We start from the raw sequence: 72,089 nt of genomic DNA, 5'->3' as shown, positions 1-72,089 counted from the left end.
ATATTAGCGAGTACGGAACGGGGAAGGGTAGTTTGCGGGAAGGGCCGTGCATCGTTTAAGATTTCACGCGCCACTGATGTCATCTGTTGCTGGAAATGGAACGGTCACCTGGTTTGCAGCACATTGAATAAATGGTCTGTTGTAACTTACTGACCCGCCCCGACTTGACATCTTTGAAAAAGAGCTTCATTCCTCCAGTCTAAATGCATATTCTGACTCTGATGTGTGTGTTTACGAAAATACATGAATGGAAGAGATTTTAATAGAAGGCCATTCCTGTAAATGCCGATGAGAAATGCTCAGAAAATGTCATCTTTGTTGGTATTCCTCAAGTGATGTTGATTAGCAAAAAATGGACATAATTGCATCAATATTTCATGTAAATAGTTCACAGGGGAAATGTCGCTTTGAATGGCATGTGAGCACGGTGCTATGGTTATGAAGTGAATTTTTAGCATTAAAAACAACACTTTTTCAGTATTTTTTCTCTTCTCTCGCCATTACTTTGTTATTTACGCTTCAGAGTTTGTTACGTTGTGCAAGATTTAATTATCTCTACAATCATGTGAATCACTTTCTATATATATGAGAGCTTAGTGCTGGTTCATATATTGTTGCAATCGAGACATTCGCTCACTTCAAATTGTGTTTATGTCGAATGAGCTGCCACATTTAGGAGCCCGAGTTTTAATCTGCATTTTAGCCACTCCAAGATTAAAATTAAAATACATTCTTGCTATATTTGTCTCTTCATACACAACCCATCAACCGCATGCAAAGTCTGGATCATCTTCAACGTCCCCTCTCTGCGAACTCAATGTGGGCGTGTGTGCACAGGAAGTTGGCAGAGGAGGGGGCACAGCTGGTGCATCTGCCAGTAATCTCAGTCAGCCAACCTATGGCACCTGGGGTCTGTCCCGTGACCTCCTGTCAGGGAGCCTTCGACACTTCGCGTGGCCTCAAAGTGCACCTGGCCTGGCACAGGCGCCGTGGTGATGTCACCGTCACTTAGTGGGGTTTATTGTCATTGACATCTTGGAGAGATTGGTGGAATAGTGATTTTCACGCTGCAATATGAATTTGGCAACCGGAGTTTGATTCCTGGCCACGGCTAACATGAGCGACGACAGATTTCCAAACTGGTTCTGGAAACCCCCACCTTCACCAATCCCTGCTGACCACCGTGGGGAAGTATGGTCAAACACCCATCAATGGCACAGCATGCGGAGCCTCTCATTCAGCAGTGGACTGTCAACAGGGCCACAACAATATATTTGGTTGCAGGCATTATATTGGATGATTTTACATACATCTAACATTTTTCGTGACTAAAAGAGCACAATTTGGGTATAAGAAATACATGAAAGATACAGGGAAAACGTTCACAGTGGCATATACACCAGAGAATGCACATATCCTCATACCGTTGTCATTTCATACAAACGTTGTCTTAAAACCGAATTATATTCGTGAAATGATTGCCTCGCTCAAATGAGCATTGATGCGGTGCTGCTCATCTCATGTTCACAGTCCTGAGCCACTGGTGGAAATTCCACATCCCCATGGCAGGGAGTTGGGGGATCTCTCCAGAGGACACTGCAAGTTGACTTCCACACAAAGTGGTACCGATTTTATTGACCCACAACCCCCAGCCAGGATTTGACTTCACAGACTACCACCGAGCCAACCTGACCGTTTAAATACAGAGTGCTTCAAAAAATGTTAACTATTACATGGGACTATCGTTTTTGATGGAAAAATAATGGATAATACACTGCAACACGATAACAAATGTATGTTAATAGCTTCATAAAGTCAGTCTCCACTTGTTCGCCATCATTGTCAACACGTGCCTGGAATCTTCTCCACGTGGTCTCCAGAGCCTGGAGGCACATTTATTGTGGTATTGTTACAAATTCTCAGAAGTGTTAATTTTTTTAAGCATTCTGTTCATAAATTGCACGGTATTATATCCGTATCTATATAACATGCGTTATCATGTATGTGTTGCTCACTCGACATGAAAGTCGTGGGCAAGTGCTCCTTATCGAGGGCAACACACATTTATTGCGGTTAATCTGTAAAATGCAACAGCACGTTGTGTCACACACAGCAATCTTCAACAGTCGCCATTAACCACGTGACTGGTGTACAGGTCAGGTTACTCAATAACCCTGCGAGCCACCTACAGGCCCGACTCAGTATCGCACGCTGGTGTACACGTGGATTGATGTACTGCACAGCACATAAGGACCTTCACAAAACCACACTTTACTACATTGCTGCACAAGGGAATAATTAAAAGAGTGGTCCATTCCTAATGTGCCACATATGGAAATAGCCATTCTTCATAGCGGAGGAGGAACACTGAAGATTGTAGCTTACGGTTTGGGAAAATCGCAAATGTTTATACGCGATTAACCAGGCGGCTGGTTAATGTGACGCCACCGGCGATGTTGCGACCACCTGCAAATGAAGTCGAAAATAAATACAACGGAATCGCCACGGGGCGCATGCACCGATATTAATAAAAAAAAATGTTGTCCCCGGTTTTTAATGAGAATCCCCCACCCCTCTTTCCGGTTACGATGTTTTTTGTTGTTGCGGTTGTTGTTGCTTGCCCCATCCGTTGCAGAGGTCGCAACCGGGTACCCGATACCCGTATCCTTCCCGATACCCGGCTACCCGTACCCGGCCGGGTACGGGTACCCGTTTGCGACCCTGGTGCGGCCGGGTACGGGTAGACCATGAGTCACTGGTGAGTAACTGTTTGTCACTCATTTCCCAACGTCTTGTCTCTTCTCACAATTCAAGTTCCTAGAATCAACCCACCCGCGCCTGCAACATGTCTTCATCCCAGAGGTCGCAATCAGGTAACCGATACCCGTACCCTACCCGTACCCGGCCGGGTAGGGTAAGGTACGGGTACGGCCGGGTACGGGTACCCGTTTGCGACCCTGGTGCGGCCGGGTACTGGTACGGGTAAGGAATCAAAACCCGTTTGCGACCTCTGATCCGTTGTAAGAACGTGGGAACAACCGCTGCGCACGCTGGGATGCTCACCGGTCACGCGATTCGCTGTGCGCGTGTCAAAAAAAAAAAGGATGAAAACCCCAATCCCAATGTCATGGCGGCGGAGAGGTTCCGTGCAGACTTCATTAACGTTAACCTTTACAACTCGGGCGCGCGGCGTTTAAAGTTAATGAATTTCGGCACGCAAGTCAAGTTAGTCGATAACTCATGTTTAGGTATGAATTTGCTCATTGTTTGTCTGTTCCCCCCTCTCTCACTCTCGCCATTGACGCTCACACCGGTGATCCGTAGACGTCCAAATGGCTTGACGGTGAAGGTGCAAGCCCTGCAGTTGCTTGCGAGACTGCCGATGAAAGGGGCCTCCACTAGAGTACCCACACTCTACCCCACCACTCGCGCCTTGCTGGTCGAAGTTTACCACCCACCCCAGGAGATCAAATTAAACCGGCTGCATCTGGATTCAAGGTACAGAGCGTAATACATCCCCCACGATCGACCACAGCCATGGAGAGGGCCCAAATCCAGCAGTGGAACGATTAATTAATTAATCATTAAAGCCACCCAGGTGGCTCCGCAGTAGAGGAACAGGGCCATTGATCAGAAAGTTGCGAGCTCAAATCGTGATTGAGAGTTGACTCGACCCATAAACCCTCCGTGGCCTGTAAAATTAGTACCACTTTGTGGGAAAATCGATATTCTTAGGTTTTTTCGGTAAAGTCACGTAGGTAAAAAATTAAAATTAATAAAAATAAAATAAAATAAAAATCAGCTTGTGTTGCTTCCGAAACGTCGTGATTTTTATTTTAACTTTTATTTTACTTTTATTAATTTTAATTTTATTTTTTTACCTACGTAACTTTACCGAAAAAACCTAAGAATATGAATCATTGCAGTCACGAAAGCTTCAAATCTAGAAGGGAAATTAATAGTTGTTGTTCTGTGCATAGACTCACCCTCATCATCGGAACGTGTTCCACTTGCTCGGGGCTGTAAGCGCGAGATGAACATCAGGTCACATACTTATTTGAGCTGGAAATTACCACTTTTTCTTGTTCTACAAGCTCCTTGTTTATAAGTTATACAAGTTGCGAACGATTATTTTGCTGTCGTCCGGGCTTCATCGTAGCTCTGTACCGACAGCGCACCATAACTGCCTCATGTGCCTCGCGCACTTAACCTTACAGCAAAAGCCACAATGCCCGCTGGGATTTTCATTTTCGTCAACGCACGCAAAGGACGCGTCACGGAGACATGGGAGTGAGATGCGTCAGAGAGTGTCACACTTAAGTCGCCAACCTCTTTTTTTTAACGGCTGCTTTTAACAAAAAGATATAAACATTGCACCTATGCACACTTTCCGATGATGCTTTTCTAAACAGCTTCTAAAAACAACCAAAGTATATCCAGACGGCTTAAAAGCAAGAGAGTGTAAAGCCCATTAAAAAATGATGACTGGAGGAGGCCAGGTGGGGTTCAGAGATCACAGCACTGGAGCCATTACCACCGAGACACTGGGTTCAAAACCAGGTTGTATATTGAATTGTTTTCGCACCGTACGTGGACAACCGTGCTAATCGTAGGTACGGGGGGGGACATCATGCTGAAACAAAAGCAGCTCTGAAGATAATAGTTTTGGATCTAGATTGAAACGTGCATAGCTCCAGTGGCTTCTAATATCAGAAGAGCGTCCCAGATGGCCGCAGAAGCGCACCTGAAAGCGCGCGAAGCAGTGGACAATCTTTGTTTGATGGTTTATGCTCCTTGCGAGATCAGCAATGCATTGTGGTTCATTTGTGGCAAGCGCTTTGTATGAAATGAGTATGACCTTGTATATTTGTTAAGCGAAAATGGTCTTTGAATTAAAAATATTGGCTTGCCCGTCAAGCATCAGTCTCATAGCAGAACGCACAGGACAGCAGAACCCTCAATGCATTGAGATTGTGCCTAGAACATCTCCGAATGGGTGTCTTGCCTCGTGAAATGATGTTGATAGCACCACTGGATTTTTTTTCATGAAGTAGTGAGAATAATATTAATACCTCATTTGTCCATTTAAAAAAAAAACATTGAGTCTCAAACTTTTCTAGACCCAATCCAACATTGGGATATTTGGCATATTTTTGTCAACCTTTGTTTGATGTGGGCACGGTACCCACAGCTCCTCGCACAGCAAGAGAAGATAGAGCTCACCAAGCCACACCGACAGATCAGGAACCCACTTGCTGTACTGCCATCTCCTGGCTACCTTATAACTTAACAGGTAAAACACTTTAATAGTATTTGGGCACGCCACTCTTCAGGTCGTGTGCGGTGAAGTAAAGTGTGGGTACTCTGTCAAGACATCTTGCCAGTGTGGAAGAGGAGGCCAAATACCTTCTAAAGAGGGGCTCTCTCCCGAGCCACCTCTAGTGGAGATCCTTCTGCGATCAAACATTTTCAGGGCACTACATCAACCTTGTTTTACAGGCATACACCATCATGACGTGTTAATACATGTTTATTTTTACATCAGGGGCCAAATCGCTCTCTCTCGGTCTGAGACAGCATGGGGCTTTTAATGAGCCGGTGTTCGTGCACGGAGGGTAAAACGAAAATCTGTTTTCCTGCCGCGGCAGATGTGTTTGTAAAGGCGGTGGCCTCGGAAGTTGCCCGAACTGTGGCTCTTCCCTAAAAAAACGACCTACCAAATTGACGTTGGTGCGCGGAAGCGATGCTCGCTAATTAATCATGGCAAGCGACGATTCATAACCAAATACCTGTGGTGAGTTGGGGCCTCCAGCGCCACGAGTTGTACGAATTTTTCCTCCCTGTCCAAATCAGGATTCCCATCGCAGTCTGTGTGTGTGTGTGTGGAGTGGTGGCATATCAGTTAGAACGTTGTGTTACGAACCCAGCGACCCGGGTTAGATTCCCGCTAATGGGTGATACCAGTGACGAATATCTGAACCGATCCTGGGCCTCCCCTAGATCGACTCAGCCAAGTACCTGGTTCAAGTGTGTAAACATCGCCACTAGGGAGACAAATGTGGCCAGGCGTGGTGCTGGGCACCCACCTCCTCGTGTGCCGTGCCGGCCTTCGTTAGGTGCTCATCAACAGCACTTGCACAAACAGCCTGTTAGTGCTATACGGGGGATCTTTGCTTTTATTTTGTGCGGGAGCGTTGTTTCTTCTTCACGCTCACGAGTCGGGGGGGCACTGGGAGAGTTCGTTCATAATCACATGAGATGGCCTCAAAACCTGTTATGTGGCCGATTAAAAATAAACCAATATTTTTCTTTTTTTTTATCAGGCAAGGCCTGAGGCACTTATGGTCTTGGCTGCTTTCACAAGCTCGCCTATTTTCGGGTCAGCCAGGTCACCCCCGTGTATATTTGTGGGTCGAGTCTAGCTAAAAAGCAATCGACACCATGCTCCAGAGACGATCCCATAGGGTCGGTCTGTCTTCAATTTTTAGACAAGCCACCCCCGCCAGTTTTCACGCGGTAGTTTATCTCTAGAACACGGTGCACTCACAATGTTACAGGGGGACACCTTTATCGGGACAACGACACCCAAGCCTACGCGTTCCCGAACACTCACACAACCCTTAAATAAAAAAGACACTCTCAGCCTTAGAGATGGCGTTTATCACCCGCTTTTGGCCACATTCACAAACATCCCCGACTCCAGGTGAAGCTCAGCCCCACGCGTCGTGGGCCACCACCGGCCCGACACCGTCGCCAGAGTAGAGGCAGCGAGCCGTGCGCCTGCCCACTCGTTCACACCATTGGGTAGCGTCAGAGGCAGCCTCCTTGTGCTCTCCTCCACCCCGTCTGCTGAAGATACTTTGCCCCTCTCTGCTTCCCACCGGGCTTCCACTGAAGTTAACACGGGGACTTTTAAGACAGACGACCCTGGTGCATTATAAAAAAAAAACTTATATACATTTATTTTACTGGTAGGAACCTCCTGGTTACACCAGCCCACAGAGGATTATTGTGTCCGTCCGTCGTGCAGGGAGGGGCTGGGTGGGGAGGGAGGGGCTGGGTGGGAAGGGGCTGGTCACCCCGTGGTGCCCTTATAAAACTCAACGTTTAACCTACTCACGCTGGCCTGTGTCCGCCCTCACAGTCGGGCAATATTTGCGGAATACACCACGCCGCCGTTGACCCTGGCCATTGACCGAGCAACCCAACGTTCCTACCAGCTTCCTCCGCAGGAATGTGTTCAAGTGGAACTTTACCAGGTAAGGCCTGTGGAGGGAAACCCCGGAGGAGCCGGAGACAAATCCACGCGACCATGGCGAGAACATGCAAACTCCAAATATACAGCAGGCGCCAGGGTCGGAATCGAACCCACGATCTCCTGTATGCCAGGCGAGGTAGTTAACATCTCGCCGACGTAGCCCTGCCTGGTCCCCTGGGCAGATCCAGATGTCTTGCAAAGCCAGAGAAGTTTAGTTTATCGCTTGAAGTTCTTTCGGATGACACCTGCTCTTGTGGACGTTGTATACTTGATCTGGTCTGTAAAGAGGAGGGGGCTTGATCAAAACCTTGTCTTCAATTGCTCCTATTATCGTGACAAATGCTACAATGCATTCAGCAGCCACACATTTGGAATGTAATATTTATTTATTTGTCAAGAAATACCTTCAATCGAGGAGGGATTTTGAATTCTGCATCCCAGCCTGGCAGTTTGATGAGGGGGCAAAACAACGATTCGAGATATTTTGGAGAGAGAAAAAAAAAACTGGGAAGCGTTTTTGGATAATGGAGAGAACTTTTTCAATGATGAAAGTAATAATCATCAAAGCGTTTTCCGTGGGACTCGGAGAGTAGGAGGATCAAAGCCCCTCCGCGGTGTTGAAGGAAAGCAGTTTTCGCTTTGCATGTTCAAGTTTGGAGCTGGCATCTCTGTGATATTCAAATCAATGGACACCCCTTACGATGCCACGGGGTATACAGGGACATTGCATTTTTTTTATTTTGTAACATCTCTTTTGTAAGGTATGTCATGAAAATAAAGCAACCCGTTGCGGTTCTATAGTCTGTGTGTGCGTTGTTTTTTTAAGCCCAATATGCGAAGAAAGATTTTTTTCAAAATGATTTCGGATCCAGCAACATTTCGCCGCTATTTACTGGATTTAAAGTTATTATTTTATTTTCTCGCAAAAGCGCCATTTGATTCAATTTATTTGAGTGAAAATGGTTTTGAAAGTCGATAGGATGGATAAAAACAAATTATACCTCCACTCAAAACCACAACAGATATTTACACATGATTCAATATATAATGGACATTTAGTGATTGGATAACACTGAAAATCTGCCCAGATCGGTCATAAATATACTTGCTGAACTTCCTTCTACTCCTGCAGACAGGTTTCTCATGTACCTGAAAATATTTGCCTGATCACCAAACCCCATATCTAAAGTGCTAAATTGCACTTTAATACTCTACAAAACAATCGGAGATGCATATCAATGGGAACAAGAATGCATCTATATATGACAAATATATTTATATAGAAAATAATGGAAATGTCTCAAGTTTGAACTTTCCAGCTAGCGGGAATTTCGAACCCTGGGGACAGCAGATGATAATGAGGCAGCTCGACTATGGGGTATAAACAGGCCTGAATTGTTGGAGCAGAATGAGATGATTACCTGTAGGTGAGGTACAAAGGGACACAATATCAGAGGATCTTGAAGGTGGTCGTTGTGACCTTGAAGTTAATTCAGGATTTAATTGAGAGCCAGTGGAGGGATTGGGGTATTGGGATCACGTGGAGTTTGGAGGCAATGGGTTTGATTAGAGAATTGCAGTCGTTGAGTCGGGGTGTTCATGAAGGCACGGCTGAGAATCTCAGCAGCAGCAGCAGAAGTAAGAAAGTGACGGATTTCGCAAGAGATGGAAAGTTCACGATGAATGACAACACCAGGATGACACGCACAATCGCTGCCAGAGTTTATGGGATGCATCCTCAACACTGGAGTCTTTACCAAGTGGGCGGTTATTTTTTTCTTTGCCAATGGAGGACGACTGCTGTTTTGGCAATGTTTCGCTGGACTTGTGTCGTGGTTCACACACGATCCCTTTTTCGGCGGAGATTTTCTTAGCGTTTGTCACTTTTACGAGAAAGAACTGCACCGCAGGGCAAGGTGGACTGACAAGATGCCCGAGATCTGCAAGATAAGACATCATTTGTTACCTGCAAATTGACACACACACAGTCATATATTTCTTTTTTACCGCATCCGCCTAGGCTGCAAATTGTACATATGTAATTTAATAACAAGAAAACACAGCTAGACCTCAGAGTGAGCTTTGACAATGCACACTCGGGGATGGAAAATAGAATGCGCTTGCGCTGCTGTATGCGATAATAGCTTTTGCGGGACTGCATATTGAGTACCATTGTGCTTATATATATATGTGTGTGTGTATGTGGTTTTTGGCCATAGCTTTGCTTGCACGAATGCTTTGCGCATTATGGTCTAAATAACGTATCTGCCCGCTTACGTCCCGATCACAAACGTTCAATGTCATGGATGAAGGCCTCCCCTGTGACGTTGACCATCCCACGTGACCTCTTGACACTGCTCGATCCCGTCTCGGTGGCGACCCACAAGCTGATCTCGTTGGGCCATCTGTGGGCACGTTCCCTCCTTTGGCTTCCATGTATATCAAGACGTGTGGTGTATATGTAAATGCCTGCCATGTGCATGCCTGCCATGTCCATGCCTGCCATGTACACGCCTACCATGTATACCATAAAACATCCATACATTTTCATGAAATTATAAATTCACATCGTTATTAATCAGTGATAGAATATGCCGAACAGAGTGAGGTACCACGTTTAAAAAGTATACATATTTATAACTGTGCAGTCATTGGTGACCACGCTTGTAACGAGCAAACTTTATTAATATGAGAACCCGATTTCATCGCGGGCGACTGGAACGAGGATGTGAACCTGCGGTTCAGCGCCTCGTGACCACGGCATGATCAGCACCACCTCTACCCCCGATGCCACGCGGTGGTTCTCGCGTTTCAACTTTGCTCCCAGACGTTACCACCGCATGCTGCCTTTTCTATAGAACTCGTCCAGCATTGCCCGACTTAAAAAAGGGGCACTTGGGGAGGCACGTGCAATGCATTTGCTGTTGGGCGATCTCTCAAGAATATGGAGCCAGAAGAGAATTGCACCTACTCATCGAAGCGTGATCTTTCATTTAAAGTGGGGGAGGGAGGGGGGGAGATTTCCAGCTCCGTTCTTCACTTCTCGTCACGGCCCGTGTCCCCCCCGTCCCTCCTCCCATGTTGACCAGTATTCTACATTTAAATGCAAATCCGGAAAAGAAAAAAAATAGGCAGCAAGCCGGGCGATTGTTGATTGTTAAACGTAGCGTAGCGAGCCCCCTGCGAAACGAGCAAAGGGACTGGCATTTTAAAACTTCAGCCAGGCGTTCTCTCAAGTTTGAGTTAGACTAAAGGACATGTTGCTTGCACGTATATACATGCTTGAAGGATTTGCTCCTGACTTTTAAATGGAGAGATAAAACAAGTTTCACAAACAATGCCACTGCTAGTGGCCAAACCTTCCAATCCTGAAATATTACCCAGCAAATTACTCAAATGGGATCACGTAGAGCGACATCACCCCCCTAAATGCAAAAAAAAAAATTGGTAGAACCCCCTTGCAAAAATGGTCTTGAGACTCTCCATTGGAGGTGTTCCTGTGTAAGCAAGCACCATAATAATAATTATTTTCTAATAAATTATCAAATCAGGCTTAGATTTAACACTGTGGACGATCTGGTAAAAATATTCCCAAGAAAGTAATTGCCATTTACGCGGGTTTCTCCCAAAATTGTTGTCACGCGGCATCAAGCATTGTCACGTGTGAGTTCAGAGAAACGTAAATCATCCAACAGTTTCCTTCAAAATCTGAAAATATGGAAATTCAGATGTATTTTTTGAAATCCGACTCATCTCTATTACACGCTATTTTGTATTTTTTTTTTAAATATGTATTCCTGTCTGTTTATCATTGGTAATAATCGACAGCCCTGTATAAATGCAGTGCTGAATGAAAGCATAATTTTGCCGTGTCGGCTGGGGGGTGGTCATTTGACCATACTTTATCATGGTGCTCAGTGCATATTGGTGAGCGGAGACCCAGGATACATCATTGATGTTTAGCCGTGGCCGGGAATCAAACACAGTTTCATTGGTTTTATGGTGCATTCCGCGAACCACTGCATCACCGCTCTACCCGCTCTCTTGGAAACGGTGCTTAAACAATTCGCTGTCAAATGTGTGATGTCCTTTTGGAGTAAAATTGTATCTTTTATATGGATGGGCAAATTTTTGTTTTATTCACTGCATCGAATTTTTACTCGACTTTTGATATAATAAATCGCGGTTCGAACACATCTCCAAAAACGTCGTGACATTTTTTTCAGCATTTTGCAGAAAATAACTGCAAAGGTGACTTTGTTTTGTCGAAATTAAATAAATAAATGAGCATGTTAACATTTCATGAGTTAAAAAAAAAGTTTCCAGTGACCGTTTAATCACTGTACGCTGTTTTTATCGTGACCTTTAAACCTTACAGCATGTTACGTATTCATCAGCTGCGGAACATTTGGAAACTGGAGGGCCAAAATAATGAAGCTAAATGTTTTATTAAGCGTTATCTTCCACAGCCCCATGCTTCTCCTCAAATATTGATGCGCTCCTTTTTTTGGAGACGGTTAGAAGTCAGAACACCGTGGCGTGATTTCGCTGCTTCAAATCTGGCAACATGTCCTGCTACCATAAGGTACAAACATCTCAGCCTAAAATGGTTTTACGATACAAGCCGCTGCTCTATAATTCCTGGAACATGCATGCACGGACGTTTGTCCGGAAAACTCTTTCCGAGACCACTCCAACTATCGAAATTTAAACGAGGCACCATCTAACAGCTTCTAATATGTGATTCACAATTTTATTTTGGATTGGATCACCGTGAAGGTATAATGTCAGCTATTTTTACAATAACCCTCTGCCACCTAACAGAGCAAATCAAATCAAGGAGTCTCCTGGAAATCGATTTGTCTTTTTCAGCAAACCGGAATGCAAGCAATATTTCGAAAAGAGTTGCATTAACCTCAAGAAAATTAATGATTGATTATTACATTGGTCACGTACTTTATACAATATTTAGAATTGATGATAAGAAAAATAAAACTCGTGACATGATAATTCGACGATTGGCTTACCAAGTCCTGCCAGTGCTTGTCTGGTGCATAGAACAATTGAGATACTAGCTTGACTACTCCGGCTTCGCCCGGGACTTGAATTCGCCACGCCCGGCCGCCTTTGTCTTCCCAGTAGCAATGTTCACACACCACAGCAGTTACTCGTTTGAGGCTGAGTCGACCTAGGGGAGGCCCAGGAGCGCTTGAAATAATCGTCACTGGTGGTGGCCGTGAGCGGGAATCGAACTCGGGTCGCCGGGTTCGTAGCGCAACGAGCTAACCGCTACACTGCAATGCGTTACGCTTCCACATGCGCGGGTCACGTGACAGATTTGACGTCACCGCTCACTTTCTGTGCAAAAAATAAATGCATTATTGTGCTCCCCCCCCCCATAAAAAAGTGTATTTTTTTATTTTTGCATGGAGTACAGTCTGGAAAGTACCCACATGGCAAAATTCCAGTTTGTTGCATGTCGGGAAGTACGCCAAACATTTTGAACACACACACATATTCACAACTTTGCCTTTTATATATATGGAGATAACCTGTTGCTGTGTATGTCCACCTCCCTGTGCCATGTTTGGTCATTGGGGTGACCGTACTTTGTCACGCTGCTCAGTGTGAGTTGGGGAAAGAGGTGGGCAATGACCGGTTTCAGATATCACTCACCGCTGATGTTAGCCGTGCCAGGATATCCACTTAGATTGCCTAGCTCCCCATGAAGCGCACGAGCCACTGCACCATTACTCCGATTGATTGTATGACTGCGTTTCTGCTTAAATTCTTAAAATGAAAAAAAAAATGGTTTAAGTTCAAATTGTGTTTTTAACTGATGAAACGTTATGTTGAAAATAAAAATTCGATGGTTAACATTTAAAATTGTTAAAGTGATAAAAGGAAGTGCATAAACTACGACAGTTAATTTAAACCAGCGATGCGGTGACTATGAACCGGCGGTGCGGCGAATCAGAACCAGCGATGCGGTGACTCTAACCACCCAGCGGTGCGGTGAATCTGAACCAGCGGTGCGGTGAATCTGAACCAGCGGTGCAGTGTTGGTATTCGCGAGACATCGCCGGCCTCCGCACCGCCACGCCCCCGGGGGTGGGGGGGGGTCTCTCCGCAGCGCGCAGAGGAGAACTTTTGCCGTCGCACCTCCGAAGCCCTCGCTCGCATCAAACCCAGCGAAGCTCGCAATCGGACTCGAGAGCGGGTGGCCTCCGGCTTCACTGCCATTCGGCGTAAAGGTGCGAATGTGCGGCAACTTCATTCAATTAAATCAGCAGATTACAAAAATTTGCATTTTCTAGTTTTGGACGTGAAATAACCATGGACGCGTAAAATAACGTGTACGGCCCCACAGGGCATTGATCATTTACACAGCATGGACATTTTGTATTTGCTTTTGCTATCGTGCGACAGCTCACCTGAGATTTAATTCACTTTTTGCACGTTCATCACTTATTTTCTCTTAAATCCATGCGGATGGAATATTTATTTCTGTTCCCTTGCCTGTATTGCCCTAAAGCTATGAGAATTGTTATGACAAAAAAGTGCGTAAGATTGACTTTTTTATATATATAATAAATGAAATATATTACAAAGAAACCGTAAGGCTCCTTTTTTATCCGCCGTTGGATTCATGGCTTCTTCCAAACGCGTCGTCCACAGTGGTGTTGTTCTAACCATGCTTCACCATCCTCGTCAGTACAGGTGACATAAGGAGGGGTGCAGGATTAGTTTAAACATCACTGTGGTTGGGAATCGAACTCAGGTCACCAGATTAATGGGGCAGTGCACTCACCGCTGTGAATCGCATATAGTTTCTGCAGACTCTAAACAATCGTTTTTAAACATTATAATATAATCTGCATTAGGAAAGCAGATTATTTAAACAATACTATAACATACACAATATAAATTATCCAAATTGGGGGTCGGGTCCCGTTCACGTATTGGAGAATACTTTTTTATTTCTGGCTTTTGGTGAAAAGCAGGCCTCAGGCCTTATCACAAAGCCAACAGGCAACCTCCGTTCCGTGGGAGGTCGCCCCTTCTCGGTGTCTGCTCCCACTGTCTAAACGTCGTCGTCCTTTTGGACTTCGCGCAGTTGAGACTCTGCTGCTCTTGTTCAAGCCGAGCCTTAAAGTACCCATTTGTTTTCATGTGCGTACGGCTAATTATTTTGTTTCCTGTCAACACGCCTGGAGCTGTGGTCGCATTTAGACGCTATATAAATGTAAATGGTATTGACGTCTTCTCGACCAACTCGGGGGTAAATCACTTGGTGATTTATTTCTTCAGCAGTTCCATCAAGGTTTGAATTAGGCCCGATACGTATGAATGTATGTATGTATGTTGAACTTCTTTCGCAACGTGTGGAGCCAACCATGCTCATCGGATGTGCGAGGGAAGGACAACAAACTAAATACAAAAAGTAGTTAAGTCATGCATTGATCATCATCATTAACCACGGCCCAATATACTGCTGGATAAAGGCATCCCCTTGTAGCATCAGCCACTGCCATCTCCCATGATCCAGCAATTTAACAGGCTCATTGATTCTAGATTTGAAGCTTTCGTAACTGCAAGGATTCATACTCTTATAGTTTTTTTCGGTAAAGTCACGTAGGTGAAAAATAATAGAAATAAAATAATAATAAATGAAAATAAATCAATTAAATCACGACGTTTCGGAGGCAACACAAGTCTCCGTCTTCAGGTGGGACCTCACTTAATACAGTAAATTTAGCTGTGACGGTCCCACCTGAAGACGGAGACTTGTGTTGCCTCCGAAACGTCGTGATTTAGTTGATTTATTTTCATTTATTATTATTTTATTTCTATTATTTTTTACCAACGTGACTTTACCGAAAAAAACCTAAGAGTAGGCTCATTTATCGTCACTTGTACCGAACATTGCTTTGCACCAGTTTGCCAAAGGGGAAATTCGACTAGCTGCTTGTTAATCTTAACAGGCCCTCAAGCAACGTATTGAAAGCTCGTCGCACCAACGTAAATTTGGATACTCGAGACATTTTGGCTTTTGTGAAACGAACACACCTACACGAGCACACACCTGGACGAGGGTCTTCTCGTGCTGTGATGGTCGTGGAGGTTGCTTTGCAAAACTTCAGCACTCTGGTCAGTGCGAGTTGAAGCATAGAAGTGCAGTGCAACAATACATTTTTCTGCACAACCCTCTGCTCCCTGCCGTGTATAACCTCCAGCAGGCTATAACACCCGTTATGCATGCCGATTGCCAATCAAAGTGATATCTCGATTCAAACCCTGCTCAGCTTTGGAGTTCTGGCAAGATCGGGCGTTTTCTTGATGATTTAGTCATATGCTGAAATGGGCCCCCAAAGACCCATCACTGCACGTATCGTTACCTATTTGCCGCGTCAACCTTAAAGGCTGAAAGCACGATTTGAGCTTCGGATGTTGCCTGTAACATCTTGCCATGTGGGGGGGATTCACTCGAAACCGATAGCCCGGTTGGGATTTTGTTAGCATTGCAGCAAAGACCAGCAGCGGTAAATTCAGTAATGGGGCTGTCGTGCAGAAATATTTTTCCCCCTAATTGGATTTTTATGTTACTTGTTTAAAGTAATGGTGCAGAAAGGGACGATGGCAAGTTGTTTCGAGAGCACAGAGGAGATAAGAAAGATGATCCCAAAGTTCGTATTTTACCTTAAATACGCAAAATATCACGTTTAAACTTGCGCTCACTTAAACCCACTGTTTGTTTGCGGTAAAAAGAAAAAAACGGCTATTTGGTTACTGGCGAGGTGAACAAACGTCAAATAAATCTTGACTTTGAGCTTTTGTGACTGCAGGAAATTGTCTGTGTTTATTCTTTGGGTCTTTCGGTAAAAGAGCCAAAAAAAAACGTCAAATAGTCCATCCACATAATATCTGAGCCCCAGATTATTTTTTTGGGTGACTTCTCATCGTAGCATCAAGGCATTCGTTTACGAGGTGGAACTTTGCCGATATCCCTAACTCAATCTAACCCACAAAAAAAACACTATTATGGATAATATTTGTCGCTAAAACCTACGTGTTAAACAAAATTATATCCCGCCCACAAGTAGATTTAAATTTTCAACATAAATGCTTCCGTGAAATATTTGCACTTCAAAATACATTAAACACTTCTCTTTTACGAGTGAAATACATGCACGACGTTGTCATTTCTCGTAATTATAACGATAATTTGACGCGTCGCCAGAAAACATTTTCAGCGTACGCTCGTCCAACGCATTATCGTCAAGAGTCGTGCATATTTATCACTTGCTTAGGGCCGTATAATAACGTGCTATTCTTGTCGGAGCTCAGACAGTGCATTTAAACACATGTTTGGGTGTTTCTTCTCTTATTTACACCACGATTCGTATAGCTCCGCTAATGGCCACCCATCAGCCCAATTAGTGCAGCCAATTTAGGCGTAAAACGCCACATTTGTGCGTTGTTTTAACGCCTGTGTTCCATTTCGCACGTCGCTCGCTTACACACAAAGCACAACAGAGGGCCACCACGAGAAGTTTTTAACGGTTTCAAAGCGCCAATGCTGCCAGAGAAAATAACCTATATTTTTATTGTAGGGTGGTGCATTATATGTGTTTAAATTTACCAATAAACTACTAGTTCCAATAAAAGTAACTCCCCTCTTCGGACACCGCATTAGCTCATATCGTCTCCTCACTAGGCAATAACGTTTGTAATCGCGTACAAAGGTAAAGGTGCCCCGTGTAGCCTGGTTGACTGTTGGAGCAAGTGCTGTGAGCAAGCATAAATCAAGACCAGCTCAATTGAATATCAGGTTGTGTTGCCAGCACAGTCAAAGTGATGTCCTGCTCATATTTAGCATTGAGGGAGTGCTTATCTCCTGTTTGCAAACCTGAGCCAGTGGAGGAAATTACACGTTTCTATGGCGGGGGAAGGGGGTGGCTGATTCTACCCATTTGATCTTACGTACCACGCAAAACAAAAACTGTGAAAAAGGTGAAAGATCTGGCCCACTTTTACCATGCGCCTAAGACCCGTTTATAATCAATGAATCGATCGTTCCCCCGCTTTGAAAGAGCTTGCAATGTAATTTCAGAGAACGGGTCACCACCGTGTCACCCTCTCCAAATGGAAAAAAAAATGTACCGACAATCAAATTACTGTAAAATACACGCATTACATTAGAATTGCTTGTTATTCATAAATCCCCAGTGCTGAACCATGAGGATACCTCCTTCGGCCACAGTCTTGTAATCCAAATGACAAAATAACAATAGAATGGGACCTTTTTTGCCACTATCAAAGTATGAAAAAATAAGAATAGATTTTTACCCTTTATGGCAATAAAACAGGTGCAGACATGAATCCTTGCAAACGGTTTCTCTTTGGTGTTTGAACATCTTAACACCTGTTTTATTGCCAGAAAGGGTAAAACCTATTCTTTTTTTTTTCATCATTTTTGATACTGGCAAAAAGGTCCTGTAGATATAACTGCTTGACCCGAGCTGTAAGTGCTCCGATGCTTGCATCACCTTTGTGCTGTTCGTCTTTTGGCGTTCTCTGGTCTCACACTGGTGAGACAAAGCCAGACATAATGTTTACATTTATCCACGCGTCCATTGTCAAAACTTCCCGCTTTTGCCTTAATGCCTCTGACAACACAATGTGTGCCTGGGTGTGTGTGTCTGGGAGTGTGTGTCTGGGTGTGTGTGTCTGGGAGTGTGTGTCTGGGAGTGTGTGTCTGGGTGTGTGTGTGGGTCGGTGTGTCTGGGTATGTGTGTCTGGGAGTGTGTGTCTGGGTGTGTGTGTGGGTCGGTGTGTCTGGGAGTGTGTGTCTGGGAGTGTGTGTCTGGGTGTGTGTGTGGGTCGGTGTGTCTGGGTGTGTGTGTCTGGGAGTGTGTGTCTGGGTGTGTGTGTGGGTCGGTGTGTCTGGGTATGTGTGTCTGGGAGTGTGTGTGTCTGGGTGTGTGTGTGTGGGTGTCCGGGTGTGTGTGTCTGGGTGTGTGTGCCCGGTAGTGTAGCGGTTAGAGTGCTGCGCTACGAACCTGGCGACCCGGGTTCGTTTCCCACCAGTAACAATTATCTGAATCGGTCCTGGGCCTCCCCTAGGTCGACTCAGCCTCAAATGAGTACCTGTTGCGATGTGTAAACATCGTCGATAGGGAGACAAAGGCAGCCGGGCGTGGTGCTGGCTACCAACCCCCTCGTGTGCCATGCTGGCCTTCATAAGTGCTCGCTATAACAGCACTTGCCCCAACAGTCAGTTAAGGCTATACGGGGTGTCTTTGTCTTTGCACACACACACACACATACCATTTAGACATGCCTTAGACTCGCAGTAAATCTCTTAAAAACCTCGAATTCTGGCCAACTCAACGAGGCATAAAATTAGCAGCTAAAAGGGGGTAGCCATCACATACATCACAACCTCACCCCACTCCAAAAGTGTAACGTGTATCCCGCAAGCAAGTGTTTAAATTATGGAATGTTTAACCCTGCTCGACTTTAATATTATTAAATGTACCAGTCACCTAAGCTTATTTTTTTATGTCCGCAATACATCCATCCAGGCTAAATGTAACATGCCATAATAATAATTAAACAAAGAACCTGCCGCATGCCCTGCCATCCATCTGTAGTAGGCACCCACTGCAGAATGGTACATGTATCACTGTATACAAGTGTAGTGACGACTTGACACACTTCTCTTGAGATGGCACTTTATTGAAGACACGTTCACTTGACATCAGGCGGAGACCCCCACCGCAACAGCCCGAGTCTCCCGTGCATCTCCCCCTTACATACCGACACGAGGACACGCCCCTCTTCTCCATCATTCTCGCTGACTCCGGACGCTCGCTCCACCCGCAGACTCCACCGTCCGATTCCGTCACGTGACCACGCTCCCTTCTCTAACATTCCTGTAGCCACCGGTCCCTTCACACTTACAACTGATACCCCTGTCATTACCTCCCGTGGCCACCAGTCCCTTCACACTCACAACTGATACCCCTGTCATTACCTCCCGTGGCCACCAGTCCCTTCACACTCACAACTGATACCCCTGTCATTACCTCCCGTGGCCACCAGTCCCTTCGCACTCACAACTGATACCCCTGTCATTACCTCCCGTGGCCACCAGTCCCTTCGCACTCACAACTGATACCCCTGTCATTACATCCCGTGGCCACCAGTCCCTTCACACACTCAGCTGACTCCCCTGTGATTACCTCCCGTGACCACTAATCCCCTCACACCACGTACAGGCTCTATTGTCAATACAAACGGATATTCTTTTTTAACAACGTAAATACAGGTATTTCATCCACAGACTCTACGCAACATCTGTTGCATAAACCCGATAGGTGATTTCCTGCTAAAATTCGCATTGAGTTTTTGGTGGTGAACTGAGCCATGTCCTTTGGGCTCGAGTATTTAACAAGAAGTGTCCTCTACTTTCCTACCCGTCATCTAGGGCAGTGTTTCTCGAAACTTCGCGGATCACCCAGCCCCTCCACCCCTGGTGATAAGACGCATTCACTTTTCTATCTCAATAGAAGTAGTAGAAAATGATTCATATTACTGGAACATGAAAAAAATGAAACGCAGCTATAACGATTTTTTAGGGGGGTGTTGCATTTAGATCTCAGGGTTAACGTAGTTTAATGAGAGTAATTTATTAAATGTATAGTAATCAGCCGTTCTCAGGTGAAGAACAGGTCTGTCGGAAAGACAGCGTCTTTCTGCTGTTTTTCCGACAGACCTGTTCTTCACCTGAGGACGGCTGCTTGCGTTGTGGCCGAAACGTCGTGAGAATTATTTCATGTTCTATTTTTATTATTTTATTATTTCCCTTCTACGTGACTTTACCGAAAGAACCAAGAAGATGAATCCTTGCAGTCACGAAAGCTTTAAATCGAAATGTATAGTAATGTCTATAAATGAATGTCCAGAACAAAAAGGTATTAACATTGCCATTATTTCCGGAGCAACCTGCATTTGCATCACAGCCCGCAGACCACACTCTGAGAACCACCGCACTCGATTGAGAGGGTGTTGAATCTAAATGAGAATTCCGTTGAGTTTTTATTTTGTTGGTCGAAATGGTTCGGCCCGCTGGGCTCGCGATCCAGAGACCGCCGCTCCCTACTCAGTCTCGCGGCGTGTTGGCCGTTGACACAACGAAGCAAGTTTCTAAAACGCCCCCTGCACAGTTCCACCCCTGCCTCTCACCCCCTTGCCTCTATCCACCCGGCAGTAAAACTGGGTGCACGCCACAGCGAAATGGCAGGTCGCGTGTGGTGGGGTAAAGTGTGGGTACTCCTACACCTTCCAAAAAGTTTGGCCAACGTCAAAGAGGAGACAAAATGCCCTCTCCAGATCCTCCTCAATTGGAGCCCCTTCTGCCAGCAGTGACGCTTGCAAGATATTTCTGGGGTGACACCTTTACCGGAGCATTGTGTGTTGATTTTGAAAAAAAGATGTGTGTAATTAACACATTCCTGCGGAGGGAGCTGGTAGGAACGTTGGGTTGCTCGGTCAATAGCCAGGGTCAACGGCGGCGTGGTGTATTCGCAAATATGGCCGACTGTGAGGACGGGCACAAGCCGGCGTGAGTAGGTTATACGTCGAGTTTTATAAGGGCACCACGGGGTGACCAGCCCCTCCCCACCCAGCCCGTCCCCACCCAGCCCCTCCCCAACCTCCACCCTCTCCACCCAGCCCCACCCCTCCCAATTTTTGGATGCACGACGGACGGACGGACACAGACACAATAATCCCCTGTGGGCTGGTGGAACCAGGTGGTTCCTACCAGTATTAAGCAACACATGTGATTACACATTTGTCAGCAATTACAAAAACACATTTATTATTAGAATATTTAGCACACTACATTATTAACCCAGTTACCCGAGCAAAATTCCTGGCCATGGCTAACATCGGCGGCGAGTGATATCCGAGCTAGTCCTGTTTCCCATCTCAATCAATCTGAACTGACCAGCATGGCTAATTGTGGTCAAACAACTCGCAAGATCGATGCGACTCGAGAAGGCCTTCAGCAAGCATTGCACTGACAAAGAGCTGTAAAAGTTATGATTATTTACACTCATGCACACAATTTATGTTTTAACTTGCATGTCAAGTTCATGCATCTCCCTGCTTTCACGAACAATTTGTGGTAATGTTCATTCACGCTGGCAGCTGTCACGTGGGACGTGTTTAACAATCATCAGGCGCGTGCAGCGTGGAACGAGTTAATTTTATATTTGGACGGGAGGAGTAAATTGGTAGCGTGGTGGGTCGCGAGGACTGGAGTTTGAGAAACCCTGCGCGCACAGATCCTTTATCTCATGACGTGATTCTCATAGTACAGTTGGGATAACATTCAGGGAGGTGGGGGGAATAAAACAATAAAAGCTTCCGGGGACAAATAAAACGGAGTTAAAGACAAAAGCAAATTAAAACAAATAAGCTTTATAAAACCAACAAAACTTAAATATGACTCGAGATGAACGAGGACAGCCCTCAGAAGCATTTGCATTCAAACGTTCCAATCAATTAAGCGTTTCATCGACGATCGGTCGACAGAGGGAGAGCTGTTAATCGTAAACAGATCAAGTTGCGATCAAGTTTTCTCATTTTCTTTGGGTCTTTCGGTGAAGCCACGTAGATAGAAAAAATACAATAAAAAATACTAACAATATCGCGACGTTTCGATCGCAACACAGGCAATCGTCATCAGGTGAATAATATAGCGGGAGAGCTGCTGAGTCAGTTGTCTCATTTGGCATCGCTTATCAGTTCTTTTATTGTGCATCCCTGTTTCCTGACCCACAGCACCGTCCAGATGGATGGATCGACACAGACATGAAAAAAAGATCCTGGCACAGGTCTGAACGTTTCACTAAAATACTCCGGGGAGGGTGAGCGGCGGGGTGTTGAAGTCTCATCCTTTGCTGGCTACAAACCTAATGGCTACTTTCCTCCGTAATGGCTCGTGCCACAGCAGGCACACTGCGCCAAGTACATTTGAAACCTGTGCCGAATGGCCACTGACGATCCCGAACAGAGAGCCCTGTGTAGACCGGTGGTCTTTACACCTGGGGGGTTGTTTTGAATAAAGCAAACAGGCACTTCGCAGGAAAATTCTGCGGCTGCTATGGCTGGGTGCTCGCTTTATCCTGGCCGCTGCTTATGCTCGCGTGTCTGCGCACGTGCCACGCGAATTTGGCGACACGAGTTTTATTCCCACCCACGGCCAACATCTGTGGGGGAATATCCGAACTGGCTCTGGGCTTCCCCTAGGTCAACTCGGCCTTGCACATAGTGCGGTGTTTAAAAATACTTTTCTTATCTTAAATCAATGTCTATCGCGCCTGATCCAAGGCTATGTATACGGTACATAGGAATGTAATGGTGAAGAAAAGGTGATGAAATATATGACAGGAAGCAATGGGCAAATCCGTGATGCGTGAATTCGGTGAAAGCAAAATTGATGGCAGGCAATGACGATGAATGGATTAAATGAATGAGTGAAATGAATGGGGAATGAGTGAAAGCCAGATGACGAGAATCTGAAGAGGGAAAAATAACGGTGGCGGTTATGAGAGTGGGGGGTGGGTGGGATTAAGGTGTCGTGGGGTGAGCTAGGGGCCATTACGTGAGTTGTGAGTGCGGAGCGGAAACTCGTGAGGGAAGGTGACTGTTTAACGTGGAGGGGAAGTTTGTTCCAGTGAAGGGGGCGAGAAGAGAACAAGAGGGAAGGCGTGGATCGAGCGCAAGGAGGAGAAGGACGAATAGAGAGAGAGAGAGAGACAACAGAGAATGGCAGAAGACGGATAACTCTGCATGCAGATATGAGCTACCCGTCGGAGGCCGTAGGACTGCGAGAAGGGCTGGGTGCAGACGCAGCACTTGTCGTAGTAAAACAATAATATAATTAATAATATTACAAATATTACATAGAAAACATAGGGGGAACATAGACATGGAGTAGGGAGAGAGGGGGTAGAGAGAGAAGGGGGCTAGAGAGAGAGGTTGGAGAGAGAGAGAGAGAAGGGGTAAGGAGAGCAGAGCATGACATCTTTTGTTAAATCTTTCCTTTAAAAAGGAGGGGTTAACGTAAAGCAAAGCATTAAAAAAACGAAATGATGAACGAAGCAAAGTGCCGACTACGCCGAGCATCTTCTTGTTTCCTCTGATCGTAAAAAAAGAGACAAATGTGAACAGAAGTGGTGCCAGGCCACACCATCCCCTGGTGCACAGTGTCCGCCTTGATTTCGGCAGTTTGCTAAACGCAGAACGGAAGTTTTGCGAATGCTCGCGGAGCAATGCGAGTGTGTCAAGTCTGGAACAGCACGCGCGAGACCGGAGTAGCCAAACAAAAAAAAACGTTGAACCAAAAGTTTCCGGGATCGTTGTGCGGTGCGTTCGGGGTTTTTTTTTTGGTGTGGGAATCAAAATGATATTTTGATTGTCTCGCTGCAAGTCCGCTGCAGAGAGAGAGAGAGTAAACGATGGTGACATCAATTCAGATTGGGCAATTGAGTAAACATGATGTGCTTCGGAGCGCTGTTTGTGCACACTTAACACTTACATTGAAAGAGACTGACAATGCTGAGCTCTTGATGGTGCGGTGCACGCGCGATATTTCACGAACTCAAATGCATTGCAGACATGTACGTATGTACGCATTCTCTGCGTGTACAATCTCGAAATTGAAAATATAAAACAAGCAATTACGCTGTGTGTGATTTTCACGCAGGATTTTGACAATCACGCACACACACACACACTTCGACACCTACAATGCCAATGCCACATTGTGCACGAAAATAAATATGAAACGACCAATTTTGTGCAATGGTACTGTATTATAGTTAAGTGTGTGTCTGTGTCTATACTCTGCTCTGTTCCTGTTGTCACTGCGTAGTGAGGGACAGGCAAAGTGTTCCTATTCACATGAAATGCTAGGGAGTATCTTTTTCTTTCTTTTTTCAGTGTGCCGCATAAACGGGGCCACGAACATACCGAGTCTCGTTTCCATCTCTGTCATTCGCGCGCCGACAACGGCACGAGAAACGCTAAACACTGCGGTGCTCGCTTTAATGAACGCATTCCAGAATTCACCCTCCGTAATTCTTGGCGGTGCCTACTGTATTGCAAGAAGGGTGAGAAAAATGAGAAAACGGTTTGATGGAAAAAAATCCAGGGGTCTGCAGATCTCAAAAATCTATAAGCATTGATTTTAAACAGCGGGCTAATTTAAATCGCATTGTAATTTATTGATATTTTCCTTTGAACTCCAACCTTGGTAAACTGACTTGTCCTTTAATGGATGTTTTTTTTTTGTTCCATGTTCGTCATTCGCAAAGCCTTTCAGCGTGCTTGTTCTGTGGTTATAAGTGGTCTGACCCGTGTTTTCACTGTGCTTACATCTCCTGTAAAATCACACCAATCGTGACCAAAATATCCCCATAGAGGAATGCGGTTAGCGCTACGCTGCGCTACAAACCCCACCAACCCGAGCTCGGTCTCGCTCACGGCCAACACCAGGGACGATTATCTGCACCGGTCCTGGGCCTCCCCTAGGTCGACTTAGCCTCAAATGAGTACCTGGTGTGGTGTGTAAACATCACCACTGGGATGACAACGGCGGCTGGCCACTTACCGTAACAGCCGTCATTAGGTTCTCGCTCACGTGACTTGCCACACAAGTCTGTCACCCTATAAGGGGGAGAAGGGGGGGGGGTCTTTGTCAGACAGAAGCTACATAAAATAACGGACATTTTCAGACCTTTATTTTCTGCTCCAAGGAATGGCCAATGCTCACAACTTTAATATAACTATGATAAAGGTTTTTTTGGGTTAAATCGCTTCAATATAAATGTGTCGTTAAACCCACCAGCACCCGACACAGCCAATTAGTAAGTTTTATCACGTAAACAGAACATGCCATTTAGTCACTAGTACAGCACACCGGTGTATTGGAGAACAAATCCACAACATTTACAATCTGAGTTATATTATGGATGATATTGGTCGCGAAAGCCATACGAATTAAAGTAATTATACCATTACATTCATCATTATCACTGTGTTTGCAAATAATGGCAATAGTTTGACGTCTTTATATTCACACAGTCACAATTTGTCGTTGTGTTATGACAAAATGTCGCCGGATACATTTTTCAAATTGTCCCTTCATATTAATACAAATTAATATGATTGTTGTTGTCGTGAAGAAGACTCCGGTTGAGATTATTGCAATGTCATTTGTTTTAGTCAACAATGCAATCATTGTGCTCGGAGCAATGCGTGTGAAATCCCCACCGGTTCCTTAGAATACTCTCTCGTGTTAGGGGCGCAGCTTGATTTAGGTATCGGAATGAAGAAGTAAAAGAAAATAACAACTGTCGACGTAGCAACAGATGCCATGCAATTAGCAAGTAATAAAAAAACAGATTGAAAAGCTCCGTAACGTTAGCGTGTAAAACCGCGTGATTTATAAGCCATTGTTGCCCATGTTTAATTTATAAAGCAAACATATCGAAAATTAAATGTTTCACCAAATCAAAACGGGCGCGGAGTTCAACCGCGTCAATTCTTGAAAATCCACTTTCGTATAGTTAGCAGCTAAAATGTCCACGGCACAACCACTGTTATTCAATTCTAGCCAAAGTAATTAATACAAAATATATATATATAATTTACAGGCCTTTCAAGACATGTGAAGTGTTAATGAAGGATTGCTAATTACAAATGCACTGCGTTTCCTTGCATGTGCTGGTCTCGTCACGCCAATGCATTTCCTTTAACTTTCTTGGGGGGTAGGGTTTAGTCCAGAACCATCAGAAAATCACAAACTTAACACTCGAGCAAAGCAGGTATCATTTGGCGCTGGCATAACACAAATGACCTGTTGCCCTGTGTGAAAAATGTGCGTATAATTGCGTCCAATGGGGTCATTTGAAATCTGTTCCATGTCTTCAGTGCAAAACTAAATAAATCATTGCCTCTTCATTGCTCAAATTGTGCGAAACTTAATGCATGTCAGGAATTGATATGCACACATTGATCCCAACGGCAGATTCATTTATCGGAAAAATGAAAGCTACATATTTTAGGCCGACGCATGTGAGGATTATTCATGATGTGAGGCTCGTCACATCTCTTCTCCTAGATCTTTCGAGGCGGGGGGGGGGGGCAATAGGAGCAACAGCTTCAAAGCTTCTCTGCTGCTCGTAGCAATGATCGTGTTTCCATGGCCAGCAGTGAGACTTGGCCGCTGGCCCTGGGTCAATGTATGAAGGTCAGAAGAGGGTGTGGGGTGCTGGCAAGCAGACCTGGCGAGATGGGAATCACAACTTCAGTTTTCACTTGGTGATGGATAGCTCTCATTGATAGGGAGCCACAGGTGCGAGCCACGTGATGCAATTCCCTCTTCACTAAAACGTGAAATCAAGCAGGCGTTCTTCTTCTGGCAGACGGCTTTGCAATGCAACTCATGAGTCCACGTCTAGGGCTGATGGCCAAAACTGATACCCGAGGGAAGCTGAATTGGACATCTTCAATCCAGCAGCTGAATTTCTAAGCTTCACAATGTGTTTCTATGGCGTGGTTAGGATAAACAGCGCCGATATAATACTATTGTACGGACTCGACTCACGCGGTGTTCATAAAAGGTGTATTTATTGATGACCCACGGGTAAACGCAATCGGTGATACAGCACGTAACACACGCTTCAGCAAACTCCTCACTCAGAACTCTCCTCTTCCTCTTGCATCCTCTAGTCTCCTCTACTTGCCTGCTGATAATTGCCCAGGGGTTTTGCCCGAGATGATAATGAACAGGCGAGGAATCTCCTCCGTGTCTCCTACAATATCATGGATTTTTTTTTACAAAATTACCCAGAAAATCTTAATTGCATCTCAAAAACGTAGTTCATGATTGATTTCCCAACGTTGGGATTTGTGACCGGTACCATTAAAACTATGATTTTTTTTATTTGACCATGTAAGGCCCACTGAGCTGTATAGTTCTGTCAGAAGCGAGCAAGCAACAACTGACAGCTCAACAAAGCGGCTTGTCACGTGGACATTTACATCAGTCAAACACTCGAAACGAATGTGTCTAAAGGGAGACAAAACCCCGGACGACACGGAGAACAATCCACACGACCACGGGGAGAACATGCAAACTCCAAATACACAGGCGTCAGGGTTGGGATCGAACGCCACAGCCTCCAGTATACACAGGCGAGGCAGTTACCATCTGGCCACCACGGCACCCCGCAGGTGGTGAGATGTTAATGAGTGACTTTAGGTGGGAGGAAACCCAGGCACAATGAGGAGGGTGCCGTTTCTTGACAGCCTCATAGCCCCGTGCCTACATCACGTGGCAAGCCTCGTGGTGTTCACCCATCCACTTACGAACCAGACTCGACCCCGCTTAGCTTCTGCGCTACGACAAGATCGGGCACCTTGAGGGCGATTGTTGTCGACTGCAAATTTTAGGGGATTTTGGCATTTGCGATTTTGACTTGGCGTTGAGGTCAAACAGTGATGCGGTGGTTCGCATTATCTATTAAGGTGAAACTAAAATGCATAACAACACGCGCCACGGTGAACCACTATCAGTTTAACACGTAGGCTGTCGCGACCAATATCATCCACAATACAGGTGTTTTTGGGTTATATCGCATAAATATATAAACGTGTCGTTAAACCCGCCACCACCCGACACAGCCAATTATTAAGGTTTGTCACGTAAACAGAACGTGCCAATGCATTACGAGTACAGCACACCAAATCAGGCTGTCGCCTGATGAAGCTAGTTGTAATTACTGGCGAAACGTCGTACTCAGATTGTAAATGTTGTGGCTTGGCTCTCCAACACACCGGTGTGCTGTACTAGTATACTACGCTATACACTACACTATACACTACACTATACACTACTATACACTACACTATACACTGCACTACTTTACACTATACTTCTAAACACTACAATATACACTACACTAATATACACTACACTATACACTAGTGCTGTACTAGTATACTATGCTATACACTACACACTACACTACACACTAGTGCTGTACTAGTGACGAATTGGCCACGTTCTGTTTACGTGACAACCCTTATTAGTTGGCTGTGTCGGGTGGTGGTGGGGTTTAACGACACATTTATATATTTACGCGATCTAACCCCCCAAAAAACGATATTATGGATGAACCACCACTATCTTTGTCCGGTCGTGCAGCCAAACGGAAAACCCATTGCATGTATAACGCGGGAAGCCCTCTACGATGGTTTAACACGAAGGCCCTCGACGATGTCGCTCCTCTCAATCCCCCCCCCCCCCCCCCTCGGTGAACCAAACCGCGGACACGCTTTTCAAACGCCCAGTTAACCAGAGCAATGCAAATGCGCGCAAATGTATTTTTTGTGTTATCCGCGCATGCACTAACATGTTTTTTTTGGTGGTGTTGTTGTTAAAATTCACACAATGTGCTGCATTAAAAACCACACATAAATTGCCACATTGAGAACAGCTGCTGCCCAATTTGTTTCCGATGAAGCCAAGACGGCATTACCAAGTTGTTTATTTCGGAAATCGAATGCCGTTCCGCCTTTCGTTTCCTCTAACTGTTAAAGTGCTTACTTTGGTGTGCTCCCGCATACAATTCTTGCCAAACTGCTGCTGAGAAACCATTCAAGATAAGAACGCTGAGAATTAAAACGCGAACATTTAGGAGTTGTGAAGTTATTTTACCCATTGCATGCCTCGTATTCACACGTATGTTATTCAAACACATGTGTGCCCACATTCACGTGGACGCTTTGTTAACGCTCAAAGAGCAGTAATAGTGAGCACCTCTTAAAGTCCAAAACTTGAAGCAATTAATTGACACATCAGTCTACCACGATGGGAAATTTTGCCTCAAGGGGCCGTCCATAAATGACGTCACGCGAATTTGGACGATTTTTGCCCCCCCCCCATCGTCACATGGCGTCACAAAAAGTCAGACCCCCCCACAAATATGACTTCACAAAACTCTGCCCCCCCAAAAAATAAAACATGCTTCAAATTTCTTTAAACTATTGTCATTGTAGTGCGTATTTAATGTGGCGCTGCGCTATGATGTTGTAGGAGAAAACATTTATTAAAAAGTCTATTTAATTAAGTAGAACGTGTTGTCTATATTTATTTAAAGTTGCGCATTTTGATGTGTCGTCACATTTCTCAACCCCCCCCCCCTTCCCCTCGTCAATCATCGTAACAAATGTCTGACCCCCCCACCCCTAGGTGCGTGACGTCATTTATGGACGGCCCCTAAGGTATTTTCGCTTGGCCAAGCTGATCTAGAAGATTCCCAAGGCAAGTGGAGACACTCATTTGTATTGGTAATACAAATCGGATCCACACCTTGGCTGTCTGGCATCGTGGTGTGGCGTGCACTCCACGATACCGCCACTGTGCAAGAATACATATCCCTCATTTCTTACACACACTGTTGGAGCAAGTGCTGTTGACGAACACCTTTCAATGATCTTCTTGGTTCTTTCGGTGAAGTCACGTAGAATGGAAATAATAAAATAATAATAAAAAAACATAATAAAATAATTCTCACGACGTTTCGGCCACAACGCAAGCAGCCGTCCTCAGGTGAAGAACTGGTCTGTCGAGAAGACAGAGTCTGAATGTCTTCTCGACAGACCTGTTCTTCACCTGAGGAAGCAGCCGTCCTCAGGTGAAGAACTGGTCTGTCGAGAAGACAGAGTCTGAATGTCTTCTCGACAGACCTGTTCTTCACCTGAGGACGGCTGCCTGCGTTGTGGCAGAAACGTCGTGAGAATTATTTTATTATGTTTGATTTTTATTATTTTATTATTTCCATTCTACGTGACTTTACCGAAAGAACCAAGAAGATGAATCCCTGCAGTCACGAAAGCTTTAAATCGAAATTTTTACCTTTCAATGATGTTTACACACTGCACCAGGCACTCGTTTAAGGCCGAGTCGATCTAGGTGAAACCCCGGACCGGTTCAGATAATACATCTCCGACGCGAGCCGCGAGCGGTTATAATTCAGACTCGGGTCGCCAGGTACACAAGGCAGTGCAATAACCACTACAATACCGCTCCCCCATGCCTACACAAAGACCACCCCCACCACCCCCGTGCCAAGCCTAAGACGCTGTTGGCCAGCAACTACGAAGGCGTACAAATACAACGCAGGCATTGATGCAAAACCACACGCCACTAACTCGTTAACTTGAAACAGGCTGCCTGCCTGCCTCCATGCGCGCGCATTAGCGGCGATGTTGACCGACCCACGACGGGGACTTTCCCTTTGCGTTAGGATCACCGGCTCGCCCCCCCCCCCTCTCCCCTGCCTACCCGCTGTTCCTTCTTGCCCACCACGCGCTTGCTGTGAGCAGCAGCAAGCTGGGTCTGGACAAGGGGCTGTGGAAAGCCGTTTGCGACGTTGCCGCTTGTTCAAGGCGCTGTTGAGATTCTCCATACTGCCACCACGCCTCTGTAGCCCCCCCCCCCTCCATCGCCCGTTCTGTCGCTGTTCCCGTTGGTGTTAACGCGCAGCGAAGGACCTTCACGTCTCTGGCCGGTTTTTCTTGCTTTGGTTAAAAAAAAAATATTTTTTTTTTGGAGGGGTGAGTGAACATCGACGTTCGCGGTTTTGACACGTGTCACGCAATGGGCGTGATTTAGTGGTGTTTTGTTTTGCTATATCCATTTTCAAAGCCCTCTTTTTTTGGGAATGTTACGTTCATTCGTACACACGTACAACGAATGATAGTCTAAGTAAATTAATCAGATGGTTTGCTGTCGGAAGGCCGGTCAGCTGAAATGTTGAGATATTTGGCTTCTTTCAGGCGATAATATAACAACCATAATTTCGTTATTATTGTCAAATAACGTTCCATTTGTTTGCCAAATACATTAAAACAGCATCCTTATACCGCATATACTGATACTGTCATTGAAAGGGGCAATTTCTGTTGGACGAGTTGCTGCGCATTTTTGTTTTGCATTGTGGGAAAAAAAAACAAGGCCAAGATGAACGGTGGCCCGCATGGCTAAGACGTGTCTCGCCAACTGATGACAACCACATTCAAGAAAGGTAATGGGTATATAGAAGCACCAGGGTGGAGACGAAGAAAGAGGTGGGTTTTAAAGTGACAGAGCAGGACACGAAGGACCGTGAATGTAAGGGCTCAGGATACATTTCATAGAGCGTCGTGCGTGCACCGAGGAGACACCGACAAGCTGGAAGACTGCCAGGTGCAGAGCCGGCGCCAACAATTGCTCTGCGGTTCTCTATTTATTGAGATGTTTTCCGACAATTCGTGAGTGTTTATGCACGTGGGAGGAAACTGGGGCACCCCGAGAAACCCCACGCATGCGAGGGGCGACACTTTATCCCGTACAGAAGGGGCGGGGAGGGGGGCAAAAATATATCAGTCCACACGTCCACTGTTCTGCATTCTGTTGGAAAGTCAAGGTATGGCATCTCGATGCTCCGGGAGTTGGGGGGGAGGAGGTTTCGCAAACATTTGTGCGATGACACAAACCCTCCTCGCCTTCACAGTGCTGGATTACTGGCCATGTGCATGGCCACCACCGCCCTCCCGAGCCCGGGAGGGACAGGAATGGAGTGGAGAAAGAGGAAAAGGAATTGAGTAGAGAACGAGGAATAGGAATGGAGTGGACCCGCTCGCCCCACGTGTGAGGATGATGCTATGGGAAGGAAAATCACGAGTTCTGTCCCCCTTTTTTAGTTTTACTGTCATCTAAGGGATGTTTTATTCATACACGTATATGGAGGTGAGTAAGTAGCCCTGTTAATTGGCTGCTAAAAATGACAACGTTTTAATATTTTATTCACACTATTGTGGGGAATATGCAGGCTTGGCCGAGGAACTTTATTTTGAATGGTAACTTTTTGTAGCAGTTCCCCTGGTGGATTAAAAAGAAAAAAAAGTTAAGCTGGGTTCAGAAACAATAAAGTTAAATAAAGGTCTCATTATAATGGGCATTTCAAACCAACAACAAACAAGACAAATTGGCATAGTTTGCACAGCTGCGTGAAAAATATATTGATATAATGTATTTACATGGGGTTAATTGAGGCAATGTAGGTAACTAATAAAACAAAGCGGGGGGGGGGGGATTTGCTTGCTAGCCTTTGCAATGCCATCTGTCCTGTCTGTTGTCAGCGTCTGAAGACATCGCCGCACATGAGCCAGTCGTCCCGTGATCAGCGCACAGCGGACGCAGAGGGTTGATGCCTCCGTGATTCAACCCACGGCACATTTCTTTCCGGAGGGGGTAACGCCACGAACATTGCGGGCGTTTGTCGATTTTAACGGTCGTTTTTGGATGCTTTTTTGAGCATTAAAAACCCAGAAGTGACCGACTGTAGAGAAATAAATCGCTTCTTACTTCAGTTAAGTGCGATGCAATGAGGCAGCACGTGCAATGAAGTAACCTGTGTGTTTTTTTTTACTACATCTAAGTAGCTTGCTGGCTCAGTGGATTGCAAATGGAGCGTGTAATGCACTATTTTCAAATATATATTTTGTTCTACTTTCCACGACGTCTCGCTCTATGTTTTTAATTAATTGCATATACACATCTAGAAATCTTAATAATTGTTATTTGTTTACCCAAGAAAGCAGCGTGGTGTCAAGTTGTCAGAATTGGATTGCGTGGGATGTTTGGCCCGTTGTCTTGTATCGGAAGAATCGCAGAATGCCTGGAAAATCCAGAGGCAGCGGATGACATTAAGCACTGAGTCGATATATATGAGAACATCAAGGAAACGCAAGTACACAGTCCTCTGAATTCTACGCAGGTTTGTTAGGTTATGTAGATTTGTAAGCATGCTTACACGGGCTAGAAACCGCATTTTTCATTAAAAAGGCGAGAAATGTGGGACTTAGTGAAATATTTTAAAGTACGAACCATTATTAATGCTACAACATGTTAGAAAAAAAAATCCCCTAGTGCTATACTTTGATAGGCGATGTGTTAAGTGTATAGTGCAGTACTAAACACGATTTTTATTACTAAAATTGACCAAGTATGTTTTTAAATGCTTAAGTGGCTTGACCTCTTGGAGAAAAAAAAAATCACTGAATTACGTTGCACAGGTGAAGCATCGCTGTTCAAATGTGTCCAGAGTCATATTGGAAGATGGGTCGTAAATGACGTTTCTCCGTTGTAAATCGATCAATGGTGGCCTTATAGACACGTCGTAAACGTGTCGAAAATCGAACCGTCGTAAACCGGTGTTTCCCAAACTTTAAAAAAAAATTTAACTGACGTTTATAAATACATAAAATCTATAATTATCAAGACAGAGTAAGAGCCAGTTTAACACATCGGCTTTCACGGCCTGATGATGCCGGTTCTAATTACGACGATTCGCCAGTAATTGCCGGTGACACGTCGTACTCGCATTGTAAATGTCGTGGGTTTACTCTCCAGCACACCGGTGTGCCGAGCTAGAAACGAATTGTCACGTTTTGTTTACGTGACAAACCTTACATTTTTATTATGGAGAGTAACAGACAAACTGATGTTTTTTTGTGTTAATACTCCCAGGTAAGGCCCACTTTCAATCGACCGTCAAATTTTTTTTGTAACAACCACCAAGATTGCCACAGCTGTCGACGACTTCCTTGAGTTTGCGTCGCTCACCGCCTGCCTCTCTTGCTCCGTGCTCGGTACGAAAGGCAAACTAGATGTGGCGGAAGAGATTCTGTATGCAGACGCTGTGCGGCTAATTTAGCTTTAATTAGAAAATCCCCTCGGCTCGCCGCATTGACTTCTGCCTGTCGCCGACTTGATGAGCGTGGTCTAATTTTTTTCTTTCGCGGGGCTGCTTGAAGGAACACTTCATTCAGACGCTACTTAATTGATTCATTAGCTTCAGCTTTTAACAAGCCGGGTAAATTTAAAGTTGCGTTCCAAGCCACCTAACTGAAGTAGGTCCAGCTTGTTGGTCGTTCAATAACAGGAGCAATGTTTACTTTGAGCCATTGAAGGCCGACGAAAAATATCCGCATTGATTTCGTAAGAGAATGGGGGAAGAGGAAATTTTACTGGTAGGAACCTCCTGGTTACACCAGCCCACAGGGGATTATTGTGTCCGTCCGTCCGTCGTGCACGGAGGGGATGGGTGGGGAGGGGAGGGGCTGGGTGGGGAGGGGAGGGGCTGGGTGGGGAGGGGAGGGGCTGGGTGGGGAGGGGAGGGTGGGGAGGGCTGGGTGGGGAGGGTGGGGCTGGGTGGGGGGTGGGAGGGGTGGAGAGGGGTGGAGAGGGGCTGGTCACCCCGTGGTGCCCTTATAAAACTCAACGTTTAACCTACTCACACCGGCTTGTGCCCGTCCTCACAGTCGGGCATATTTGCGGAATACACCACGCCGCCGTTGACCCTGGCCATTGACCGAGCAATCCAACGTTCCTACCAGCTCTCTCCGCAGGAATGTGTTACTGGGCGTTTATTTAGTGCAGGGGTCGACAACCTGCGACTCCCCAGCCGCATGCGGCTCTAAGGACTGCTTCGTGACATTATTCAACATGCATTGGCGGCTCTTGAATTAGAAGGTTTTTTTTTAGGAATTCAATTGAAATGGCTCTTCTTGCTAGTTTGGATGCCGACACCCGATTGTGTGCAGCCTGGCTGTGCTGGCACTCAGGGCAACGAGTCCGCCTCGTAGTCAGGGCCGTATTGTCCAATAGGCACTACAGTAGGCACTGTGCCTCGGGCCTGCGAAATTTGACCATGTGTTTTTGGTTGTTTATATGATAAAAAAAAGATATAGCCAAGATATCTTATTGAATAAATATATTTTATAGCAATTATAGGCACATTGTGTAAATGCAGAGGCAGTCATGTAAATCGTTTTTTTCATAAGGCGAGATAAATTAACACGGCAGATTCACTTTTAGAGAAAAAAATTTCATTGCAAAATTTGCAATAACATCTTCAAATGCTGTTTGTCTCGTTCACACACCACGCGGATTTGTTTTTCCAATGAGAGGGGATGGCACGAGTTCACAACCAAAACAGGCTTGGTGGAACTACGTCATCGCAAAGTTGCCAACTGCAGAAAGTTATCACGAAATTGAAGTGTTTCGGACCTCCAAGAACCTTAATCCGGCCCTGCTTGTAGTTGGCAACTTTGCGATGACGTAGTTCCACCAAGCCCGTTTTGGTTGTGAACTCGTGCCATCCCCTCTCATTGGAAAAACAAATCCGCGTGGGGTGTGAGCGAGACAACGCGGGAAGAGAGATGGAGATTGGGGTCTTACGTTGAAGTTGAAAAATAAAGACAGTAACAACAACAAGCGCCATTCGCCACTCAATGGTGGTGACGTCACCATGGCGCTTGTGCCAGGCTAAGTGCACTTAAAGGCCACGTGAAGTGTCGAACGCCCGCTGGCAGGAGGTCATTCGACAGACCCATGTGCCATGGGTCGAATGACTGAGATGACTGGCCGATGCACCACTTGTGCCCCCTACTGTGCCAACTTGCTGTGTTTTAGCCACCCGGCGCTCCACTCGTTGTTGTGAGCGTCGCTCCTCCGCCCTCCGTTGTTGTTAGAGGGCGACTGCCTCCAACTGCCCAGCAGCGTCCTTCACGAGCCTCCTCCAGAGGCCGATCTTGACACCGCTGATACCAATCATCGGCAATTCCACTCAGCTCCACATCCTCTTGTACCGCATCACTCCATCTCTTCCCTAGTCCGTGCCGCGCCCGTTTAGCCCCCTCGATCCGACCGAACAGACAGTACACACACAAACAATTAACGAAGAGCGACTCAGAATCACTTTGTTACACGAGTATAACCTTATGAACTTTCTCCTCCATCCACAAATTGTCTATCTTGCTACACGACAGTAAGCGTAAGGTTTAACTTTTACAGCATCGAAGCCTTCTCTTGTTAACGCGCCCGGGTGGGCCCCGGACACCGTTGGCTTGATGATGCGCTCCGATACACTTCCGTGATCCACGATGTATTTGTTCTCACTCAGCCGGTCCGCTACTCTGCTGCCATGCAATTGACTAATCGGCCTTATTATTAGGGGTGGGTCACCTGTTTTTATTTGGGGCTTCTATACCCCCCCCCACAACCACCCGCCCGGCCACCTGGTTTAATCAGCCCTGATCGACGCCTTTCTGACAAGAGGTGGCTGATAATTGTATCAGTGGCAGATCTGTCCCGACCACTTCGACCACCCTTGCTCAATCATGTAAGATACGCTTTCGGTGCGTATTGGGGAGGGGGTGTTTATTGCCTAAAAATAAATAAATACGATCTTTGTCGGCGGATACAGCCCGTTGATAATTTTCACAAATGAACACTGCTCCTGCGCCGGCCGTTATAAATGAGTGGATTTAACGTAAATTCGCGCAAGTTTGACCGTATACGTGCAAGTGCAACCTTTGTGACTCTATGGGGGGGGGGGGGGAATCGACACGGGGAATGTGACATTTCCACTCTCCGTGGCAACCGGAAGCCAATGCAGCATGGGGAGCACTGGACGTAGGGCACTTGTTGACGTGGGATCAACTGGGACTTGGCTCGCAGACTGTCCCAGTCTTTGGGGCATGATTTTTTGCACAAAGTGGCTGTGGGGAGGGGGATGGAGGTGAGGTCCTCGGAGTATATTCCCGGGTTTGTCGTTGCCAAGTGGAGGAAACCAAGGGAGTTGCTCTGGGCACCGAGCCCTTTTAAAATGGCTGACTGCCAGCGTGGCCTGGAGACCGCGTCTCTGGGCTGCGCTCGTTATTGTTTTGGTTTGTTATCAAAGTTGCCTTTTCTCTTCCCTAGCCCGTGCCATATTATGATAGAGCTGCGACATCAAACGTCTATCCTTTCACTCTTTAGTAAATAACTGTCGCCAAAACCGTATTCCGTAGCTGCATTAAATGTTACGCATATGCGTAGCTGCATTAAATGTTACGCATATCTGTGAGAGTGTGTGTTCATTTCATCACCATCATTCATCAGCTGCTGGACAAAGGCCTCCCTCCCCAAGCTGGCATCAACCCTCATGACCCTAGCGATGCATTAACCCACCGAGTGGATGCACGTGACATGATTTAAATGCCCCATATCCTCGGTGGACATCCTCGTGAAATAAATTCACAATGTGATGGAGAAATCCACTCACAGTTGAAAAGTCCTCAAGTTCAAACCCAAGTCAGTGTTCATCATTTCGTGTCACTTTGTGTGGAAATGGTTGTCCCTCGACAAAGATTCACCCCTGCCACCAATGGGGATGACACTGCTCAGCGCTCATCTGAACAGGGAGACGCATTTAGATCTCATAACAAAAACTGTCCGTAATTTATTTTACTAAATAAAGGTGTAGCCCTGCAACTGCTTACTAACGCCACTGCTGGTGTAACGTCAACTACTCGACGAGTGCTCCAGAGAAAATGTATTTGGCCTACTCTTCCTCGCTGGCCAGATGTGTTTAAGGAGGTGGGCGTACCCACACTTTACTCCATCACAAATTAACTGGCGATCAAATAACCATGCTGCATCCCTATATAATGCTGGGTGGACATGGACGGGGAGATTTAAGAAACTTGCTGATAGTACTGTATTTAAAATAATTTGGCAATAAAAATTCCACTGCCTCTATTATTCCGTCACTATTCATTACGTTTGGCATAGATTTCCTTCTATGGTGAGGTTTTATGACTGGCTAATTATGGAAAATGTCTTGCAGATTTTCAATTTCGCTCATTGTTTTTCTCCAAACTGTCATAAAAGGGACGCGGAAAAACTTGCAAACGATATCCGGAACACCAACGTCAATTTGAACAGTCTGAGTGATGTGGCCACAAGTGTCAGGTTGCATCTTCACAGCATGTCACACTCAACAAGGACACGTGGACCTTGCAATTGTCAGCTGTTGTTTCAATAATCGTGCATGCATCTTTCACGGAGAAGAGCTGAACGTTCCAGGCACGGATGAAATAATCCAAATGGCTCAGTGGTCGAGTGAGTTACTTGCAGTCAGGAGGTTTGTGAATTTGAATCCTGGTTGGGGCTTGTCTTAGCCCATCATCCCTCTGGGACCACACAAAAAATGGTACCACTTTGTGGGTAAGTCAACAGTGGCTGTGCTATGGAGAGACTTGCCCTATCATAAAAATATGGAATTACCACCACTTGTTCAGGGCTGCTGACAGGAGATGATGACTTCCTCAATGCTCATTTAAGCAAAGAAAAACTTTTTTATCGAGACGATAAGTTGAAGTAATCTGCTCATGTCTCATGAAGCACTTTAAGTAACTGGGTATTATACCCCTTTGGGTTCAGTTAATACACTCAAAAAATGAAAACAAAAAACTTCCGTCAGCAATTTTTTGAACTGGCACCGCTGCCTTCGGCAGTTCACATTCTCAAGAGGGGGCCTTGCAATGTGACAATTTAATAGCCGATCAGGAATACACTCAAGCTTGTCTGCTGCAGGAACAAAAAAACAAAGATGGTGAAATAGACGCCACCACGGTAGACAGACTGACCCCACTTTATTTGCAAATGAGAAAGGGAGTGTGTATATTTCATTTCACATGACGTTATTTTTCACGTGTTGGAAACGAATCGTGCCTTTCTATTCCAGCACTTGCTAAATTCAACTTTTAAGTATTTGAGAGATCGGCTAAGCTTCATATAGTATGCTGCTTTTATGACGTGTTTTTATTTTGACTACATTTTATCTTGTGGATCAAAGGTCACTTGAAGGGATGTCAGAGGTAGCTCTGTCATATATGCTTCCCTGGACCTTTCACTAATATGAAGGGCTGCACAGCTCCATGAGAAATCTGAATGGACAGTATGTCTCCTTACATGATGCCGATGGCACAATTCGGATAAAATCGTGGGAAACATTATAAAAGTACTATACGTATGTTGTTGTTTTTTAACCGCTACGTTTTATCAGTCCCACTCCTTAAACTTCTTCCATTCCTCTAATAAAGCTCACCTTTTATCCATTGCCCATTCCCTTCCTCTTCTCTCCCATCGCCCCTAAACTCTATCTGATCCCTCCACTGCCATTTCGTGACCCCCTCATGTGCCCTCTGTCACGGTCACTAATTCACAGGTCCTTGCACTGCCCCTGACATCTAAATAGCTCTAGTTTTGTTACTGCTTTTAAACTATGTAAAGTGCAAATTGTTTTTTTTACCCTTTTATCTGGCAACAAAACTGACACCTTTTTTTACAAGGAGTCATGTTTGCATTGACCACAATACCTGCAGTCGGAATGCAAACAACACACATAACTCTGATAATGATATGCACTGTCCTTGAAATTGATTGGTCCATACCCGAGACAGCTTTCCTTAGAGCCTAGTCTCACATGGTGTTGGACCAGATGACGAATGCTGTTATAATGTTAGAATTGCCGTTATGATGCTGTAAATGCCTTTATAATGCTGTTAAATTGTTATGATAAATATGAGGCCTAGTTAATAACGAAGCCTGCCACTTGCATTATTGTGAATGTTAATTGTAGTTGGATAAGTCGAGCTAGACTTGGACCCATGTAACTTTAATGCAATCTTGAGAGCAAGGATGAAGAAGTATCTCATCCACAGTTCAGTGTTATGTGCAGCGCTCTACATTTAGGCTGCAGTATGGTGATTACACGAAGTGACCTTATTTAACACAGTAGCTTATTCTCTCGTATAGATATTCAGTGCTAATGTAGGTGCCTGGTACATACAGGACCTATTGTTGAGTTTCATGTTATCTAAGACAATGTTACGATGCTGCAGTGTTCATTCATTGTATTGATATTGCAAGTAGTAACAGGTGCTGTATGTTGTGCTGTGTGTTTCCATCAATTTCACCTCATTCAATTTATTAAATACGTCGGAGTCGGATGTTCACCCTGGCTCTGAAAGTTTATTGAATGCGAGGGTAACTACTCGGATAGTGGTGCAACGCAGCGCACAGTGAGGCCGAGACACAGTGTGTTTTACTTTTTACTGTCAGCCATGTAGAATCCACTGCTAAATAAAGTACAATACTTTGGCTGCCACTTTCTCAAGTGTCGTTCATCGGCCATCAGCCATTACAGCAATTATGTTGCCCAAGTTGACTCAAGTGGCAGACACAGAGTGCCGGCCTTATTTTAAACTGGCTTCCCTTGAAAAGGAGACTTCTGATGTCAATATGCGATTGCATTGTTAGGAAGGTAATCCATAGAGGAAAGTAACACTTTGTGCATGCACACGTTGACCTTGTTCTTTCGAATTACATCGTGCGTTTTGCAATACGCGATGTAAGAAACCTGACCGTTCTTAACGTGTTCCGGTTATCGAAAGTTTTCGATTGCTCGTTGTTGCACGTCCCAATTACACTGGGGTACACACCTCACCGTGGGAGCGAGAGTGGGGCAGGGGATCGAGTGCCTGGAAATTATTGTTATTTCGGGGATTTTGTCCAGGCCAGAGCTTTTATTGAACTGCCTTGCGATGTTATAGCGTGTTAATGCCTGCCTCGTGCCTTCTATCTGAAATTGCCACGGGAGGTTTAAATGCTCAGTGAGTGTGTAACACTTGAGTCTTGGCATCTCTCATTGTTATGAACAGTCCACTCTTAATGCAGTGTCCTGGGTAGGACATTACATGTAAAAAAACTATATAAAGTAAGTGTCCTTAAACATTGTTGGGCACGGAGCCTCCTGCACTGGATGTTCTTCCCATCATTCTTTAATCACCGTGGTCACAGTGACTCCCAACCTTCTGAACCCCCACCCACTTGTATCCTTTCAAGGAAATATGGCAAAACAATCCATTTGCTAAGCCCCATATTGGTAATTATTTATCTGCCATTGCCAGTGGGAATTGGAGCAGGCAACGTTATGCTCACAAAGGCGATGATTGAGCGGATAAAAGGGAGCGGTGGGCGAGTTGGAATTGAACAAACTGTGCGGCTGAACACATTGTTTGAGGCTGGCCAAGATGCGGTTTGGCAGGCCGCTGGGAAAAAAAAATAAGTGTCGCCGTGTTGGGAGTGTGCCAGTAACCGAGTGTTCTCATCGGACTTTTTATGTTTCACTGCTCGATAAATGGGTCCCAGTCTTGGTACATTTGTCCTGCGGTGCTGGTTTGGCTGCAATCTACGCGCCACTTTTAGCATTGTTTGCATCCTGCTGAGTGTGCTCTCGTTCTTTACTGCTGTCCTGCCACCCAATGTTGCCATCAATCGTTAACTCTGCACTGCCCAGAATCAAATGCCTTTGTTCAGGCAGAGTGTGTGCTTGTGTGGCGGCGAGCGGGTGTGAGCGTGGAACTGCAATAATGAGCTTGATTATCCGATTCTGTGGAGCTGAAGTTAAAGTGCCCAACTTTGAGTTCAAGTCCTGGGCATAGGTTGACTCAGCCCATTATTCCACCTCTGCTCTACGATACGAGTACCAGTGTGTGGGATGTGCCGGACGTTGTTGTTGTCTGGTGATGTTGGTCCCTGTCATGGCAGCGTGGAATGTATACCGCCGATTGAAGAACACCACTTGAAATGGAACATCACACCACTTGAAATAGAACATCACTTGAAATGGAACATCATTTGGAACATCACTTGAAATGGAACATCACTTGAAATGGAACATCACTTGAAATGGAACACCACTTGAAATGGAACATCACTTGAAATGGCACGTAACCCTTTGATGAGGGACGGGGGGGGGGGATGTTACGTTTTTGCTTGACTTTATTAAACGAAGCGATGGGAAATGTTTAAGACGTGAAATAAGTTAATGCGTGTTTTTGGATTGTTCTCACGTTGGAAGTGCACACGCGTATAGGGCACGGCGTTGATCATCTCTGCACAAGCCAGGCAGCAGTCGGCATCTGCGGCCTATTATGATAATGTATGGCGGCTACACACATGAGCGGCAAGCAGAAAATGTAGAAAGGACTACGGCTAATGAGCTTTTAATGGGGTTTTTATGTTTAATTAAATGAAATTCAAATATGAAGAGCCCGATAATTTTACGACAAAAAATGCAATTACTGTAATAAATAGCACCTTCCCTCCGTAGCGAGAAGGCACCGATGTGATGTCAACTGAAGAACATAGATGAACGTTATTGAGTGCGTTTAGAGTGCATTTCGGTGTAAAAGATAATTTTGGCCACTCGGTAAATGTGGCCTTGCTAAGATGAGTCCTTTAAAAAAAGAATAAGCAAAAATTTGATGCAGCAAGGAAAGAGAAAAAAATGAGGTCGTGCTTATGAAGGCGATTAGCCCGAATAGGAAATGTAATACAAATGTATTTTAAAATATACCTAATTTAAAGATATACTTGATTAAAAAAGAATAATACTTATATCATATCTGCGTATGAAAAAAAAATTGACACTCTAATGCGTTTTTTGTTCTACGTTCGTGTCAATTCGGAGGTGTACGGTGCATGTTTGCTATACACCTACACGTTAAATTTAGATTTAAAGCTTTCGTGACTGCAGGGATTCATATTCTTGGTTCTTTCGGTAAAGTCACGTAGAAGGGAAGTAATAAAATAATATAAATATAAAAAAGAAAAATTTCTTGCTGTGGATTTCACACCTGATGACGATTGCTTGTCTTGCAGTCAAAACGTCGTGAGAATTTGTATTGTTTTATATTTTTATTATTTTATTATTTCCCTCCTACGTGACTTTACCGAAAGAACCCAGAAGATGTATACCTCCACGTTACATTGCATGTAACCCATGGGTTTGTTTTTTTGCTCAGTATTATTTAAAAAATGTGACGGCGATAGAAAGAGTTAAGGCACGGCAACAAAGTTATTATCACTTCCAGTTATGAAACCAAACAACAAACGAGTAAACGCGTGCCGAATATGCGAAGAGTGGAAGGAAATCAAATCCACGGGAGAGAAAATAACACAGCGTGCCGATAAGATATTGGCATTCGAAATTCATTTGCTACAGGATACTGCATCTAAGCTGGTCCCAAGCTGGTCCCAAAGAGTGACCAACGTAGAAGTAATAACTAGGTTGCACGTAGAAGATGACCTGATGATGCAGGCAGTGATGAGAAGGAAAATGACACTATTTAGACACACGTGCAGGATGGACGACAAGAGAAAAACCAAAAGTGTGTTCAATCTAGATTTGAAGTTTTCGTGACTGCAGGGACCCATTCTCTTTCTCCTCCCTGGCTCCTCCCCCTCTCACTTTTGCTTTGCTCGTTTCCTAATCCCTCGAGCAGCGCTCCACTCCCCCTATCCCATACCCCCCTCTCTATCTCTCCTCCCTGGCTCCTCCCCCATCTATTACCTATGTAGCCTCTTGTCACAGCAGCCCTTTTGCCCACTTCAGCAATTGTTTCTTGCTGTGGTTGTCCCACCTGATGACGGACGCTTGTGTTGCGCCCGAAACGTCGTGATTTAATTTATTTTATTTTATACCTACGTGACTTTACCGAAAGAACCAAGGGGTACAAAAGTGTGTTGTTTGGGGAAAATGTAAGCAGCCTAAAAAAGAGAAAAACCTACCAGAGAATGGCTTGACGATGACACGAGATTGGTGCCAGAGAGATCTGCACCACTTGAGCATATTGGCACAAGACAGAGGAAAGTGCTCCGACAATGGCACTGGCTGCCCTGCCCATGCTGTTCACGCCACACCGCTTTGCTCACCCTGAAAGCGCCTTAGAAGCAGTGGCATTTGGAGGCTTGCCCCCTCTTTTCTCTCCGCCTGATGAAGTCCGCTTGTGTTGCGATCGAAACGTCGTGGTTTTTTGCTTTAATTTTTCATTTTAATTTATTTTAAAATTTTATTTTTATTTTTTATCGACGTGACTTTACCGAAAGAACCAAGAATGTGGAAACAAATGATGAAATGTGCAGGGGACACCTACGGGCTCTCTGCCCATGGATCGTGAGGATGAGGCATCAATTGTACAACTACAGTGGAAATAGCACGTGCCATTGCATTTGAAAGTGTACATGTTCAAGCACAAGATATGCCTAAAACTCCTGCCCAGGGAACAAACCCAACATCGGAAAGAGTGGGTAAAAAAAACACAACCTGTATTTTGATCATCTGGGGAAAAGTAATTGGTTTTTCTGAAGGGTCCCCATGTGCTCATTTCCCCTGGGATTAATGTGCCCAAGTATGATTGTGTATTTTTTTTTACATCAAAGTGTTTCGCAGCTCAAGCAAGCATGCGTTGGGACTGCTCGAATGTGTTTAATTGGCTTCGAGCCAAAGGTTGAAAATTGCACATTCTCACGGCGGGGCCAAGGAGGCCATGCACAAAGTAGGGTAGCCACGCAGCTGATTTGTTTATTTGTTCCGATGAAATACTACTTTGTAATGATCCCCAATGGGATGATGGGCTGAAAAAAGCACCAACACCAACCAGGATGTCAACTCGCAAACGTCTGGTTGTGAGCCGCTCACACTGCAGCTGTGCCAACTGTCAGTTCGCACTCTAAACGTAGATTATCATTACAACGCGCATAGGTCGCACGGAACAGATTTTCACAATGCACAAAATATCAAATGTATTATGAGTGTAGGACTTACATTCAACGAATGAATTGTTAGGTGCCTTATATTTGTGTTTTAATATATACTCTAGAAATGTAGAAAACATTGTAAATATTTACATTTCTATTTAAAGCTTTCGTGACTGCAGGAATTCATCTTCTTGGTTCTTTCGGTAAAGTCACGTAGAAGGGAAATAATGAAAGAATAATAATACAACATAATGAAATAAATTATTTTAATATGTAATATTTATTTCATTTTATTATTTAATACTAAAAAAATCTTTTATTTGTATTATTTCCCTTCTACGTGACTTTACCGAAAGAACCAAGAAGATGAATCCCTGCAGTCACGAAAGCTTTAAATAGAAATGTAAATATTTACAATGTTTCATACATTTCTAGAGTATATATTAGAACACAGATATAAGGCACCTAACAATTAATTCGTTGAATGTACGTGACTTTACCGAAAGAACCAAGAAGATTTACATTTCTTATGGATTCAATTTTTACCGAGCAAAACGAACGCTAAGAAAAAATACACTTTTCCTTTTGCCCTGGGATGCGAATGTTCTGTAGCCAGTGGCAATTTAGCAAGGAGTCTCAAGAGCTCGAGCTTGTTGGCCTCCTATTCCAAGGTTCAGTGGTTTGAGTTCCACGCAATGCATCGCAGCCACTCTGTGTGAAATCTCGCCATCTGCTTTTCCGCCTCTTGTTTCAGATCCCACGACGCAGTTCGTAGGCGATTGTGCTGTGGCCACATTAGCCACGCACGATCAAGTGCACGGCATCTCTCCGAGACAAAACGGGGCCCTCTAACAAGCCGCATGCAGCGACTCTCTGAACTTACCTGATCTGTCAAATGTGTGTTTGCAAGCAATTTTAAAGGTGCGACCCTGCGAATTAACTGACTCACACCACTGGCCTCCTCTATTACGCTGGAACTGACATCTCTGAAGAGGTCTGAGTACTCACGCTTTACCCCACCACGCGAGACCTGCCGACAGACGAGCTGTGGTGTGCCAATTGATACTGCTGGTTGGACAGAGGTGGTGAAACTTGCCCATCATGTCAATCGCCACGCGAGGAGATCGAAGCCGCGACCTCTGTGATGCGAATCCAACGTGCTAAGCATTAAACCATGACGGCATGGTGATCCATTAACGCCACAACAGCATCGTGAACAATGCCATCATGCAAAAGATGCGTTGGGAAAGGTTAATATTGGATGTTTTGGAACATCCAGCAGACAGGCCAGGCATGGCCTCTTTGAAATCGGACCTCTGGGAGCGGATTCACGCGGGGAGACGAGGTTTGGACAGTGATGAGGACGCGAAAGCAACGAGGCAATGCTGGCTCGTAGGCCCCAACCAAACGATTTCGACGCTGCTGGCTTGAGTTAACATAAACACGCCATCGGTACGCGAGTATGTTAAGCAGAGAGCTGGTGACTACGTGGAAAACTAACTCGTGCTGATGCGAACAAATCTCCACTGAAGAATGACTTCTCTTTATTTATCGCAATACCCGCTGGTGTGTATAAATAATCACACTCCGAGTGTTGAAATAAGGCAGCTCCTTGTACGCAAGCCGCACGCTCATTAAATGAGTTGGCCTTTGCAGTGGCGTTTTTCAAACAAGACTATCATGTGCACGGTAAGCACGGGCTTCTCATAGAGCATACTCTGTGTGGTATATGATTAAGAATATAGTTATAGGCAAAGTCATAGATTACACACACACACACTGCAGCGGCCACAGAGCCAGCTGTATGCATTTTAAGGGACATGCGCTGTGTGTGAAATGTAAATTTTCAGCAAAACAAATGACAGCCACCTTGAGAGCAATTCTTCATGCAAACCAAAGGACACCATCATCCTGGATGTATTTTTAGGACTGTGTAGATACGCGGGATGGAGCAGTAGTGCAGCAGCAATCACACTGCACTGCAAACCTGAATGATGGGCTTCACAGTGATAACATGTGAACTACCTCGCCTGGTATACAGGAGATCGTGGGTTCGATACCGACCTGGCGCCTGTATGTTTGAAGTGTGCATGTTCTCTCCGTGGTCGTGTAAAAAAAATTCCGGGGCTTCCGGTTTTATCATAGAACAACCATATTCCTTCTTAAATGAGCATCACCTCTTTACAGCCCTGAGCCAGTGGTGGAAAGGCCATATTCCTTTGTCGAGTCAGAGTCAATACGTAGGACAACCAATTTTGACTTCTCAACAAAGTGCAACTGAACTTTTTTGTTCTACCCCAGAGGAATGATGGACCGAGTCTGCTTTGAAAACCCATCTCTTTAAAGTGGCCCCTTTACTCTTTAGTTTCGTGGGTTGCCCTTTTTCTGTTTTTGTTTCCTGTTTTCCATGCATTGCTCATTGGCAATCCTATGATGGAATGCGCATGATAAATTTGAATTATTATTAAATCCCAACCGCGATTTGAAGCTGCAACCTTATGATTGTGAGCCGTTCAGCCTTCCAGTGTTGCCACTTCACCCGTTGGAGTACAGTGCATTTGTGTGCGCGTTGTGTACATTGCTTTGTAAACTTCCCCTGCTCGTGCCCACACGGTTGACAAGGTCACCTGGGCATGAATTGCCTGCCATGGGCCCTTACGGAGGTGATCACTTTGGCGCTAATCTTTAAAATCGGAGAAGATGAAATCGTAATGAAAGTTTGTCACGAGCAAAGGTTGAGACAGCTTGCATCAGCCTCAACGTGGGCTGGAGGCGGCTGTGAACACAGGACAAAGCAAGCGGACTTATCTCATTTTTCGGCGCGGGCAAAGTGTTGTGTGTGTACCACCGTGCCCTTTCCCTTGCCATCGCGATGATAGATGGGATTAAAAACAATTTTTTTGTGTTGCTTGTTCTTAACGTCAGCCAAGGCCCCATTCCATAGATCACGGCAGCGAGATTTATCTGCGTCGCCTTGTCGTTTGTCAAATAGCGTTGCAGAGATTCAAAGGCCATTATGCATCCGCCACCCCTTAACGCTTTACCATGCCAGGTAGAGTTAAAGCAATGTACATTGCAATCGATATCCTCTGCCATGGATGCAACAACTATGATCAGTAGCAACACAGATTATTATTTTTTTTATCCTGTCATCGGTTGTTACTAAAACTCTTATGAACCCCCTTCCCCGCTCGCCACTCACCCGTACGCCGTTTTATAAAATGAAAAATTTTAACCACGATCATCGATGGCCCACCACAGGATTGTAGGCGACCCCGGGGGGCAGGCCCCGGTTATAGACATGGCCTTGGCCAGGCTGGGATCGCCTGCAGCAGTGTTCATTGCGAGGCCCGGGGGCCACTGGCAGGTCCCTGGTGGCCTTGAGTGTGGGCCCCCCCCCCCCACGACAATACACAAAGAGTGACAACACCCCCCGTCGTCATCGTCATCAGCGTGCTGCTGTCAAACCCACCAAATGGTCTCAAATGTGTGGCGGCCCTCACACGGATGAGGTCTTATCGGCGAAAGTACCCCCCCCCCCCCCTCTGAAAAATCGTGAAGGACACAGTCCTGAAGGGTTATCGTGGGAACTGCTGCACCCCGATGGGTTTGCTGCTCATGATGACGATGGTGATAATGATGATGACCGTGTAAGATTCCAGTCATAGACGACTAAAAACTAAACGAAACTGGTTTTATTTTGCCAGGTAAGGCCTATTGAGCTATAAAAAGCTCCTTTTTCGGAAGTGACCAGGCCACAAATGATAGCTCAACGAAGTGGCTTATCAGGTGAGTGTAGCGACCAAATAGCCTAAATGCATTTTGATTCTAATTGTGGAGGGAAAAAAGCGGAGGATCTCGAGAAAAATCTACGCGACCAGAGGGAGAACATGCAAACTCTAAATATACAGCAGGCGTCAGAGTCGAGCTCATGGTTATTAATGAGGTGGGGGAGGTTGCCCCATGTGGAGTGACGTCACCCGCTAACGGTTATTGGGGAGGGGTGCGGCATGTGGAGTGACGTCACCCCCTCATGGTTATTGTGGAGGAGTGCGGCATGTGGAGTGACGTCACCCCCTCATGGTTATTGTGGAGGGGTGCGGCATGTGGAGTGACGTCACCCCCTCATGGTTATTGTGGAGGAGTGCGGCATGTGGAGTGACGTCACCCCCTCATGGTTATTGTGGAGGGGTGCGGCATGTGGAGTGACGTCACCCCCTCATGGTTATTGTGGAGGGGTGCGGCATGTGGAGTGACGTCACCCCCTCATGGTTATTGTGGAGGGGTGCGGCATGTGGAGTGACGTCACCCCCTCATGATTATTGTGGAGGGGTGCGGCATGTGGAGTGACGTCACCCCCTCATGGTTATTGTGGAGGGGTGCGGCATGTGGAGTGACGTCACCCCCTCATGGTTATTGTGGAGGGGTGCGGCATGTGGAGTGACGTCACCCCCTCATGGTTATTGTGGAGGAGTGCGGCATGTGGAGTGACGTCACCCGCTCATGATTATTAATTAGGGGAGGGGTGCGGCCTGTGGAGTGCGCGAACTTCTTGTGCGTTAGTGGAAATTTCCACGCGAGCATGAATATTAATGAAGGGGGGGGGGGGCTCTTTTGCAGTGACGTCACACGCGGGACGGACAGACATTTCTGGGTGATTATAGTAGGTAATGTGATGAAAAATGTGAATGATAAAAATTCACAAAAACAACTTCTCTGAGTAAAAAAAACACGTTTTGGAACATTGAATGAGCTTCATTCAGACGTAATCTGTCCCAAGATTTGCGAGCAGTAGCAAATAAAAAAATGCAGTTCATGTTTGGGGTTAACTTTAAGTCGCTTCGTTTACACAATATACCCACACGTGAATGTACACACTGGTCTTAAAATGTGTAAAAAAACTATTCTGAATAACACAGAGACTCAAATAGCAGAAGACACGTTTGCTGTTTCAGGAACACGAGATTGTTATTAATCCCAATGGCACAAGGGTTAAGGCCAAAACATACTGACGCAGCAAAGCACCGCATTGCCTGGCAAATTGGAAGTGGTTTATGCGCATGCTTTCAAATGATTTATTCTGATCCAGAAATTTAAGAATAACAAATTGTGGAGTTATTTTTGTTATTGCTGAACAATGAAGAGTCACATGGCAAGAATGTTAATCATCGACGTGGTCTTGTGTCCGAAGCAGTGCGGTTGTCAAAGATTGTTCTGCTGTATGCCTCGTAATTCCCAATTTAAAGTAAAAATTTGGCAAAAAAAATATCATTTGAAAATAACGCCTCCTTGCGTGTACGCATATGTGGCACCACACTGCTCATCCTTGAACCGTCATTAACCGGTTACATAAATGAAAGTGAACATAGGATTATTATTCTCATCAGTAACACACCAGAAGTCGTAAAAGCCCTCCTGAGTACGCCGCTAAAATGCATTCGGTTATGGCATCACCAACACAAGACACCGTTGAGGAAGACAAGGAGATGCAACCTCCTCAAACGTGGCTCAAGAACTCACGTGCAGAGAGTGGGGTTGTGAAGTGACAATGCGCGCTGCTGCCGAGATGTTAACTACCTCGCCTGGTATACAGGAGTTTGTGGGTTTGATCCCGGCCCTGACGCCTGCTGCTGTATATTTGGAGTTGGCATGCGTGGGTTTTTCTCCGTTGTCTTTCGGTTTTTTTTTCCTCTACACTTTTAGAATCCATATTCTTTGGGTCTTTCGGTAAAGTCACGTAGATAGGTTCAAAGAAAATAACAAAAAAAACTACGACGTTTCGATCGCAACACAAGCGGTCGTCATCAGGAAAAGGGGGTTAGCTTCTAGAGGGAAACTGTTTATAAAGGTTTGAAATGGGCATAGCCCAAATGTCAGCAGCATGGGCGGGACAGCTAATGTTGATGAGTGGCGGGCAGCGACCGCGACGGTGGTGGGTTTTCCACCAATTAAAGGGCTGCCAGGTAATCAACATGCGTTTAGAGTAATGTAGCTGCTCTAAAGGTCCACATGGTAAGCCACTTCATTGGGCTGTCATTTGTGGCCAGGTCGCTTTAGCTGCTCTAAAGGTCCACATGGTAAGCCACTTCATTGGGCTATCATTTGTGGTCAGGTCGCTTTAGCTGCTCTAAAGGTCCACATGGTAAGCCACTTCATTGGGCTATCATTTGTGGCCAGGTCGCTTCCTAAAAATAACTTAATAGCTCAGTGGGCATTACCTGATAAAATAAAATAAAAAATAGCAAGAGTATATAAGGTCAGATGGGAGGAGCTTGAATTATGAACCTACCCTGGGCATAGAGCTCAAGATGGAATTGGCCAGACATGAGCTGGCTCTGATGCACGAGGTGCCCAAGTACTCATACACCTTGGAGAGCTCTCTTTCATGGTTCGCTCTATCTATTGGAAGATGCGCTCCCCTTGTGTTGAACTAGGGTGAAGAGTTGTGTATTGCCTCGCCTGGTATACAGGAGGTCGTGGATTCCATCCCGACCCTGACGCCTACTGTATATTTGCAGTTTGCATGTCTCCCTCCCCGTGGTCGCGTGGATTTTTCTCCGGGCCCTCCGGTTCTTCCCTCCACGTGTATAAACTTGCGCTTCGAGTATTTGGCTCCTATAAATGTCCACACGAGAAGCCACTTCGTTGAGCGATCGTTTGCGGCAAGGTCGCTCCTGAAAAGAAGCTACAAAGCTCAGCTCAACAACAAAAGTTTAGTTTAAGGGAATAAACAAAGTGCTGTGAATTATTATTATTATTTATATACCTTTCATATCCCTCCATTCAAGGCCACTCAAAGAGCAAGCGAGAATAAGGGTGAGCAAAAACGCAAGTGGGTCTCAACAGTGGGTCGTGTTCTCCGTCGTTGCCGTTCCGCGCTTCCTTTGAGCCATCGCGGAGGCGATGACAGCACTCGGCTGTGCACTTGAACGCTGCCGTGCGGTCGCCCGCGACGTCCGCAGCTGCGACACGCTCGGGCTCACCGCAGGTGCCGGGCGTGGGACGCGGCGCATTTGGACACCGGGAGGGAGCGAGGCCCCCCGTGCGGCGTTTGCACCGCGCGGTTTCATCCGTGGCGCCGATGACCACGGTTTTTTGGCCACGTGCGGCGCGAAAGAAGTTCAAGGCGCGTGCAACTGCTGCACATTCGGGGAGAAGGGCGCGTTGAGCTCGGCATGCGAGTGCAGCCTCGCCGGACGACAGTTTTGTAATTAACGGCGATGAACATTCATTTAAAAAGCCTTGCGCACAAATTTGCTTTTGGGGGATGCTGCCAAGGTGTAGCGCTGAGCAGACTGGACTCCAGAAGTCGCCCTTGTTCCATAAACTACCCGCCCGCCCGCCGCACCTCCAATTAGCACGGTTGGCTTACGTTACCCTGCGAAATAAGTGCAGCGTACATACACGTGTGTGTGATACACACACGTGCGTGAAGGTCTCCCGCCCGACATGGCTGTAGAATGGGGCCACTTCACCTTGAATGTGCAAGGGTCATGTAAGGACATCCGAGGGTAATTAATGGATAGAGGACGGTTTTCATGCGTACGTACGGTAGACACATCTACACGCATGCAGGCATGTAAAACGCATCAGACGATCGTCAGCCGAAGACAAAGTGACAAATTATGCCAGGGGCACCCAGACACCATCAGTCAAGGGGCAGCCTCATGTTTTCTATCGATTTCCCAAAGGTTTTCACCTTCTTAATACAAAATGTGAGATTAAAGGAAAAGCACAAAGCCATCCAAAGAGCTTCTCCCATTCACATTGATAGATTGGTATAACCCTTTTAAAGTGTGATATTCGTATTAGAAAAAAAAATTATGTTTTGAATGTAGATACACTTTGAGTGATGGATTTCGACAGTTGTCAGGAGACGAGTGAGTGGTGGTGCAATCGTGTATGCGCCGTGCTATGAATGCTAATATCGAGTGTTTATAGCAGCGTATTTAGCAGCGTCGCTTAAGCAACTGCATCACATGACGCTGCGAAATCTGCAAACACGGATGCGCGGAAACATTGAGATGGATTCAACTGGGGCACCCGGAGAACAAACCTACGCACGCGAGGGGGACACGCTCTTTCTCACACAGGTGGGACAGATGGAGATTACTCTTTGGGTTTTTTCGGTAAAGTCACGTAGGTAATTTTTTTTTTTAATCACGACGTTTCGGAGGCAACACAAGCTTCTGTCTTCAGGTGGAAAAGTCACAACACGATTGTTGTATCAACAGCAATTTTGCTGTATCAACATCAATTTTGCTGTGACGGTTCCACCTGAAGTCGGAAGCTTGTGTTGCCTCCGATAAGTCGTGATTTAATTTATTTTTATTTTTTTACCTACGTGACTTTACCGAAAAAACCAAAGAGTATGGGACCCTTGCAGTCACAAAAACTTCAAATCTAAAGATGGAGATTAGTCCCTACCTTTCTGTAGCGCCATTGCCTGGCGAGCCAAAGTTATGGGTGCATTGCATAGAAGCCACCTCGAGGGCCACGGTAAGTGGTGTTTTGCAACAGTTGTGTGTGGATCTAGCAACCCACACCTCCGTGGTACTGGCTGTAGAGGCGTTCAAAGCCACCACCTGGTTAACCTGAGTTCGATTCCCAGCCATGGATGGCATCCAGTGTCAAATTATATCTGAACTGGTCCCTGGTACCAGCGACTTCATAAAAACCTGCACCTGCAAGCGTGGTGAAGTATAGTCAATACCCCCATGACCGACACGGTGTGGGGGAGACCTTCAACTGAAGAACACGGTGAGGACGACAGTGCCCTTGGTGAGATAAAGCAATTAAAGATAAGTCGATGTGAATTTAACACGTAGGCTTTCGAGACCAATATTATTCATAATATAGGTTTTTAGGTCAGATCGCGTTATTTATAAATGTGTCGTAACCCTCCTATTTAAACCCAACTATTTGCCAATCGTGTGGCTGACCTGGTGGGTAAGGTTTGAACCCGTCATAGGCACAACTTCACCATCTCAGATTGACCAGTATGGTGAAATATGGTTAAACAATCGCCATGAGAGACACACCGTTTATGAAGCGTGCATTTTGCAATGGAATGACAAAGGGATGTATATCATCATAAAATATAAAAACGAAGTGTTCCGATTGTCAATTTATGCAAAGTGTATTAACAACTTCATGTATACAAATGCACATTTGCATGTTTTATTGCTTGAATTGCATAGAAGCCACACGATGTGTATATTTCCACAACCGCAATGAACGATCAGTAATGCAAACACGGAGGGCTCTAAATGCTGATTTCTGATGCGAGAGGATTGTTTTGGCCGGCCACCGGCTTAAAACAAACAGCTTTTTTCCTAGACTCTAAACGACTTTCTTAAGCCACGCAGGATGAACGTGACGCGTCTCCTTTGAGTGTAAACAAATACACAACCGCGGTGGACAATGTCAAGCAATATTTCAGTGATTATCTTTCAAAGGGGATTCTGTCTAAGCCGTCCACCCGGTGTTTTGAAGTCGCCTAAATTGGGGTGCAATCTGCCGCTCAGAGCCGTTTGTTCGAACGTGGTGCTTGTGTGAAAGATGAAGTGGGCACGTCGCCCACCTTACTCATGCCCCCTCCCTCCTCGCCCCCCCACCCCCTCGTCCCCCATCCCTCCCCCCTCGCCTCCCCCCTCGTCTCCCGTCTGTACCCCCTCGCCCCCCTTTCTCCCCCCCCTCATCTCTCGCGCAGCTCCCTCTTCAATACAGACACTTAAAACGATGCAACGATGTATGGAGATCTTCACGCTTGGCAATTGAGAGACATTAAAAGGAACGTACGGTTCAGAGAACAAATGCAAAATGTAGGCAATGTGTTGCCCTTAAAAAATATACAGCACATGGGTTTCATGATAACACATCACGAGAAGGAATGATGGCTGATGGACCGAGAGCGGTGGTGGAAAATGGACCAACGGCTAAAAAAAAACGGAATGCGTCCAAAGAGGCTGACCACCAACAGAGAAAGAGCGATGAGGTGTAGCCCAGGTGCAGCAAGTGAGATGGATTATAGCATCGCAGCACTTATGAGCGATGGTGATGACATGAGGAGGAGGGCCTCTCGTGATTAATCTATTCAAAATGAGAGGGAGGGGGGTGATGATTGAACTGACTTGAGGAATTGGAGAGCCATTAGCCTCTTATCGCATATCCAAATTATTCACAAATATCGGAGGGAATGTAATTTTGGGATAATTTAGAGGCAAACCGACTATGTTGAATGAGCTGGATTTGAAGAAGGCAGCTTTTTTTTTTCGAGACATGCTGGATATTATTCCACCCTAATTCGCGTGACTGTTAATCGTATGGAGGCAGATGCATTGAAAATATACAGATCGTATGATTCATGTGGCTGCGTTAATATCCGAGCGTCAATCATTGAGCAAATGTATTCCAAGCAAAGCTTTAATGGTTGCCTTTTTTTGTCCAAATTGTGATATATTTTTCCATGTCTGTTAGGCTAATGTATAAATGATGACCTTTATTTTTCATCCAAATACTATTTTTTTTTAGAGAAACGATTTTCAATACTGCATTCCGAGATGTTTAATGGTACGCCTTTTTTATCTTTTGTTTGCTAATTCGAGTGTCGTTTTTTTTCTTTGCCATCTTATCGTCAATAATCCAGTTAAAAAAACCATTTAGCCGGCTAAATCTACAAGTAGCCGGCTAGATTGTCTTCGCTATTGTAAAATATTTTGTGCTGAGTACACACTCTCTTGCCCGAGCGATGTGTCATCTGATAGTGTATCCATTCCTTGGGTAAACTTTCCGCAGTGTTTATATAGAGTAAAGAGTAAATGAACCAGACCTCGTGGCTCAACTGTAAGAGCTCGTGGCTCGCAATCGGAAGGTTCGCGATTTGGGAGGTTGACTCAGCCCACCATCCCTACGGTACAGATAGAATGAGTGCCGCTTCTTGGGAACGTCAACCGTTGGTTGTTCTATGGATCCACGTGTCCCCACCATAGAAACGTGGAATGCCCACAATTGGCTCAGGGTTGCCAACAGGAGATGAGAAACGCATTAACTCAATGCAACATTTCAGCAGGAAATCACTTTGACTTTTGACTTTAATTATCATCAGATGTAAATTGGCTTATTAAAGTGAATATATATAATCATCACCAGCGATGATGATGATACTAGTTATGGCAGCATAATAATTGACAATTTAGAGCTAAGTAAGCTGGATTTATACCATCTACCATGTGCAGACTCGATATAAGATCCGGGAAAAGACTAATGAATGTCAAATATCATTATACCTAGCCTCGATTGGCTCTGAAAATGAATGTTACTCAGAGGAAATACCAAGGTCTGTCTGAAATAAACTAAATACATAAAGGATCCTTTATTTCATTATCATCTTCAGCAGCAGCAGGCGTGGTAAATCCACTGCTGGATTAAGGCCTTCCAAGTCGCCACTATTCATGACAGTCCAGTGCCGGACTAACTAGTGCGGGGCCTCTAGCATATGTTATAAAGGGGCCATAAATAAAAAAACACATAAATATGAAAACACATTTTTAACTTGCATAGTAATGTAATTGTATTTTTTCACTTGCCATACAGCCAGATAATACGACAAATCACTAACCTTAAACACTCAGTCGTGCATAAAAGTTGAAGGCAGTATAGTACTATAGTAATAGAGCAAGTGCAGAATCACTGAACCGGAATTGATAGCTTGAAAGCATTTAGCGATGGGGCCCTTGAAAGTGCGGGGCCCGTAGCATATGCAGCTACATTTGCTATTGGGATAATCTGGCACTACCACAGTCCCGCATTGCAACAATACACCAGCACCTGCATACGATACGATCAAATCACTCCATCTCCGCAGTGGGTTACCTCTTGCGAACTGTCCCTCCATTGTGCTGCCACCCAGTCGTTATGCTCGCCTGCCAGCCAACCTCCTGACTCACCGAGGTGTCCTTGCCGAAGCCCACTTACTTTGCATTACGTTCAAAATGTTGTCTCTAAGCTATTGTTTTGTTATCTAATCTAATCCCCATGCCTTTTTTTTCTCTTTCTGCCTCTGTAATCCCAAGCACGCAGCTCTCCGTCCATTGTGTGCCCACCTCGATATTCTATCCGCATCACGTTCCGTGGCCCGAACGGGAATTTGAAACTGCTAAGGTTCGAATTTCGATTTAAAGCTTTCGTGACTGCAGGGATTCATCTTCTTGGTTCTTTCGGTAAAGTCACGTAGAAGGGAAATAATAAAATAATAAAAAGAATACATAATAAAATTATTATCATGAACTCATTCAGACGCTGTCTTTCCGACAGATCTGTTCTTCACCTGAGGACGGCTGCTTGCGTTGTGGCCGAAACGTCATGAGAATTATTTTATGATGTTTTATTTGTATTATTTTATTATTTCCCTCAACGTGACTTTACCGAAAGAACCAGGAAGATGCTAAGGTTGACTCAGTGACCAGTGGACGGCGTCATGGTGGCAGATAAACTTGTGTCCTCAAGAAATGTTCTGCCATAGCAGCTAATACGCACCGCTTATGCACGATACTCTTCAGAGACATTGGCATGTTGCTTTTCATTATCAATAGCAGCTTTCCAAAACAATTTCATCCCTCCGTTGTATGCCTTTCGATGGAATATTTTTCGTCTAATTCTTCATTCGTATAACTGTAGAATTTGTATACACTAAGGAGTTATGGGTCATTTTTTTTCAACAATTAATTTTCCAAAAGGTATTTCAGTTGAATGTATGAGTTTATAAAATATAAATTCCTATTCAATAGGATGTCATTTATTCGATAAAGTGAAAGACCGTTCAGATGTGTAACTGCTTTTGCAAAAGGAAGGACACCTGGATTATACAACAGAAACATTTGAAACATCTTAAATTCAACTCTCCTTTATTAAATGTAGCAATCTGAAATGTAGATTGTGTTACACGTGTGTTTTATTAAGGAAACGTGTGATAATGTCAATAGAGTTTGGTTTATTTTTCTAACTTTCTACCTAGCCGGAGAAATAGCCGCAGCATAGAACTTCAAGTGTTGTTGTTTTTAAATCCTTTATATTAAGTTCGCTTGCTTGCTTAGGACCGTGCAAATCTTTCGGTCGTTTTTTAACCCACTTCCCGTGATCCAATCGAGCTGACATTTTCCACACAGACTCGTTTTGCGTGACAATTAATGTTCGTGAAAATAAAATCTTAAATGTTACACTTTTTAGGACAAAAATATTATATTTAATTACCAATTGCTTAATGGTGCAATGCAATCATCTGACCCATAGGTGGCAGCCATCTCAAGCCAGAGGACGAGAGGACTCTAGCCGCCACGCATATAAAGGATTTATAGTGAAAAACTTTGTTTTTACGGGTAAATTTTTTTACGTTGTGCAAATAATGTCGACAATGCAAGCCAGCACGACTTACCTATATTCGCCTTTCCTTTAACACGTTCCTTCGGAGTGGGCAGGTAGGAACTTGGTTGGACAGCGCATTCGTGCACGACAGACAGACAAATAATCCCTGGTGGGGAGTGTGGAACCTGTTGTTCCTACCTGTGTACAAGATAACTTGACTTGAGATAGCCAGGCAGACAGCCAGGTAGCCAGCCCCCTTAACTATCGGCCCCTCCCCCTTGCTTAAGCACCTCCCCTTACCCCCCCCCCCCTCCCTTAGGCCCCTCCCTTGGCCACCCCCCCATATCCTCAGGCCCCTCCCCTGACCCCCCTTCCCTTAGGCCCCTCCCCTGACCACCCCCCATATCCTTAGGCCCCTCCCCTGACCCCCCTCACTTAGGCCCCTCCTCTGATCCCCCCCTCAGGCCCCTCTCCTGACTCCCCCCTTCCTTAGGCCCCTCCCCTGACCCTCCTCCCTTAGGCACCTCCCCTCTCCGTACCCGGCAGTAGGTCTCCACCAATCAAAGAGCTGTTTGTAAGGTCTCCACCAATCAAAGAGCTGTGTGTATTATATATTTATTTATGCACGACAGACAGACAGACAGTCAGACAGACAGACAGCTAAATAATCCCTGGTGGGCAGTGTGGAACATTGAATAATTTAATGCACACTCTGCCACACAACAACAACCGCATTTCCACAGGAGGCACATTTTAAGCACCGTGTGTAACTTAGTTTTCATTATTCATTTGTTACTTTACAAAAACAAATATAACACACTGTTTGTGTGTGTGCCGTGAGGCCTGTTTCAAGGTGACTTTGCTTCACGTTGCCCCCCGGGGGGGCTGCATGCTTTGCATCTGGGATGTAACAATCGAGGTGACGTCCTTTTCACAGTTGCTCTCGGTCGCTGGACTGCCTTGCCCTGACTTCGTGCCGTTCCTCTGAGTCAGTGTTGTCCAGACTATGGCCCGAGATGATTTGAAACTTTGGGTAATCTGAATTTTTGTTTAAGCTTTGGATGGAGATGAGAGCACGATATCACAGGACATTTGCATCACGTGTTACGTAACCATGATGCTTTGCAGCCAACATTATGTTACGCGTTATCGGGTGACAGCACTTTTGTTGGCAATAATATGCGTTCAATTGTTCCACAATATGAAGGGGAAAATATTTTTAAAAAGAGCAAACGTTTTCCTTGACAATTTTAAATTGTAAATATTGTCATGCCAAACTCATTCATAGCCTATGGACCAAATCTGGTCTGGAAGCATCACTCAAAACGTATAATTACAATTGCCTCCTCCATCTTTGAAAATGTAATTAACACAGCACATTATGACGGCATTTCTTTTGTGTGAAAATAAATTAAGTGACCTCGGCTCTGTTGTGACGTGACGCAGGGCGTGGGGGCAGTGATGTGATGTGTACCTGTGTGTGCCGATAGTTCAGTGTTAATGTGATGTGTTAAGACTGAGATCATTTACGCATTGTTTATTTTTCTCCCTATATTTTGCTACTTAATTATAATTTTCTCTATTTTGCACTCCAACCTTTTTTTTTAATTTTATTTGTCGTTGTGACTTGTTGACCTGCCCCCATAATGGACATCTGCGAAAAAAAGCTTCATAGCTCATCAGATTTATCCGGTCTAAATAAACAGTGTGATTCTGACATGGGCCCTGGTGCAAGGAATGAGACGGGGGGGGCGGGCCCGATACAATTTCTTTCACTTCTGCAGCCCAGGTGCCTCGGCCCCTGCAGCAACGTGGACCTCTGCCCAGCTGCTCGGCCTCTGGGGCGGAGCCTGATGGCGTTGCGGGCCTCGGGCGCGAGAACTGCAGTGAAACATGTAAAGCTCTTGCTTCACTTCTGCCATCTCACCCATCTCTCGTATCGCTGCCGATTGCATTTTCTGTCTCCCGCATGGCGCTTCTGAACACAGCGGTGCTATCTCCCGCTCATGTCAGTTTCTCTTCTATCCATTCCTCAGATCTATCTGCCGCCTCACTCTTTGCTTGGCGCATTGCACTCATGAATACGTTTCGCTCCGACCGTTTATTTGTTTATTAGATTCTAGATTTGAAGCTTTCGTGACTGCAAGGATTCATATTCTTAGGTTTTTTTTTCGGTAAAGTCACGTAGGTAACATTTTTTTAATTTAAATTAATAAAAGTAAAATAAAAAATAAAATAAAAATCACGACGTTTCGGAGGCAACACAAGCTTCCGTCTTCAGGTGGAATCGTCACAGCACGATTGCTGTATCAAGTAAGAGAAATTCCAAGAAAACCGTCCTTGTATATATACTGGTTGAGGGTGGGAGGGGCCAAGGCAGGCCCCTGTTTGTTGTTTATTAGATGTCCGTGGCCCATTACTCTGAGTATGTTAGTCGAAACTAAACTACTAAAGTAGTTTTGTATTTAACCGGGTAAGGCCCACTGAGCTATACAGCTCTCTTTCAGAAATGATTTGGCCACAAATGATAGCTCAGCGAAGTGGCTCATCGCGTGGAGATTCTGCAGCAGACAAATCCTCTACACGCGCGTTGTTTCTCAATGTGGAGGGGAAACACCGGAGGATCCGGAGAAAAGTACTGAGAGAGACACGCAAATTCCAAATACACAGGCGTCAGGGTCGGGATCGAACCCACGACCTCCTGCATACCAGGCGAGGTTGTTAACATTTCCTAGCCACTGTGACGCCCTTAGTCAATCCGGCCCTCGATGCAAAATGGTTTGGGCACCCATCCTTCGAGAATTTGCAACAGGATTCTTCGGCTGCTACACGGCACAACACACCATGTGACGTGTTAGCGGACCGCTTTCCTGCCGGTCTTCTGAAGTTCAACTCATTTTCTTGAAAAACACATCGTGCACAGTACCGGATTATGCTAGTGCGGGGCCTGTAGAATATGTTATAAAGGGGACATAAATAATAATAATAAAAACACATAAATATTAAAACACTGACTGTTTTACTTGCACAGTACAGTTATTGTATTTTTTCACTTACTATACAGCCAGATAATCCGACAAATCGCTAACCTTAAACACTCAGTCGTTCATAAAAGTTGAAGGCAGTATAGTACTATAGTAATAGAGCAAGTGCAGAATCACTGAACCAGAATTGATAGCTTGAAAGCATTTAGCGCGGGGCCCTTGAAAGTGCGTAGCATATGTAGCTACTACACATGTAGCTACTACACATATAGCTACTACACATGTAGCTACTACACATGTAGCTACTACACATGTAGCTACTACATATGTAGCTACTTTTGCTACGAAGATAATCGGCACTGATCGTGAAAGTGCCAACAGCTTTGAAACAATCAACCACACACCTGAGGTGGTGGAAACTGCATTACCTCCACTGTGATGGTTGCAGGGAAGGGTTTGCATTTTTTTAATGGAATATTTACAGGCGCTGATAATAAACACATTCTTTTTTTACCCCAACGCAGATTAACAATTTTTACATATTTTTATCGATCTGTCAATCTTCCACAAGTGGTCTGACACGACCAAATGATTGGGTTTACAGCGAGGCGATAATTGTCTCCGACCTCTCCAGGGAGGTGATGCCACATTTCTTGTGTCCCAATTTAATCGCCATCCCATGTTTAACATACAGATTAGGCCATTTCCCAGGCCTGGCCTTTTTTCCGGCTCACGTGAACTGGTTGAGGCCCATGTTTTGCGATTTGCTTTGTTACGACTTTGGCGAACGTGCCCAATAGCAGAGGTGTGGACTCGAGTCATGTGACTTGGACTCGAGTCAGACTCGAGTCATGAATTTGATGACTTGCGACTCGACTTGGACTTGCATAACAATGACTTTGTCCCACCTATGAGATGTGGACTCGAGTCATGTGACTTGGACTCGAGTCAGACTCGAGTCATGAATTTGATGACTTGCGACTCGACTTGGACTTGCATAACAATGACTTTGTCCCACCTCTGCCCAATAGTCACACGCATGCGGCGTGAGTGTTCCTGCACAGACGCAGACGCAATGGCAAATGTCCTGCGTTCACTGCCTTCACCAGGCCACTGGGGCGAGTGCTGTTAGCGAGCACCTATTAAGGCCACTACAGTGCACGAGGAGGTTTTTTCGGCCGGCCCCGAGCTCGTTCACCTTTGTCTGACCAATGCTGATGTTTAAAAACCACACCAGGTACTCATTTGACGCTGAGTTAACCTAGCAGAGGCCCAGGACTGGTTCACACATTCGTGACCGATGTTTGCCCTGAGCGGGAATCAAACTCGGGTGGCCGGGTTCCAGAGCGCAGTGCGCTCACTATTACGCAACCACAAAGACACACAAGACAAAGATCCCTCATATAGCCTTAACTGACTCGTGGGGAAAGTGTCTGTAGCGAGCAAATGCGTGCGTATGCAGAAATGGTTTCCTGTTGAGCAGACTGCTTCCATTCTTAAGGCCTGAGTAGATTGTTTGTGAATGAGCCTGGCTTGGGCTTCCACGAGACTGACTTAGCCTAAAGTGAGTAATTGGTATCTTTGGTGTGGTCAACATCACCTTTGAGGACACAAAGGCTCTTGAACCAATTGTGATAATGTTAAATCGCTATGCCAGGGACCAGTCTCTCCATGTATTTCCGACTAATTTCCCCCAAGGAGTGCAATATCAATCCGGCCACGCTTATTTTATCAACCCTGCAGGGATGACAACGATGATGATGTTATAATCTCACATTAGCTCTATATTCTCTGCCGTCTAATCTCATGTAATTAAGCTATATGGAATGTGCGCGTGGATAATTATTTTCTAAAGAGCTGTGATTCTCAACGAAACGATGAACTGTAAAACTATGAACTATTTATTAATTTTTCCCGGAAAGGCCCACTGAGCTACATAGCTCTTTTTCAGAAGCGTCCTGGCCATAAATGATATATCAACAAAGTGGATTATCACGTGGAAATGTATAGCAGCCAAATACTCTAATTGCATTTTGATTCTAAATGTGGAGGGAAAACCCGGTGGATCAGGAGAAAATCCACACGACCACGGGGAGGACATGCAAACTCCAAATATACAGCAACAGGCGTCAGGGTTCGAGATCGAACCCACGGCCTCCTGCATACCAGACGAGGTAGTTAACATCTCTCCACCGTGGCGCCAATGAGAAAATCATATATGCTGTCAAGGCAGTGCTACATTTTACGGATTTGTTATAAATAAATGGAAACAACATACTGTAAAGGTACATGGCGGCTCTTTGATTACATGGATCCGTATAACCTGCCCTTGGAAAGGCAGCAATTTTATTTCAGAAAAAAATGGAGAAATATAAGTCAGCCTCCCCAGAGAAGAAAGTAAATATCTTTACAGGCTGACCGTATATCCCCCCCCATCCCACGTTATTTTTTTACATTATACACACAGCTCGAAGCAATGGGCGTAAATGGAAAACAAATTCGAATATCTGCAGGACGTATGAGTGTTTGCCTTTAGCTCGTATTTACTTTTTGATATAAAAAATAAAAATCTATTATTTTTTTCTTTAGGCCTTCCAAAGGTTGTTCAACCCGATGAAGCACGGATCCTTGGGCAAAGCCCGAGATATTTGTTTGCAAGTGAATCGCAGAGGAAGCCATGGCTTTGGGTGGCTGAGTGGCAGCAGGGGTTAGAGATGCTGAGCCGCCACCGCTGAGTATGCCTCGTGCCACTATTTGTCAAGCTTGCAGGGCGCTAAAACGATGTCGCGACGGAGCTAAATGTAACGACTGGAGCTGATGTCCCGGGGCTGAGCTCCAGAAAATATTTCCACACGTTGACTTGCGTTGTAAAACGATTGTCAACGTGCGGAGATGGAGAGACACCCACACACACCTAGATGCAAGAGAGAGAGACAGAAACAAAGTCGTAGCAGAATTTTGGAGAAAGCCCTGCTTGCGAGCACCTATGAAGGCTGGCACAGCAGTTGAGGGGGTGGGTGGCCTGCACCACGCCCGGCGTTTGTCTCCCACGTGGTGATTTTTACACACTGCACTAGGAACTAATTTTAGGCTGAGTCGACTTAGGGGCGGCCCAAGACCGGTTCAGAAAATCGTCACTGGCGTTGGCCGTGAGCGGGAATCGTCCTCGGGTCGCTGTTTGAAGTGCAGTGCGTTAACCCCTGCACTACAGCTCCCCAGAGACACACATTGCACGCAGATCCTAAAATATCTTATTTATTTTTTTATTTTATCAGGTAAGGCTCGCTGAGCTTTTTAGCTCTTTTTCAGAAGCGATCTGTCCACAATTTACAGCTTAAAGAGGTGGCTTATCACGTGGAAATGTAGACGGCCAAATACTCGAAATGCACGTTGATTCTGAATGTGGAGGGAAAAAACGGAGGGCCCTGCCAAAAATCCACACGACCACGGGCAGAGAGACGCGCAAACTCCAAATACACAGCAGGCGTCAGTTGTCGGGATCGATCCCACGCCCTCCTTGCATGCCAGGCAGGGGAATTAACATCTCGCCAGCGCGTCGCCCAGAGAGACGGGTTTATAAACAGAGAAGCAGGGGAACCCGCACAGACGGACACAACTATGATGGGGGTCTGAAGCCAATTTGTCTGCATCCCCCCACCCGCCCACCGCGCCACTGAGTTCGTGGGTTTCAAATCTGGGCTCCATCTGCTCCGATTTGAGCGTAGCGACTTGATGGTGGCCTCAGTCCATCCACCCAATGGCGAACGAACCGTCGCATCGCGTTAGCGTGTGGATACATTCCTGCTGTTGAGAATAAAACAAAATAGTGGGTTGACTTTCATGCGACAAAAAAATGACTTGTCACGTGGCGAGAGCACGTGCCGGCCCTCCATCACGTGCGCCAGCGGTCGCTTGGAATTATCTCGGAGGTTTGCTCGCTGATGTCCTCTGTTCACGGGCAGCTCTTAAACACCAAGGGTTTTACTTACGTGTACGTCGAACTTCTTTCGCACCGTACGTAGCCAGCCGCGCTAATCGGAGGTTGGGGGGGAGGGGAAGACACCGAGTGGGTTGTGTGATTTTGTAGCGATGGCGCAATCGGGATGGAATTGGACACATTTTTCGTTTGCTTTTTTTTACGAGAAAAAAAAATCTAAATATAATAATTAGATTTAGTGTTTTTAAAAAAAATAAGCTTCGGGTTTTCACACGCCCCTTCCTCCACCCCCTCCCGCTGGGCCACGACACAGGTGGCTTGGTGGGCGTGGAAACGTAAATAGAACAGCTGGGGGCATTAGTCAGCGGCTATGCATCACAGGCTGTCACACACAGCCGCACAAATCCCTTGACGCAGCTACGAGCAGCAAACGGCTCGGTCAAAGTCACTCGCAATCTTGTCCATAAAATGTCAGCGGCTGCTTAATTGCCTCGAAGGTGCGAGTTTTTTTCCTTTACGCCCGCGCGTGTGTCTGTGTGTCTGTGTCTGTGTGTGTCTGTGTGTGCGTGTGTCTGTGTGCGTGTGTCTGTGTGTGTGTGTGCGTGTATCTGTGTGTGTGTGTCTGTGTGTGCGTGTGTCTGTGTGTGCGTGTGTCTGTGTGTGTGTGTGCGTGTGTCTGTGTGTGTGTCTGGGGGCGGGTAACCGGGTAAGCGATGGCCCGTGACGGTTCGCGCGCTGCACTACGAACCAGACCACCCGAGTTCAGTGACGGTTGTCTGAACCGTGCCTGGGCCTCCGCTGGGTGGACTCAGACTCAAATGACGGCCTGGTGCGGTGTGTTAACATCGCCACGGGGGAGACAAAGGCGGCCGGTCGTGGTGCTGGCCCACTCGTGTGCCCTTCCGGCCTCCATAGATGCTCGCTAACAGCACTTGCCCCAACAGTCTGTTACAGGCTATACGGGGAGGGTGGCGAGGTGGTATTTGTCTTCGTGTGGACGCCGCCACAATGCTGCTTGCGATTTGTGGCCACGGTATTGTTGGGCCTTATAAGAAGAGTGCGCGCTCGGGCAGCATCGCGACATGCCGCATGCGCTGATCGCACGAGAGTGAGTGAGTGAGTGGGCGCAAAGAGCTGTCGCAAAGAGCGTTGGATGCATTCGCGGTGAAATGTTTGCGCACAGTGCAGGCATCATCGTCATCATCTTCCTGGTGATCATCGGCCAGTGGCTGATGTTGCCATCGCCATCTCTCACGATCCTTTGCGGTGTGAGAGAAAAAATATCCCCCGTGTAGCCTGAACAGACTGTTGTGGCAAGTGCCGTTCGCGAGCACCTGCATGTGCAGAATGCAAAAAGATTGGGCATTTACGCGTGGAATACTGTGGTGCAGTGATGGTCGAAATGTATTTATGCGTGCGTGGGAAGGCGATGGTATAGTGTATCGCATTGCACACTGCATTCTCAAATACATAGATCAGACATAAACGTAAATCGGATATAGGCAGGTAAGAAAAGTGCAGGACCCATCACAGCTACAAGGAAAGATGACCAGCCTATGAGAATGGAAATGGCATGGCAGCCAATGGTTAGAGGAGGAACACTGCAGAACCAAGCAAAGGGGCACCACGGTAGCGAGATGTGAACTACCTCGCCAGGTATGCAAGAGGTTCGTGGGTTCGATCCCGACGCTGACGCATACTATTTTCAATCAACACGCGTGCAGAGTAATTGGCTGCTATGCATTCTCACGTGATGATAAGCCACTTCGCCGAGCTCTCATTTGTTATCGCAAGGTGGCTTCTGAAACAAAAGAAAAAAGTTATATAGCTCAGTGGGACTTCTCTGGTGCAATAAAATAAAAAGAGATCTGTTCATACGCAGTAATGAGATAGATTGTGGCATCACGTGACCATGAAGATGGCAATATGGGAAGGCCTTCATCCAGCAGTGGCTGCTGATGATAATTCATGATGACTACAATTCTCATAAACCTGAGTTTGATTTCTGCCCGTGATGCACAGCATCATTGGCAACTGGAATATGGCTCTGCCCGTGCCCTCTCTTGAGGTTGGCTCAGCATGAAGTTATTCCATATCGTGGCGACGTATTCAACATCAACACCGGGAAAGCAGGGGAAAGTGGCCATGAGTGGTTCCAATCCTACGACCTGAAATTCCATTCCACCCTTCGACCTTAGATGCCATTTCACCCTTAATAGGTTCTTGCTAACAGTATTTGGCCTCTCAAGCATTTAGCCGTGACTTTGCATTTGGGTGCAATTCATATATATATACAGCATATATATTTAAAAGCAGGAGTGTAGTTCATTTATTATTATTAGGTAGAATCTAGAAGTGGGTAGCACACTGCACTAATTCCAGTGGCGAGTATATCTGAACCAATGCTGAGCCTCCCCTATGTCAACTCGACCTTAAAATTAGTAACTATGTGCGGCATGAGCACCTCAGCACTGGGGAGACTAAGCTGACCCGGGTATAATGATGGCCCCACCAACACCTCGCATGAAGTTTCAGTCTTCATATACATTCACTGACAGCACTTGCTCCAAAAGTCGGTTAAGGCTATATGGGGGATCTTTTTCTTCATATATATACATTATATACACATCTGTAGATCAGAGCAGAGGCTGCAGCCTTGACTGGGTACGGTTGAATCGGCACTGCGATGCTTAAACGCATAAGTATTCATGCGTATGTATATATTCATGAAAGCACACAAATATGCAAAGTACGATCCAACCACGTGCAGTACTTGTATTCACATTCCTGCATACGGAACATTGGAATGTGGAATGAATAGAAGAATGAATTAGTTGCCCATATAGATATAAAACGATGATGGCGAGGTGCCCTGCGCGTGCCCGTGTTGAGTGAGCGCGCGCTCACGTGAGCGAAATAATTGCGACGGCATTCCGGCGTTTGCAAAGCAGATTTATTTTTGTAGGTGTCGCCGTTTTTTTTTAATGAGGCCAAATGTTAGACGGAGCTTTTGACCCTGACGAACTGCTTTCTTCCAACAGCGGAGCAAGGCACTCCAGCCGCTAATGAGGTCGTAGGATGTTCTTCCCTATTGGCGACTCTCTCATTATCTCACGTAACTGTAAATTATAGCCCTTTTGAATTATACCCCCGCCGCCGTCCCATCCACACCACTGTAATAATTGTCAGCGCTTTGTAAACACGCGCGTCCGTCTTTGATGTGAACCTCCCCGTGGCTTGCGGCCAATTGAAGAGGCTAACAAGGTCATCCCTGGTTTAATTACAGCTTCAAAGTGAACCTTCTATGCATCATTATTAGAGGATTATTTACTCATGCACACCATATGGCGATATATGTGGGATGGTGACATGGTCCAGTCGAATTAATTGCGCGGGGGCATTAACCACAAGTGGACGGAAAAGATCCCATGATGTCATTTGAAGAAGATTGGCCCATTTTATGTATATATGCTTAACTTCTTTCGCACCGTACGTAGCAAACCGTGCCAACGGAGGTGTTGTTATCCATCCGGGTGGCATGGTGGTTAGAGCGCGCGACTGACAGTGTGTTTAATTCTCACTCGGTTAATTGTACCACAGCCTTGAATTGCTCCTGGAACAAAGTGTCCGTGGTTGCAGTGTAAATGTGTTCACGACAACAATAGATAAAGTAAAAAGGTAAAGGTGCAGCCCTGCTATTGTTTGCTCGTCTCAATGCTGGCAGACAGTCCACCACTAGAGTAGTCTCGAAATAATAATTCGAATGTATAATTGCGCTTTCCATCCTAGGATCCCAATGCGCAGTGCATTTAAAGGCCACTTTAAAGACATGGGTTTTCAAAGCACACCTTAATATTTCTCCCAAAGACCCCTTCGTCTAATCGTCCGCACCGGCCGGACGTCTTGGCAGAGATGGGAGTACCCACACTTTACCCCACCACACACGACCCGCTGATGAAATCTACCGGTGCGTGGACGCGTGCAGAGGGATTCAAGAAACCTGCGCCATCGTTTGCATTGCCATGCCGTGAGGTTGATCACGTGACCCCTGGATTGCAAGTCCAGTGCGCCAACCATGACACCATCGGAGCATCCCTTGTCCCGCGGCGGGAGCCATTCATCCAAAGGTCTCGTGCCAGGGGGCCCACAGCGGCAGGAGGTTGAACTTTTTCAACCTCGGTGCAGGCGGGCGTCGTCGATCGCTCTTAACCGCAGCGTCGGAAAAAAACAAATATTCTTCTTCAAGACAGAAAGGAAGGAATTAAAATAAAAGAGTGAAGCGAAACGTTTGACAGCGTGAACGATGTGCGGTCCGGGACGTTTCTCATTCCCAGCGTTCGGGCTAACTCTGCGCGTGCAAACCCAGAATGTCAGCGTCCACAACGTTCAGCAAAAATTGTCGTCTCCCCCACCAATAAAAAACATCGACGTAGTGTGGGAGGCAACGTTTCCCGATTAACGCTGCAGCTTCTACGAGCTGCCCGGCCAAAGGCTCGTTCACCACGCGACGGCGTTGCTCTAGATGAGAACGTTGATGGATTCCGGCGGGGCCGTGCATCCATTTGCCGCACCATTCCAAAATGCTCGTGTGTGCGGAGTGTACGGGGAGATCGATTTGCGGGCTTGCGGCCTTGCGACTGCCTCTGGTTGGGCATGGCGGGCTCTTCCACATTGTCCGTCGGTGACAAACGATGTGAGAGGCTGGCGAGCCGGCAGACACACAAGAGAGGGGGGAAAAAAGCCCGCGTCCCACATAATCCTTTACATGGTAGCGAAGCCGACATCTGTTTGAAAATGTGCCTTGTTAAATTGTAAAGGCAGCAGAGTTTTCAGGTCACCTCATCGGGAGTTTATATTGGATTAGTGTGTGATGCGTTGTTATTATTCTTTTTTTCCACGTTCTCATTTTTGCTGTTGACAGGAATAGCTGCGGATTGGAAGTAAGTGTGCCTTGTTATCGGTCGTGGTGTGATATTTGTGGAATAATGAACCCCCGCCTGCCTATTAGTGCCACTCTTTCAAAATGGCTGTACATCACTTGCAATGATCACAAATACTGGACGCATCTTTGCCACTGTGGTTTTACTAAAAAAATTCGACGCACTTCATTTCCTCCTTCCAAATGTGCCACTTACGATACCGACTTGAGGTGTGAACGTTTAAATTTGCATCTGACCTTGACGCTGTGGGATATGTCGTTACTTAATTGTGTTGTGTTTTACGACGATCGTTATGAATAAGGAAATGTCCCTTTCCGTAATCCCGTGGACTTTCCACCACCGGATTGGAACCCACCAATGAATATGTGCGCCGCTGAAGATGATATCACAGAACCGCTTCCCGAGTGTCACCCAGTGACCTCTTATCCACACCAGCATGCTGTCATGTGCCCTGCTCTCCAGATGTTTGTCCCATGGCAGTCAAACCACACATTTATTGTGAAGTCTAAGAATCTCAGTGATAGATGTTGATGATAATAATAATAATATTTTAGTTTTGCCAAATTAAATAAACAACAATTTAACATTACGGGATTTGTTTATGTGTGTGCAATCATTGGTGACAGGGCTAAGGCCATCAACTCAGTTGCTGGGATGATCATGGGTGGCTGCCCATATTCGAACCCAGGATCTCAGTTTGCATGAGCTCAGGTCACTGACCTCTGAGCCACCTGGCCCCAGGAACACACCTGACTTGAAAAAATAATTACTTTTGATTGGCTCAAATTTGTTTTGCACTAATTTGGGGAAGCGGTGGCTTAGTGGTTAAGCACGCTGCACTACAGTCCCAGCGACCCGAGTTTTGATTCGCAACCACGACTAGCATCAGCGGCAAGTGATATCAGCAGCGGTCCTGTACCTCGCCCCGTCACCAATCGGCACTGATCAGTGTGGTGAAGTATGGTCATAAAAAGAACACGTGACTTGGAGAGGCTTTCATTGGAGGAATGAGAATATCTATAACTTATTATTGTTACATTTTTTACTTGCTCATAGCAATATATTTTCCATCAAGACAACAATACAAAGAAGAACATTTAGAAATCCAATAATTTGTGTCTTCGATCTGGTATTTTGCAAGGTGTAATGAATTCGGGCCACGCATGCTCTGGCTATATGCTACACATTTTGCTGCGAGAGTTAAGTTAAAGTGCAAACTTGTTTGGTTGTAACTCATTTGCACACGCTAACACCGAGGCTAAAACAAAACCGCTGAGTGTGCTGTCTTTCAAAGGCGACTTGGAAGGTCCATTGCATTACCAGCACCTATCTCGGTTTTATTAATGCGATTTCTTTCGCTCCCGATGGGCACATTGATTTGGTTGCTTAACAATTTTCATACGAGCCTGAATGTACGTTCGTGCAATTGATTACGTGATTTAAATAATGCAATTCCCTGCCTGCTAAAATAAATCCAGATCAAAAAAATTCTAATTTGTGTGATTAATGAAAGTAGCTCCCGAGGAGCAATTAGAAATGTGTTTTGTTGGCATCTACAGAGTTTATTCAGCACCACCGTCACCATCTTCATCATCATTGTAAACATCGCTGGCATACTGTAGAGCTATACTGCATATCGTTATTATACTCACCATCAACATCATTGTTGTCAATATAATGTTGAGGATCACATTATTAACCATCTATTCTTTCATCATTATCACAGTTGTAATACTAAAAAAGTGATGTATTACTCAAATGAGCATTGGGGTGGTGCTCGTCTTCTGTTCACAACTCTGAACCAGTTGTGGAAATTCCACATTTCTATGATGGGGGCGAGCCTATCCACAGGACAACCACTGTTCCTTTTTCCCCGACGGTACCTATTGTAACGACCCTGCCGGGATGATGGACCGAGTCGACCCACAACTATTATTTGAACTCGCAGCCGTCCGATTAAGCAACCAGTCCGGATATAAAGTCACAATATATCATCATGATCGTTGTCAGGGTTATATCACGTGATCATCGTCACCATCATAAC

This window comes from Lampetra planeri, chromosome 40, assembly GCF_965212315.1.
Source record: "Lampetra planeri chromosome 40, kcLamPlan1.2.h2, whole genome shotgun sequence".
In the NCBI taxonomy this organism is placed as follows: domain Eukaryota; kingdom Metazoa; phylum Chordata; class Hyperoartia; order Petromyzontiformes; family Petromyzontidae; genus Lampetra; species Lampetra planeri.
The sequence above is the reverse complement of the archived record's forward strand: the minus strand, read 5'-3'. Positions refer to the sequence as shown.